At 38.6% G+C, this 60,948-nt stretch overlaps 1 protein-coding gene across 1 annotated transcript; it reads left to right on the top strand.

The window, feature by feature from the left end:
* The first annotated feature begins 539 nt into the window (after positions 1-539).
* Positions 540-24,345, top strand: dicer1 (dicer 1, ribonuclease type III). The gene is made up of 26 exons (XM_073869293.1): positions 540-672; positions 912-1,065; positions 3,261-3,388; positions 3,509-3,643; positions 4,051-4,211; positions 5,114-5,282; positions 5,413-5,885; positions 5,973-6,105; positions 6,200-6,442; positions 6,522-6,676; positions 6,753-6,885; positions 6,986-7,061; positions 7,142-7,281; positions 8,640-8,819; positions 8,939-9,152; positions 9,251-9,404; positions 9,542-9,724; positions 9,815-9,920; positions 10,065-10,240; positions 11,566-12,358; positions 12,666-12,818; positions 15,162-15,921; positions 16,256-16,524; positions 17,172-17,334; positions 17,513-17,588; positions 20,588-24,345. The coding sequence occupies exons 1-26, from the start codon at positions 559-561 to the stop codon at positions 20,751-20,753; spliced, it is 5,607 nt and encodes a 1,868-aa protein (XP_073725394.1). The 5' UTR covers positions 540-558; the 3' UTR covers positions 20,754-24,345.
* Positions 24,346-60,948: the final 36,603 nt, after the last annotated feature.

The raw sequence follows: 60,948 nt of genomic DNA, 5'->3' as shown, positions 1-60,948 counted from the left end.
AATGATAGTGATGTTAGGTCAAATTCAATTTATTTATTTAAAATAAAGTGTTAAAGCTGCAATCTGTAAGTTGCCTTTATTTCGCCATCTCTGTTTGAAACATACAAATTGCAGCATTTTATTTTATTTTTATTTTTTATCTTATTCTTTTGTATTACAATTGTATGTATGCTCCATCCAGCAGAGTAACTCGAGGGCAGAAAAATGAGCTGATGTTAAGAGCGCTGATAATGACGCCCAGAAATAGTGTGGTCCAGTCACGTAGCAAAGTGGTGAACGTACACGCTTGAGTACTCCCTCAAATATAATCAGCGGCCCACCTGATCCACACATATATAGCTCAAGTGCACTTGTACCCTGAGGTTTATCAGCACGAAATACCACCCAGCTTAAAAATAACATGATGGTCATGCTGCTGGTGATGTGCTACTGTGTTTATTGATGCTGAGGTCTGATTGATGTTTCCTGGTCTGTCCTGCACAGTGAGCTTAGGGAGGACATGATGCAATGATATAAACACTGGATGACTGGAGGTCCCCTGCTTATCAGTGTCTAAGCATGGCTGGCCTACAGCTGGTGACCCCTGCCTCCTCACCCATGGGGCCTTTCTTCGGTCTCCCATGGCAACAGGAAGCGATCCATGACAACATATATACACCAAGGAAATATCAGGCAAGTCTTTAGGGATGCTTTGTAAGTTTAAAGCAATAGTTAATCTGAATATTAAAATTTTCTCCTAATTTACTCAAACCATCCCAGATGTATAGACTGTTATATTGGACATGCAGAATTATTTTTTAATTGAAGATGAATACAAGAGGTCTGCACAGTTGTGGGCTATATCTAAAGTCTTTTGAAACCATGCAGTAACTTGCGTTTTATTGCTTGAATAAGTTTTCTTTTCTCACCAGGTTGAACTTCTTGAAGCAGCTCTTGAACACAATACTATAGTCTGCTTAAACACTGGCTCAGGGAAGACCTTTATCGCAGTGCTCCTAATAAAGGAACTCTCCCATCAAATCCGTGGAGAAGATGGGAGGAGAACCATTTTCCTGGTGAACGCAGGTAAAGAATTGTTTTCATGCATGTTTGGCAGGCCATTTTTGTTAATATTAGGATAATAATATTTCTGTACCTTAAAAATCAAACCCATGACCTTTGGGATGCTTAAAGGAAAACGAATTAATACATACCCATATTTTTTTCAATGCGTGCACTTAATTTTTTTTACAGCGTGTTGTGAATGTGTTAGCATTTAGCCTAGCCCCATTCATTTTTTAGGATCCAAACCGAGATGAATTTAGAAGCCACCAAACACTTCCATGTTTTTCCTATTTAAAGACAGCACAGTGTGGTGGCACAAAATAAAACATGGAGATTTTTTTAAGCGGATAAAAAATGAGAACTATTTTGTATAGCGGAAGAGAACTTAGTTTGTAGCACTTCGACCTCGGCGCGCAGTAACATTGACTTTGGTCAATATTACTGCGCCCGAGGTTGAAGTGCTGCGAACTAAGTGCTCTTCCGCCATAAAGTGTAGTTCTTGTTTTTATCCGCTTAAAGAATCGCCACGTTTTATTTTGTGCCACCACACTGTGCTGTCATACCGCCACCGGCGAGAGCGTCAGAGTGGCCAGAATTCATTCATTTTCAATGAGAGCCGGCGCCGAGCAGCGGCGCGTCATGTATGGTGTGAGCGTCAAGGAAAGTTGAAATCAGCGCAACTTTTTGGTAATTAGCTATGAAGTGGTTCGGCAGCAACCAATCAAAAGGCGGAAACGTTTGGCGGCAACCAATCGGAATGGGAAACGTTCGGCGGCAACCAGTCGGAAGGCAGCAACGTTCGGTGGCAACCAATCAGAAGGCAGAAACATTCGGCGGCAAACAATCGGAAGGCGGAAACGTTTGGCGGCAAACAATCGGAAGGCGGACACGTTAGGCGGCAAACAATCGAAGGCGGAAACGTTCGGCGGCAAACAATCGGAAGGCGGAAACGTTCGGCGGCATCCAATCGGAAGGCGGAAACGTTCGGCGGCATCCAATCGGAAGGCGGAAAAGTTCGGGGGCAAACAATCGGAAGGCGGAAACGTTCGGCGGCAAACAATCGGAAGGCGGAAACGTTCGCAGGCAAACAATCGGAAGGCGGAAACGTTCGCCGGCAAACAATCGGAAGGCGGAAACGTTTGGCGGCATCCAATCGGAAGGCGGAAACGTTCGGCGGCATCCAATCGGAAGGCGGAAACGTTCGGCGGCATCCAATCGGAAGGCGGAAACGTTCGGCGGCATCCAATCGGAAGGCGGAAACGTTCGGCGGCATCCAATCGGAAGGCGGAAACGTTCGGCGGCATCCAATCGGAAGGCGGAAACGTTCGGCGGCATCCAATCGGAAGGCGGAAACGTTCGGCGGCATCCAATCGGAAGGCGGAAACGTTCGGCGGCATCCAATCGGAAGGCGGAAACGTTCGGCGGCATCCAATCGGAAGGCGGAAACGTTCGGCGGCATCCAATCGGAAGGCGGAAACGTTCGGCGGCATCCAATCGGAAGGCGGAAACGTTCGGCGGCATCCAATCGGAAGGCGGAAACGTTCGGCGGCATCCAATCGGAAGGCGGAAACGTTCGGCGGCATCCAATCGGAAGGCGGAAACGTTCGGCGGCATCCAATCGGAAGGCGGAAACGTTCGGCGGCATCCAATCGGAAGGCGGAAACGTTCGGCGGCATCCAATCGGAAGGCGGAAACGTTCGGCGGCATCCAATCGGAAGGCGGAAACGTTCGGCGGCATCCAATCGGAAGGCGGAAACGTTCGGCGGCATCCAATCGGAAGGCGGAAACGTTCGGCGGCATCCAATCCATCCGCTTAAGAGGATTTCAGAGAATGCATTAGAGCATCAAGCGTCCACTACACCTTTTCTATAGTGTCATTGGCAAGGCAGCCAGAGCTTTTATTGACACTTACCACTGGCAGTGTGATAGCACAGTTACACGTGTAACTACTCATGAAACAGTCTTTAAATAGGGAATACATGGAGGGGTTTGGTGGCTTTTAAATTCATTCCTGTTTGGATCCTAAGGAATGAATGGGGCTAGGCTAAATTCTAACACATTCACGACACGCTGTACAAAAGTTAACTCCACACATTGAAAAAAGATAGGTATGTATTAATTTGTCTTAGTTGAGGTAAGAACATAGTAAAATATTGAAAAACGGTGGCGTTTTTCTTTTATGTGGTGGTGCTGATTATTCTTTTGTCGGCATGAAGCATCATCTGTGGTTCAGCAAGCATCTACTGTCCGAACCCACTCCGATCTCCAGGTAGGCGACTACATGTCTGAAGAAATGACATTGTGGCCTGAGGAGATGTGGAACAGAGAGCTGATAGAGAATCAGGTGTGATTATGTTCATTTTTACCTGGTGGGGAATTAATTTCTGTAGCTGGATGTCATTCTCCATTCTCTCCTCTGTAATATTCGCTCATCCTTATTTTTGTAATCTTTAACATTTGTTAGGTGCTGGTGATGACGTGTCACATCTTCCTGCATGTGTTAAGGAAAGGAGTCTTGCCACTATCAAAAATCAACCTGCTGATTTTTGACGAATGCCACCTCGCAATCACAGACCATCCTTATCTGGAAATAATGAAGGTGAAATTGCAAGTCTTACAACACAAGAAAATCGCATCTGTCACTGTATGATAAAGCGATGACAAAGTTCTCATCTAACTGTCACTTCTCACTGATGTTAAAAAGATGTCAATCCATTGGTATGGTATTATTTGGCATGCATTTAATCCAGGAGATTGAATGTTGGAGCTCTTTCTGACCTATACTTTTTCATATCTGTACAGTTATACTTTAAAGGCCAACACTTTCTGCTAGTTGTTTTCTTCATTAAAACTTAGCTTTAAAGATACATTAATGTTCTGATATTTTATTAGCTGTTATAATGTTTCAGTTTACAGAATATTTGGTGTTGTCAGAGGAGGTTCACATTTAATTTTAAACATAGCATTATAACCAAACTGTATATTGTATCTAAATCATCGTTGTAGGTTTGTGAGGGTTGCCCAGGCTGTCCTCGGATTCTGGGTCTGACCGCTTCCATTTTAAATGGCAAATGTGACCCCTGTGACCTGGAGGAAAAGATTCAGAACCTGGAAAAGATCCTGCAGAGCAATGCAGAAACCGCCACTGATCTTGTGGTGTTGGACAGGTGCGTTTTGTCTTAAAGACATTTTGTCTTGGCTAAAATTTTTAGAGGAATAGTCTACTCATTTTCAATATTAAAATATGTTATTACCTTAACTAAGAATTGTTGATACATCCCTCTATCATCTGTGTGCGTGCACGTAAGCGCTGGAGCACGCTGCGACGCTTCGATAGCATTTAGCTTAGCCCCATTCATTCAATGCTACCATTTAGAGATAAAGTTAGAAGTGACCAAACACATCAACGTTTTTCCTATTTAAGACGAGTAGTTATACGAGCAAGTTTGGTGGTACAAAATAAAACGTAGTGCTTTTCTAAGCGGATTTAAAAGAGGAACTATATTTTATGGCGCAATAGCACTTTTGGGAGTACCTCGACTCGGCGCAGTAACACCCTCCCTCTCCCATTATGAGAGTGAGAAGGGGAGCGGACTTTTCAGGCGAGTCGAAGTACTCACAAAAGTGCTATTACGCCATAAAATATAGTTCCTCTTTTAAATCCGCTTAGAAAAGAGCTACGTTTTATTTTGTACCACCAAACTTGCTCGTATAACTACTCGTCTTAAATAGGAAAAACGTTGATGTGTTTGGTCACTTCTATCTTTATCTCTAAATGGTACCATTGAATGAATGGGGCTAAGCTAAATGCTATCGAAGCGTCGCAGCGCGCTCCAGCGCTTACGTGCACGCACACAGATGAGAGAGGGATGTATCAACAATTCTTAATTAAGGTAATAACATATTTTAATATTGAAAATGAGTAGATTATTCCTTTAATAAATACAGGCCCTGGTGTGAGCGGGAATGTGCCTGTCTCTCGTCCACACGTGATCCAATCGGATCTTAATACCAGGTTTAAACAGCGCCTAAATAGATTGTATAATGTTTCTTGCATGTGTTTGTCCAGGTATGCGTCTCAGCCTCGTGAAGTGGTGCTAGACTGTGGGCGGTACCAGGATGACAGTGGTCTCACTGAGAGGCTTCTGAGAGAGCTGGACGAAGCCCTACATTTTCTTAACGACTGCAACTTAACTGCTCATCGGGAAGACCGAGATCCCACATTCATCTCCAAACAGGTTTCCTTAACAATTACTTAATTTAACCAAGGTCTTTGAAGGATTATAGATGTGTAATCTCAACTATTGGCTTTTTAATTATGTATTAAAGTTGAGAACGCACTAGTTTTGTTTGCTACGACTTCATCAGGTGCTGAGTGACTGCCGAGCCGTGTTAACAGTGCTGGGCCCGTGGTGTGCCGATAAAGCTGCCGGGATCATGGTCCGCGAGCTGCAGAAATACATCAAACACGAACAGGAGGAGCTTAATCGCAAATTCCTACTGTTCACGGACACCATTCTGAGAAAAATCCACGCCTTGTGTGAGGAGCATTTCTCGCCAGCTTCCCTGGACCTGAAGTTTGTCACTCCAAAAGTCATCAAACTTTTGGATATCCTCCACGAGTACAAGCCTTTCGAACGGCAGCAGTTCGAAAGCGTGGAGTGGTATAACAATCGCAATCAGGACAATTACGTTTCTTGGAGTGATTCTGAGGATGATGATGAAGATGAGGAGGCAGAGGCGAAGGAGAAGCCCGAGGCTAATTTTCCCTCGCCGTTCACCAACATCCTCTGTGGAATCATCTTTGTGGAAAGGAGATATACAGCGGTTGTTTTAAACAGGTTTGTTTGCTTGTAATAATGATTTCTGATTTAGGACAATTAATAGTATGCTTCTCACGTGGCTTCTGTTTTGTCTGTGTCTGTCAGACTTATTAAGGAGGCAGGCAAGCAGGACTCCGAGTTGGCATACATCAGTAGCAACTTCATCACAGGTCACAGTATTGGCAAGAACCAACCCCGCAACAAACAAATGGAGGTGGAGTTCAGAAAACAAGAAGAGGTGAGTGCATGGGTCAAGATCTATTCATTAGAAGTAACTTACTTCCTGCTCTTCAGCCAATCCGCTCTATTGATTTTACTAATTCGCATTGCAGGTCCTGAGAAAGTTCAGAGCCCATGAAACCAACTTGCTCATCGCAACCAGCATTGTGGAGGAAGGCGTTGATATTCCGAAGTGCAATTTGGTCGTTCGGTTTGATCTGCCGACGGAGTACCGATCGTATGTGCAATCCAAAGGCCGCGCTCGCGCTCCAGTCTCCAATTACATCATGCTGGCTGACAGCGAACGGACAAAATCATTCCAAGAGGACCTCAAGACCTACAAGGCCATAGAGAAGGTCAGTGGATTGAAATTCTTCCTGAAAATGGTCTGGTTTAAAATTAAATACGTGATACTTACAAATACTTTTACCTTAGATCCTTAGAAACAAGTGTTCAAAATCAGCAGAATGCAGTGATTTTGAATTGGAGTCGGAGAACGATGATGACAACGTTCTCCCGCCTTACGTCCTGCGGTCGGAGGATGGCGGCCCCCGCGTTACAATTAACACTGCTATTGGTCACATCAACAGGTTTTTATATTTTTCTCCACCACTGATGTTATTTCAATAAATGCATCTATTAATCCCATGTATTTGTCTCGTGTAGATACTGTGCGCGATTGCCCAGTGACCCGTTTACTCACCTTGCTCCAAAGTGTAAAACCAGGGAGCTGAAGACTGGAGGTTATCAGTCCACACTCTTTCTTCCCATCAACTCTCCACTTCGAGTTCCTGTCCTCGTACGTGGTTGTCAAGCGTGTTCTTCCCAGCCATTGCATGAACAAATGTGTTCTAATGAATTAAGGAAAGAGTCTTATAAATGTTTCTTCATCCATTCAGGGTCCAACAATGAGCTGTGCAAGACTTGCAGAGAAAGCCGTCGCTCTTCTCTGTTGTGAAAAGCTGCACAAAATTGGTGAGCTGGATGATCAATGTAATACTCTTGCTGGGGCATTCTGGGATTGAAAGCCACTGATTCACAATGTTTGTTTTTAGGTGAGCTGGATGATCATTTGATGCCTGTGGGGAAGGAAACTGTGAAGTATGAAGAGGAGCTGGACTTGCATGATGAAGAAGAAACTAATGTGCCAGGAAGACCGGGTTCAACCAAACGGAGACAGTGTTACCCGAAAGCCGTGAGTATTGGGAACCTTTAAGTTAAATGTAATATGTTTAAATTTAAAGGGATAGTTCACCCAAAAATGAAAATAATGTCATTAATGACTCAACCTCATGTCGTTCCAAACTCGTAAGACCTCAGTTCATCTTTGGAACACAGTTTAAGATGTTTTAGATTTAGTCCGAAAGCTTTCCGACCCTCCATTGAAAATCTATGTACGGTATACTGTCCATGTCCAGAAGGGTTGTAGAAGCATCATCAAGGTGGTCCATTTGACATCAGTGGGTCAGTTTTGGTCCATACATTTTGGTCCAAAAATTACTGCTTTATTCAATACTACTTTAATACTACGCTTCCGGATTTTTTGTGAACCACATGCACGAGACTAAAGTCACGTGACTGCAGTGACGCTGCTGACATACGACGCTGCTGACGTGTTATCTGGTAGCCCCAGCTTTTTTTTGTGTGCCGGAGCTTCATTTACTGTCTGAGGGAGACGCATGCTGTAAGTTTTGAAAAAAAAATGTGCAAACATGTCTGAGGATAACACATCAGCCGCATCACTGCAGTCACGTGACTTTAGTCTCATGCACTTTATTGACCAGAAGTCAATAAAGTCATAATTTTTGTTGTTTTTGGACCAAAATTTATTTCTGATTCTTCAAAAATTCTAACAGACCCACTGATGTCACATGGACTTCTTTGATGATGTTTTTATTACTTTTCTGGACATGAACAGTATACCGTACATAGATTTTCCATGGAGGGTCAGAAAGCTCTCGTCTAAATCTTAAACATCTTAAACTGTGTTTCCAAAGATGAACGAAGGTCTGACTGTGGGTTCACACCAGCCGCGTTTGAGGCGTCAAATTAGCGTCTACCGCGTCTAGTTTGCCGCTTGAACATTTTGAGTTTACGCGCTTCATTCGCGTAGTCATCGAGACATTCATGCGGAAATTCATGTCATGGGGGAGGGGCTTCTGCGACTCCGCTCGCTTTCTGTTATCATGTCACTACTAGAGCAAGCTCCTTGATTGATTAACGCGCAGCGTTTTCCGCCAAAGTTCAAATTTTTCAACTCGGGTGTTTCCCGCTGCAACGCTCAATTCGTGCCATTCGCCCAAATGAGGCAGAATCGCATCTATCGTGCCACGCTAAACACCTCATTCGCGCTGCGAGACTTCCAGACGCACTTAATATTGATATCACTTGCGCTTGACGCCTCTACCGCGGCTGGTGTGAACGCAGCATCACAGGTTTGGAACGACATGAGGTTGACTCATTAAGGACATTTCTTTTCATTTTTGGTTGAACTATCCCTTTAAGCACATGGTATAGAAATGCAGGTGTAGAATAATGTCTATTTTTTTTCAGATACCAGAGTGTCTGCGGGGTTGTTACCCTGTACCAGAGCAGCCTTGCTATTTGTACGTAATTGGGATGGGCCTCACCACCCCTCTTCCGGATGAGCTTAACTTTCGCCGGAGAAAGCTGTACCCACCAGAAGACACCACCCGATGCTTTGGCATTCTCACAGCTAAACCAATACCTCGGGTAATCACCTTTATCTTCTCTTTTTGAATCTTCACAGATATTCATAGAAGAACTTGGTCTTTGTTTATTGAGACTTTGAAAAAAACAAGCATGATTTTGGGGTTGTTCTCTGTCCCCAGATCCCTCACTTCCCCGTGTACACGCGTTCCGGTGAGGTGACCATCTCGATCGAGCTGAAGAAGTCCGGCTTCACCCTGAGTGCCGAGCAGCTGGAGTTGATCACTCGCCTGCACCAGTACATCTTCTCTCACATCCTCCGCCTGGAAAAGCCAGCGCTGGAGTTCAAACCCACAGAGGCGGATTCTGCCTACTGCGTTCTACCTCTCAACGTCGGTGAGTGCTGCAGTCACTTGCATCCCAGCCAAAAAGTTACCTCGCCTGATTTTTGTCAGTTTGTCACATGGATGCCATGTTGTATCATTTCTGTTCAGTTGAGGATTCCAATACCTTAGACCTGGATTTCAAATTCATGGAAGAGATTGAAAAGTCCGAAGCACGCATCGGCATTCCAAACACACAGTACACCAAGCAAAACCCATTTGTTTTCAAATTGGAAGACTACCAAGATGCGGTCATCATTCCAAGGTACAAAAAATTACTCTTGATCTTTAAGCCGTTTGCGTTCCAAAAAGCACTTCTCTGTAATTAAGTTCTCAATAATAACTTCTTTTACTTTGAACCAAATGTGAACCCTACCTTTCTGCCCAATTTCTCCTTCTCAGGTATCGTAATTTCGACCAGCCGCATCGCTTTTACGTGGCTGACGTTTACACAGACCTCACCCCGCTCAGTAAATTCCCCTCCCCGGAATATGAGACTTTCGCTGAATACTACAAAACTAAGTACAACCTCGACCTGTCCAATGTTAACCAGCCGCTGTTGGATGTGGACCACACATCTTCAAGGTAGGAGGTCATAAGAAGAAAATACAAGAGGAATTCTGGTACGTGCTTTTTTGAATTACATTAAATATCTGTATTGGTCTTTTCCTGTAGATTGAATCTTTTAACTCCCCGGCACCTTAATCAAAAAGGGAAAGCCCTTCCTCTTAGCAGCGCAGAGAAGAGAAAGGCCAAGTGGGAAAGCCTGCAAAACAAACAGGTATTAACCGCCGAAAAGAGTTTGCGGGACTAATAAGTCATCATACCTGAATTATGTCTAATTTCCTCCCATTAAGAGTGGTAACAGACGTTTAACGCGTATCAGATAACAGTATCAGGATGCATTTTTGTTTCATCCGCTTAGATTTTAGTTCCGGAGCTCTGTGCCATTCACCCTATTCCTGCCTCGTTGTGGAGGAAAGCCGTCTGCCTTCCCAGCATCCTCTACAGACTTCACTGCCTCCTGACGGCCGAAGAGCTGCGGTCTCAGACAGCCATAGATGCAGGTGTAGGGGCTCAGACCCTGCCTCCTGACTTCAGGTCAGTCGGACTCAAACTTTGACAAGGCCTTACGCAGTTACTATTAAAGAGATAGTTCACCCAAAAATGAAAATAATGCAGTGTTTCCCACAGGATTTTGAGAGACTGTGGTGGTGATGACATCACACGCCAATTAGCATATATGTGACGTCATCGTGTCGTGTTTGCGTTTGATCTAGTGTTGGCACCTGAAATATGTTTCACTTTTACTCTTTGATCTGTATCTGTATTTGATCTGTATCATATATCACATCATATTTTAAGCCGAATTAAGCTGTTTTAAATAGTGAAATAAAAATGTAAATGGGAATCATGAAAATTCTATTTGTGGGGGCCAGTGTTGATTCTGTGGTGGGCCACCATAAATAAATCAATGTATGGGAAACACTGTAATGTCATTAATGACTCACCCTCATGTCGTTCCAAACTCGTAAGACCTCGCAACACAGTTAAAGATGTTTTATATTTAGTCCGAGAGATTGTTGACACTTCATTATAAATCTACAGACAGTTTACTGTCCATGACCAGAAAGGTAATAAAAACATCATCAAAGTAGTCTGTGTGACATCAGTGGGTCAGTTGGAATGTGTTGAAGCATCGAAAAAACATTTTGGTTCAAAAATAAAATAAATTACGACTTTATTTAGCATTGTCTTCTCTTCTGCGTCTGCACGTGACTGCAGTGACGCGGCTGACGTGTTATCTGGTGCGCCCCAGCGCTTTTTCTTTTTTTTGTGTGTGTGTGTGCCCGGGCTTCGTTTACAGTATGAGACGCACGATGTAAGTTTGAAGAAAAACTTCGCAAACATGTCTGAGGATAACACGTCATCTGCGTCACTGCAGTCACGTGACTTTAGTCTAATGCATACGCTTCACAAAAGATGCGGAAGAGAAGACAATGCTGAATGAAGTTGTAATTTTTGTTATTTTTGGACTAAAATGCATTTTCGATGCTTCAACACATTTTAACTGACCCACTGATGTCACATGGACTACTTTGATGATGTTTTTATTATCTTTCTGGACATGGACAGCATACCGTCCGTAGATTTTCAATGAAGGGTCAACAAGCTCTCGGAATAAATCTAAAACATCTTAGTTCCGAAGATGAACGGAGGTCTTAAGAGTTTGGAATGACATGAGAGTCATTAATGACATTAGTTTCATTTCTGGGTGAACTATCCCTTTAAATATACTGTATCAAGGATTTATTTTTACTGAAACTTCTTTACATTATGTAGGAAGATTTTATGTAGAGTACCGCAAATTGCATGACTTAAGTGTCATAATATACAATCCTAATCATGTCGACTCTTGACCACAGGTATCCTAATTTGGATTTCGGATGGAAGAAATCCATCGACAGCAAGTCTTTCATTTCCTGTCCCAGCACATGCATGGAAGACGACGATCACTGTAAGCACGATACAAGCTCAGATTCAGACCACACTGCCCAGGAGGGCTGCAACACGGAGGCCTCCGAGCCTCCCTATGGCGCTCTCCCCTGTAAGAACTGCAACACACCAGATGAAAAGCTAGAAAATGTGCTCCCTGTGACTGATCTCCAGTTGCCGAACAAAGATGAGAGCAACTGCAACCTCCCTAATGGCGGTCGGGGCGGCGACCACCTCCCGCACACCTGTGACATTTGCCAGTGCTCTCAGCCGGGCTCGGAGAGTGACCTATCGACGCAAACCACTACCTCAGCTCAAGTGCGGCTCTCTCCAGCCGGCGAGCTACAGCCCCGGCCCGGTGATGAATGTAACCCAGGGGTGAACTCGGATCTCTGCGACGGACATGTGAAAAAAACTACCTCATACTGTTGCCCTAAACCAGAGATGGCAACCAGCACCACAGCACCTTCTACCGTGTCATCAGAGATCTTGACATATTCATCCGCCTGTGAGCACCCGGCTTGGGATTCGCCGAAGACTTTGGGCCCAAACCCTGGCCTCATCCTGCAGGCTCTGACCCTCTCCAACGCCAGCGACGGTTTCAATCTGGAGAGGTTGGAGATGCTGGGCGACTCTTTTCTGAAACACGCCATCACCACCTACCTGTTCTGCACGTATCCTGATGCCCATGAGGGCCGCCTGTCATACATGAGAAGCAAGAAGGTGGGATTTAGCCTCAAATCTTAATACTTATTGTAATAACATACTACACTTAATACAATGACTTACTATTGATAAAGCAAGCAACTGTTTACTACATAAGTTATATTTTCACACATTGACTGAGCTTAGGAATCAGTTTATTGTATTTCTTTAATAAATGCCAAATTTAGCTTAATTTTACATTTACCATAATTTTTTTATTGGTCATTACCCCATATTTAACTTTCTTTATTATTTTAATACAGATAATAATTTATCTTCACACTTTATATGATAAACGAATCTCTTTTTCCTTGTATAACTCCAGGTCAGCAACTGTAATCTCTATCGTCTGGGAAAGAAAAAAGGGCTTCCCAGTCGTATGGTGGTGTCCATTTTTGATCCCCCGGTAAACTGGCTGCCCCCGGGCTACGTCGTGAATCAGGACAAAAGCAGCACGGACAAATGGGACTCAGATGAGGTATGAGTCAGCGAACAGCTTTTGTTTACCCGCTGGGTTAAGTCAAGCTTAACCCAGTATCAACATGCATCTTCATGCACAATTACAAGTTTGTTTACATGGCTCTTTGCCTTGAGCTAAGAAACGTCTTGGCAGAGTCAAGCAGCAGCTGTGTTCCTGTCATTGCCACTAGGGGGCAGGTTCATCCTTTCTGGGAATTTATAAAACATATTTATGTTGTAATTGTAAAATATCAGATAAATAAACCTCACAATAGACATGGTTGCTAAACTGATTGTAGATTAAATGAAACTATGCCGACCTACTGAAATTCCTTTAGAAGTTTTGCAAATGAATATTGTTTCCAACAATAAATATTTGGGCTGTCAAAGATTAATCACGATTAATTGCCTACAAAATAAAAGTTTGCATAATATATGTGTGTGTGTGTTGTGTGTAATCATTATGAATATATAAATACACACATACATGTATACATTTAAGAAAAAAAATTGTTGATTTTTTTATATTATACATAAAATTACATTTTTTACATATATAATTAAATAAATAAAATTAAGTAAAGATATGCCATAAAAATATAAATAATATATACATGTACACATCTTCTAAATACATACATGCATGTGTGTGTGTGTATTTATATACACATGTGTGTGTGGATTTATATACACATGTGTGTGTATATATATATATATATAGAGAGAGAGAGAGAGAGAGAGAGAGAGAATAATTATATTATGCAAAAACAAACTTATTTTAATGCGATTAATCTTTTGACATTTATTTTGAATGCGATTAATTGCGATAAATCTTTATACTTTAAGGGGATGTGCATAATTTATTTCACTCTTAAAATAATCTCCCCAATCGCAGTTTAATGTAAGGAGGTCAACTATAACTAAGCCATTGGTAGGTTGAAACCCTCAAAAAAATTTTGTGAACATTGCAAAACATTGATGTTCCAAAAACTAGACGAGCTTAAAGGAATAGTCTACTCGTTTTCAATGTTGAACTATGTTATTGCCTTGGCTGGGAATTGTTGATGCATCCCTCTCTCGTCTGTGTGCGTGCACGTAAGCGCGCTGCGACGCTTCGATGGCGTTTGGCTTGGCCCCATTCATTCAATGGTATCAAACGGGGGTGGGGTTGGAGGTGACCAGGCGCATCAACGTTTTTCCTATTTAAGACGAGTAGTTATGCGAGCAAGACTGGTGGTACAAAATAAAACGTAGCGCTTTTCTAAGCGGATTTAAAAAAGGAACTATATTGTGTGGCGTAATAGCACTTTTGGGAGTACTTTGACTCGCCTGAAAAGTCCGCTCCCCTTCTCCCTCTCATAATGGGAGAGGGAGGGTGTTACTGTGCCGAGTCGAAGTACTCCCATAAGTGCTATTACGCCATACAATATAGTTCCTCTTTTAAATCCGCTTAGAAAAGCGCTACGTTTTATTTTGTACCACCAAACTTGCTTGTATAACTACTCGTCTTAAATAGGAAAAACGTTGATGTGTTTGGTCACTTCTAACTTTATCTCTGTTTGATACCATTGAATGAATGGGGCTAAGCTAAATGCTATCGAAGTGTCGCAGCGCGCTCCGGCGCTTGCGTGCGCGCGCACGGATGGTGGAGGGATGTATCAACAATTTTTGGTTGAGGTCATGACATATTTTAATATTGAAAATGAGTAGACTATTCCTTTAAGAAATAACAAAGCTTAGCCAATTGTGTAAGTTTGGGGAGGGGCTGTGTGTTTGTCTGACCAATGGCAGATTGAAGGAGTGTACAAGCATCACGCACTTCACTTTCAAATTAAACTATTAGGATTATTTATTTAATATTTTTCCGTATGGTGTTTGCACATGGTCAATTAAGATAAATGGAAAGAAATTTGGCATGCTGCTGGTTTTTACCGAACCTTTCCATGCATTTCGATTCTGTATGTTTTGAATCCCTGTGTGGTTTGGGGTCTGCATATATGGGGTCTACATAAAGTGAACTAAATTCGCCTTGGGCACAGAAATTGTGTCACTCTCCTGTATTATTACAGTATTAAGTGTCCAGGATATTAAGAAATGATGAATATGCAGCAGAATATTTTTATTTAATGATAAAAAGATGATTTTCAAAGTGCATTTTATCTTTAAAATCACATTAAGATGGGTTGAGTCATTGCCTTGGACTGCATTTAAAGCTTCTAATACTGTCTGCGGTCGAACCAAAAACACTTTAAAAACGTAATCTTTGCAAATCTGTTAGAGATACTGGGATTTGGCTTTACAGCACTTTTGGACTCGGTTTGTCCTTGTTTGAGTATTAAAACATTCTGGTTTCGGTTCTCAGAATAAGTATTTGGCCAACGGAAAAGTCAGCGAAGATGAGGAGGATGATGAAGACGTGGATGTCGAGCCATTTAAGGATGAAGTGAACGTCGAAGATGAGCTTGAATACTATTCCGAGCACATCAAGTTCATCGATACCATGCTGATGGGCTCAGGAGCCTTCGGAAAGAAAATCTCTCTCCACCCGGCCGATCCCGGGAATGAGTGGAAAGCTCCCAAGAAATCCCACAACACCCATTTTTCCCCCGAGGGTGGCCCTGATGAGTTCGACTACAGTTCCTGGGATGCCATGTGCTACCTTGACCCCAGCAAAGCGGGCGAGGAGGACGACTTCGTGGTCGGCTTCTGGAACCCCTCGGAGGAAAACTGCGGTACGGATATCGGGAAGCAGTCTATATCCTACGACCTCCACACTGAGCAGTGCATCGCCGATAAGAGCATAGCTGACTGTGTGGAAGCCCTGCTGGGCTGCTACCTCACCAGCTGCGGAGAGCGGGCGGCTCAGCTGTTCCTCTGCTCTCTCGGGCTAAAGGTTCTGCCGGGGGAGCAGCAGAGTTCCGGGCGGTCGGCCGAGCTGCAGTACGGCAGGCTTAAGATTCCTCCCCGATGCATGTTCGAGCACCCGGATGCCGAACGCACCCTCAACCACCTAATCTCGGGCTTCGAAAACTTTGAAAAGAAGATCAACTACACGTTCAAAAACAAGGCGTATCTTCTGCAGGCCTTCACGCACGCTTCGTATCATTACAACACCATCACAGGTTTGTGGTTGTCATTTTTTGCTGTTTTTTGAATAACTCGAATTGATTCAATATGTGAGTCAATACATTGATTCAGATATATAATTTGAGAAATAGATTTGTGAGAAAAGTTTTAAAGTTTTTTTTTGGACCATTTTTGGACCATTAAGGAGACGATAGGAAAGTATAGGGTGAAGAAAGGGGTATGGGATTGGCGAAGGACCTCGAGCCAGGACTACACCATCGGCTCCGACATCAAAATTTATTATTAATGCTATATTATGCTGAAATGTTTTTTTTGTGTATTAATTTGGTGTCTTTTTAACCCCTTTTTTCCATCCTGTACCTCGGGCAGATTGCTATCAGCGGTTGGAGTTTCTTGGTGATGCAATTTTAGACTACCTCATAACTAAGCACCTTTATGAAGACCCCCGGCAGCACTCCCCAGGCGTGCTGACCGACCTGCGTTCTGCGCTCGTCAACAACACCATATTTGCTTCCCTGGCTGTCAAGTACGATTACCACAAGTACTTCAAAGCCGTCTCACCCGAACTGTTCCACGTGATCGATGATTTTGTGCAATTTCAGCTGGAGAAAAATGAAATGCAAGGAATGGATTCGGAGGTGAGCTATCATCCCGACGTTATCTGTTAAAGATATTAAGCCTTGGAAATGACCGAAACCTCCAGCGTTTAATATATGCCAGTGTCAGCAGCATATATGTATAATGTTTCATAAAGATTAAGTACTGTGACATCCTCTCATTGGCAGTCATCGTGAATCTGGTCTGTGTTTGTATTTGTTTTTTAGGTTTTTGGATTGTAAAAAATGCAGTTGGATTTAATTTATTTCGAAATGGTTATCTTGGCACCGAATCTAGGCTTGTTTGACTGGAAAGCATTTTATGCCTAAGGGAGAACACTGGATATAGAAAGAGGAAAGACAAATTGAATAAAATAAGTAATGTTCCCCTTAATTACATAGTTGGGTAATGCTGTCCCCAATATTGGACGGATAGAGTTTTTGTTAAGACTAATACTGAAAGTAATTGATCGCAGTTCATTTCGAGAGGAAATACCATCATAGTGCAACGTAGCAATTCTGTCAGTGCACATTTTAAATTACAACCACAGCTCGGCAAAACATTTTCATCTTTTTGTTGTGTGTGTGATTAGTTTTGAGATGAGAGTTTGACATGGATAAGCACAGTTGTGAGAAAACACTTATTTTTTCATATATGTGAAACTGATTGTTTTCACTCTCTATCGTAGCTTCGCCGATCGGAGGAAGACGAGGAGAAGGAGGAAGATATTGAGGTCCCTAAAGCAATGGGAGACATCTTTGAATCGCTAGCCGGTGCAATTTACATGGATAGTGCCATGTCGCTTGAGACAGTTTGGCAAGTGTATTATCCAATGATGAGGCCACTCATAGGTAAGAGCCAAAGACGCACTCACGAGTAAATCACGTCTGCATTTATATTCTGCCTGATTGTCTGCTAGCTCATGTGGCGAGAGTCGTACGTTCAGTCATTTTCCGACGTCCTGCCATTTTTGCCCGTGATGAAACTGCAGATTGAAATGCTCCGCTTTTGTTTTCTTTCGTTTTCTAGAAAAATTCTCCGCTAATGTCCCTCGGTCCCCGGTGCGTGAACTCCTGGAGATGGAACCGGAGACGGCAAAGTTCAGGTGGGTACATATTTCGCTTACACGTTTGTCACATATTTACACAATCAAATGCAAAATGACATGCATGGAAGCGGTCATTTGAATGTAATGAAGTGAAAAAGTTGCTGTGTTACTGTGTGTTTAATAGTAAATATGATGCACTTTAATACATTTGGAAGTTACTTCCACTTTCCTGGAATAAGGTGCAGTTTGGCATTTATAATAACTTTTATATGTGTTAAGATATATAATGTGTACACACACACACACGCACTTACGGTATATGTGGTTTTTCCATAGACCTAATGACGTATATACTGTACAATGTGTAAATTCTATCCCCTAAACTTAACCCTCACTGAAAACTTTAGCCATTTTTGTATTCAAAATGTCCATTTACCATGATTTAAAGCCATTAGTTTTATGAGGTCACAGGTCAGTGTCAATTTCAAGTGTTCCAAATGGTCTGAATTAGAGGTCTTCTCGCGTCCAAAGAAATATACCTGACCCGTATCACTTTTTACCGGAACCCGACATGCCTGAATCTTTTTTACCTATTTCCCCACCTAAGAGAAAACATTTGCATAAAAACGTGTTCCTGTTATGTTAATCTGCAATACCGCAATTATCCACTAGATAGACTTACCCAATTTATAAAAAAACTGAAGCCAAAACGTTATTTACTAATTTTAAACTCTATTTATGTTTTGGTATTCGTTCTGAATCTGATCTCTAACAAAATTCCTTCACAAAAATGCAATTATTTCAGCTTTTTGCTAAAAAAAAGGAGAGAAAAAATACAGATAGGATAAGGGGCGGTTCACATTTCGCATCTAAATCCTCTCGGAAAAAGCGACCATTGGTTGGTTCTTGTCACATGATCTGCGGTGCGCTTGCGGAATTTTAGAAAGTTGAAATGTTTTTAACTCGATGCGGTGCGGACGCGCCTAGAAAAAGCGAGCGCATACCGCGCGCCTACATTTGAAATAACAAACTTGCACACGCAAAAGACGCGAAATGTGAATTGCCCCAAAATGTTTTTTTCCCCGATTTTGTTTGTTTGTTTATTGTTGTTTGAAAGCAAGAGGGTCTGTTCTTTCATTTGATATATTTGTATGTTTATATATTTTTTTAGAAGAAAAGTTTCCTAGAAGGCATTTTGTTGAAAATTTTATAAAAACCACAAAAAAAGCTAGCGGGCAACTTTTCAAAAAATGGCTGGCCAGAAATGAGTTAAAGAATATAAAAAATATAATACCTGACCCGTGTCCGAGGCACACGTTAGGGATGCTTGACTATAGGAAAGATCCTAATTATTTTGGTAAAAATCATAATGTTTATTTAACAAGATTTCTTAATGACTGTAAAACATGCATTTATATGTATTGTTATGCTTAAGCTCGCTTGAAATGCATAAAACTTTACAAACATAAACAGGATTATTACTTGACTTCAGACAGATGCTAAACCACAACTCTCTGCACGTGCGAGAGAGAGACGGATAGAGAGGCACCACGATGCAGCTGATTATATTTTAAACAAAAGGGATAGTTTACCTCAGCTCGCTTAAAACGCATAAAACTTAACAAATACATAAGGATTGACTTCTGACTACTGACTTCGCAAAGATTTGAGAGCGTGTGCATGTGTGAGAGAAAGAGAGAGGCGCAGCAGTGCAGCTGCTTATGATGCACTAGATTTATAACACAAAACGAAATGACAGAAACCGAATGCACAGACTAATCGAATCACTTGGATTATCTTGTTTTTGCAATCAAAATGTGCAAAAATCGAAATTATTAATTATTGTGCAGCTCTAGCACACACAAAACTTTTATACCTAAACAGGCTAGGGTCAAACATCGGGTTTTCGAATCTAAGTGGACCTGTGAAGACCTCTAGTCTGAATACTAACATAATTACATAAATGTGATATTTTACAGTTTTTTTCTCTTTTTATTAAATTTACAGTAATTTCTAAAATTAGGTTTCACATTGTAATGATGAGGTATAGGGCTGTCACTTACGAACTTTGTCACTTATTGTGCCGATTATGACGATTAACAGTGTCTGTTTAGGTCTTTGACATTTAATTCTCATAATTTTTTGTTTGTTCATAAAATAGTTTTCACACATTGTTGTGATTATTAAAAATGAGGTTTACCTTAAAAAGTAAATATTAATACACAACACATTTAAAAGTAATTATTTAATGAATATATCTTTAAAAATGTGAAAATTCTTCATAAGAAATAAACACAATAAAGTCTCTGAAAAATAACTGAAAATAAAAATGCATTAAAAATAAACTGACTATACCAGAACAGACCTTAAATAGTAGCCAATCCTACTAAGGTCATATTAGTACTGGACAACACTGGTGGCTGCAAAAAATCAATTCCTTACAGATCCTTAAGAATAGCATCATTCACTTCCCTAAATATGGTATTGCTGTTTTGGAAATGTATGTTTTACCTGCCAGTTCATACTGCGTGACAAAGTTCTGCAGCATTTCTTTAAATGCTGTTTTTTTCACTGTATTTAATGGCTTTGTAATGTATTGCCTTACACTTTCAGTTAAGGAGCGCCATCTGATACGGTCTCATTTATACAGGCGCTGCAGCTCCCCCTTGTGTTTTTAAAGAGATGTGCAATCATTGCGGTGATCTGAAATCATTGCGATGAGGTCAAACAATCGCAATGAGATGATTATTTAATCATTGTGACAGCCCTAGTGACGTACTGAGTGTAGATTGATGAGAAACAAATGAATTTAAACGATTGTGGTATCAGGCTGCAACATCATAAAATTATTAAAGTGAATTGGGTCTGAAATGTATTTACGCATTTGGCAAACACTTTTATTCAAAGCAACTTATGGGGCCTTTCAGGTATTCATTTTTATAATTATCTATGTTACACCAGGATTCAAAACTCAGACTAATGCGTTGATAAGGCTGTTTTTATTAGGTGAAAATGTTTAATTACACGCACAAATTTCTCTATTTTGCTCCCAACAGTCCTGCCGAAAGAACCTACGATGGAAAAGTACGGGTCACAGTGGAGGTGGTGGGCAAAGGCAAGTTCAAGGGCGTGGGCCGCAGCTACCGTATAGCCAAGTCAGCGGCCGCCCGCCGAGCTCTGCGCAGCCTCAAAGCCAATCAACCTCAGGTCCAAAACAACTGAGACAGCAGACACCCCAACACATCAGTCAAAAAGTACAGCAGAAACCTCTCGGCACCAGTTCACGACCAAGTGAAGAATCGTCGCTAACTGCAGCCTCGCTGGGGTTGTCAGATTCAATGAATTAATTACATCAAAAGATTTCTATATAATTCACATGGGGTTAATTTTTTATTTCCTTTACATGCGCAAATACAATCTTTCTTTTTCTCCCCGGCTTCGTTGATCACGAGTGCTTTTTAAATGTATTGCAAGTTAAGAAAAAGGTCAGGTTTTTTCCCTTTTTCATCAACATAAAAAATATTCATAGCTTTGTGGTAGTGAGATATATAAATCTTATAGATATATATATATAGTCAACTAAATGAGAAAAAAATGAAATGCAAAATTCCTCAATCTGTGCACTAGTGCCAGTTTTCAGTTTTGGCAGAAAAGGGCACACGGAGCGAAAAAAAATGATGTTGGGGTGAGTCGAGTGTTTTTCTCTGTCACGAGAAGATATTCTCAAACATAATTGCACTTACCTTCTCTAGGGTCCGTTTTATTTCGACACTAGTTGTGAACATTTTGGCAGATCAAAACCAAAATCATTTAGCTCTATATATTTTTCGGAGAGAAAGGCCCTTTCCTTAAGATGGATGGGAATTTGACATTCCTGATTACTGTAATCTAACGGCACTTGCGGATGCATGTTTGTGTAGCTATCATAAGCCAACTGGATGGGTTGTATAGACGTCATAGAGTTACCAATCTGCGTTACACAGTATATAATGATATTAAATGTTTATTATGACATGCATTGATATTTGGGTTTCAGTAATGTCTTTTGATACAGATATTGTTGAACAGATATCTCCATTAGCTAGACTGACTGAATTAGTTTTGATATAATAATGCGAATGAAACACATTATCACCTGGCGAAATATGCTGCAGATTTTATATTAAAAACAAGCAGAATGGGAATAAATAGGATTGGGTAATTCTGTAAGACACAAAGCACCTTTACGTACAGTCTTCAGGACAAACCGACGTATCGCTAGATGAGACTTCACTTGCATCACTTACCAAAGTCGATACTGATACAGTGTTGTGAGGTTGCACCTGTGAAGTCCATCCCTCAACATTCACGAGTTTATAGATGTAGTAACCAGCCTTTATGTTAGCGTAATGTGTTGTAGCCTTTAAATGTTTTCATATTAATAGGCATTCTCACTTGAATACCTCATTTAATTGCATGCATTTTTTTTTTTTTTTGGTGCTATGTTTAAGCTTGAATTTCTCATCTTTTTTGCACTGTAACTGTATTACCTCTTAATTTTACCTTTTTGAAATCTGTTGGGTTGTTTTTCTGTTCTGTCAGCAGTCAAGCTATAGTATCTAGTTGGAAAATTCAATTTTTTTATGCTTGAAGGGGAAAACTTTCTCCGCACATAAGCTTGATGTTTCCGACGAGCTTCGAAAAAAAAATGTGCATCCAATCAGGAGGGTTACTTAACGCTTGTGAAAATCGATGGATTGCACTCTATATAAGCCATGCATCTTTATCACCAACTCTTCTTCACCGTTTAAGGGTGCAAAATTTTTGTTTAGGCCATTTTTGGAAGGCCACTTGTATCAGCTTCACATAATCCCATGCATTGCTACCTCAAAAGACCCCTGCGGATAGTTTGACCTTTAATCCCAATGTCAAATTCTATATTTTGTGGATTTGCCTTTTTTAAATATGAATGGCATTAAGGCACAGTATTGTATGTGCTCATCAGCACCTTACAGGGGGATGAATTTATCTATATACTCACGACTATTTGCACTAAAGTACATTCCCACTGACGTTGAATTTGCATCTTTTTAATGGATAATGCATCGGTGCCTTTCAATCCTGCAACGTTTAATATCTCGATTCAGTGGAACCTCGACTTTTGCTACTGTAGCAATTCTTCGCTCTGTTTTCTATACAGTTGGACTTTTGGTGCCATGCTTCATATTGAACATTGATTTTTTTTTTTTTTTGAACATGTGGCATATACGTTGTTCCTGCTTTTCAGTCTCAGTACGCCGTTTTGTTGGATACAAATTATGTCGTAACCCAATAGCCAGCATTTTGAAAGTCTCTGAAGTACGCCACTGCCGACAGCGAGTGCAATCTTGTTCAGTTCGGCAAGAGTTAAGTGACCCTCTTTACAGGATCTCAGTCGCGACCCCAAAAGATTAAAAGTCGTTGAATCTAAATGAGTTTCCGCTTTTTCACTTACAGACCGAGTTTAGTGACTGGTATGCGTTAGGGTTAGGTTGTGCGCCGACCCTGCAATATCACTGTTTCTATAACCTTAACCCTCAGACAATTGCAACTTTTTTAGCTTGTGTTACAATGTGTGTTTTTTCCTAGCCCACTTTCTTTTTTGTAGCTTACTTTCAGAGAATGTGAAATCATATGGTGCCACCACCTTAATAGAGATTTTTATGGGGACTTTTATTTTGACAACAATAATCGATCATGCCAGAGTTAGTCCTACAGAACGGATATCAAATCTTTCTAGCACCTGTGGGACTGTTGACCTTAAGTGGTCCTCCATTGTATCATATGCTGCAGGTTTTGTTTTCCTTCATGGTGGAGAATAATTTTGTGTTTTTCTTTTTTTTTTGAACATGTAGCACAAATAAGCATTGCACTCGGGCGCCATACTTTACCTCATGTCAGAACTAAGTAAAAAAGAAATACAAAACATGTATATATGATGCCGTAACGTTTAAAGGAAAAACTTGTGGTTTTGGCCTTGCTGCTGTGTGCATCGCTGGTATTTACCAATGTATTTAAAAGAGATCGGAGAGATACAATGTGCCTGCAGGATATCATCAGAGAAAATACACTGTAGAAAAGTAGTGTCGAATCTCTACAATCTGGGGCTAAATATGTGTCCTATCTATGTGTACATTCATATTTTGCCTTAATGTAATACTTTGAATATTGAACTGTAATGTAATCCATCGAGTCCTTTGACTGGCATGATTTAAAATTTGTCGGGACAACAATGTCCCCACCTCCTCTTTCACACACATATTAGTTACGTTATATGTCCACATGTAATAGTGCATGTCAGTGGAAACCCCCTCATCCCGTTTTCTTTATTTTTTTTAGGCTAATACATTGTATATATCTGATCAAATGCCCTGAAATTTATTAAAAAGGGCTTTATTTCATAGCAAAGTGTTGTGCTTTTTTTTAAAAGAATAAAAAAAGTTAATGCACACTTGGCAACAGGAAGGTGATTATAACTGGACTGAAATGTGTGCCAAGCTTCCCCTGCAAGGGTTTATGAAAATGTTGTGAGCACCATAGATCACAAACTGTATGGGTAAGGATTTGAAAATGGGGAATTATGGGCCACAAACTGCAGCAGACTTTGTGTATTGTTAGGGATGTGTATTTAAATGACTATTTCTCATTCATACTGTATCAGCGCTGCAGTGGTTTGCATTCTGCACCTTACGGATCACAAGAAAAAACTTTACAATTCTGTCCCTCCCCTTTTTTTCCCTTTTTTAAGTAATTGTAGCGGAGTATATCTACAATAAAGTTATGGTATGGTCATTCACTATGGTGTGTGTTTTATGTCTTCATTTTTTTGCTGTAATCTGTATTTATTGATGTATTGTTTTATAACTACTACTATCATGTGAAAAACTGGTCAGAGGCCACGGTGTAAGCGTGGGCTTCGCGGCGCAGGCGTGCGCCGATGACCTCAGTATTTTCCTAACCCAAGGAGCGTTTTTGCCTTCCGTTTACGAGTGCTCGGAGGCCGCTCGGTTTTAGGTGGACTCAGCAACCATGACTGATGTTTTAATCACATTTGCACAGAGCCTTATGTAATAGATGAAGTAGGTATGAACTGCGTTCGCGAGTATACTTTTTCGCTCTCGATGGGCTGTTTTATGGCTTTGTGTATCCAATTCTGCGCTTGCACATTTTGCATGGTTGCGTCAGTGTTTGCCAAGAAGTGATTAAAAAAGTTGGAGTGCTCGGTCTTGGTAGGTGAGAAATGACCTCACATCAGCTGTGCAAGCACAGTGGAACACACTTTCTGATAGAAGAGATTTGCCACAGCAGTACTAGTACCGATTTATATCTGGATTTAACTAGATAGGTCATTGACAATATACCATGAATTAAGTCTGATGTTTGTTGATTTTGCAACAGGTCTGACCACATTGGAAACTGAAATTCTCAATCTGATTTAATTATTGAGCCACACTGTAAAAAATGTAAAAAAAATATAACTCTGGGGTAATTGTAACACGGCTACTTTACATTTTTATAAAGCAATCTGTGCTTTTGGTATTTTTTTCTTGCTGTCCGAATATGATCTCCTGTGAATTTGTGAAAAGTTTTAATGTGTTATCATATGGTTTTTTTTAAAGATTTCTGAGTTAGATGTGTAATAAGTCACCAAATCGAACCTTATATTATTATAATCACTGTCTTGTTACCTAAAACACCACCATTTTGAAACATGTCAGCAACTTGATAGCTGGGATTTAAAACATATTACACAGCGGGTTTAGTTGTAACACGGTGTTATAATTAAGCCTCATGTGTACAATGATAATGAAATAAAAACAATATAAACACTATTCATCAAAATGATAACTGTTAATACAATATCAGGGGAAATAACTGGCAATTTAGATTTTTTTGTCGGAATTTTGCAGCTCTTTAAAAAAAAAAAAAACTATATGCATTGATGAATAATACAAGGATGGTTAGATGAAGGATCATGGTTGGATAAATGTGTGGATATCTATTTATTATAGGAAGATCTATAAACAATATCCACCTTTTGACAGAATTTTATTAAATTATTTGTGTTAAAGGATTAGTCCATTTTCTTAAAAGAAAAATCCAGATAATTTACTCACCACCATGTCATCCAAAATGTTGATGTCTTTCTTTGTTCAGTCGAGAAGAAATGTTTTTTTTTTTTTTTGGAAAACATTGCAGGATTTTTCTCATTTTAATGGACTTTATTAGAGCTCAACATTTAATACTTAACTCAACACTTAACAGTTTTTTTCAACGGAGTTTCAAAGGACTATAAACAATCCCAAACGAGGCATAAGGGTCTTATCCAGCGAACTTTTAAACCACAACTTTTCGTATAGGTCCGGTCCAGCGCGACCTAACGTAAATGCGTAGTGACGTAGGGAGGTCACGTGTTACATATATAAAACGCACATTTGCGGACCATTTTAAACAATAAACTGCCACAAAGACATTAATTAGTATCAGTTGACATACAACAATGTAGGAACGGTCCTCTTTGAAGACGCTTGTAAACACTGGGGTGGAGTTTCGCGTTCATCCTCTGTGACCTCTTGACGTCATGACATATTGCGTGGGGTCATCACGACCGGATCTACATGACGAGAACTTGTGCTTTAAAAGTGTATATTTGTTGTTTTTCTTGTCAAAAATGACAATCGTTTTGCTAGATGGGGCCCTTATGGCTCGTTTGGGATTGTTTGTGGTCCTTTGAGACTCCGTTGAAGGAAGCTGTTAAGTGTTGAGTTGAGTGTTGAATGTTGGGCTCTATTGGAGTCCATTGGAGTGAGAAAATCCTGCAATGTTTTCCTCAAAAAACATAATTTCTTCTCGACTGAACAAAGAAAGACATCAAAATTTTGGATGACATGGTGGTGAGTGAATTATCTGGATTTTTCTTTTAAGATAATTGACTAATCCTTTAAAACAAACCCTCTGTTTCAATTAACCCCAATAATGGCTGAAGTTGTAATGTTTGAACTCCTGTCAGTTTCATATGAAATTTTAAGATAATGGTAGGTTCCACAAACAAACTTTAACTGTTCATTTGTAGCAAAGATGTGTGTTGATCATGTAAAAAAAATATTAATCAAACTTTTTTTAATGATAGAACCAAATCCAAAAGCGTTACTTTGTGCCCTGCTTTCCCCTAATTTACCCTTTTGTGCAAAGTAGTTTACCTGACTGACTTTACTAAATTATATCTGAATTTTGTCAACTTCATTTAAAAAAAAAGAAAAATCTATTAAAATAGTCCATTAACAAATTTCTGAGGTTACTTGACTAGGTCTTTCAGTCCACTCACCTAATTTTTTTACTTATATTACACTAGTCAACACTTGAAGTGGATCAAACCTTTCATTAATGTGTCCTCAAACCAATACCCGTTCTTGACAACTTTGATGAACTTTTTTGATCCACTTCAAATGTTGACCAGTATATTTCAATAATATTATATGCACTGCACTTAAAAGAGACCAAAACATTGATCAAGTAAGTGCTCAGGCAATTTATGTTGAATGCATGTTTATGCTTTTTCATCAGTCACATCACTGCATCGATCATGTAGATCATTGGAAAAAATCAGATTTGGGTCTGATTCGGGACCACATATTAAAGTGGTCTAATTCTGATTTGAAAAAAATCAGATCTGGGCAAGATTTAATTGTTCACACTACTCCTGAAGAAGTCTGACCCACTTGACCCCAAAAAAATCAGATTTGGGCCACTTTCGCCTGCGGTCTGAACAGGGTCTTTAATTGAGCACTTTTTGAAACACTTTAGAATTAAAAGGAACAAGATAATCTCTGTTAGCAACAAATTGAGGATTAATCCTATTTAATAAACACAAATTAATAATGTTTTTAGATTCCATTCTTGAAAAGAAGCACATTGAGAATTGGAATCAATTAAATGTAATGAAGATTTCTAGGTCACTGATCAAATGGCTTAAAGGAACATCCACCTTCATAAAGAATCCTGTGTCATCCAAAATGTCTTTGTTCAGTTGAAAAGAAATTAAGTTTTTTTTTTTTTTTTTGAGGAAAACATTCCAGGATTTTTCTCCATAGTGGACCTCAGCAGTTTACAGTTTCAATGCAGCTTCAAATGGCTCTAAACGATCCCAACCAAGGCATAAGGGTCTTCTAGGGAAACAATCATCATTTTTGGCAAAAAAAATAAATAAATTATTGTGTCGCAGTAGCTGTGTGACACGCCAGCGAACCTTACGTATTACGCAATCACGTCACAAGGTCACGTGATACATGTAAAACGTGCACTTGCGGACCACTTAATAGAATAAACTGACACAGACATTATTTAGTATCATTCACATACAACATGGGAACGGTCCTCTTTCTCCACACTTGTAAACACATCTAGTGCAAGACGAGAAGTTGTGTTTAAAAAGTTATTTGTTGGCAAAAATGACGATCATTTGCTGGATAAGACCCTTATGCCTTGGTTGAGATCGGTTAGGGCCCTTTTAAGCAGCATTGAAACTGTAATTTTAAACTGCAAACTGTTGAGAGCCAATAAAGTCTCTATATGAAGAAAAAAACTGGAATGTTTTCCTCAAAAAAAAAAAAAAAAAACTTGACTGAAGAAGAAGGACATAAACATCTTGGATGACATTTATTAGAATTATTTTATGGAAGTGAAATATTCCTTTAAGTGTATTTTGTCAGTGAAGAAAAGGGATGACAAACCAAATCCAAATGAATTCTGAAAAAAACTCAAATAATTTAGCTGCTTTCATTTTGCTTAAATCTTGACTAAAGTGGTCTTGTAGTGCTCTAGTCTGAAATATATCTTTAAGCCCCATTATATACACTGTGCAGTATACACAAGTTATTCACAGTGATGCCATAGATTCTTTATTTTTAACCTTTTTTTCACTATAAAGAACATTGTGTAAAAGAAAACCAGGTCTATGGTATTGTGAAGCACCTTTGTTTTCAAGAGTGTAGCTATAACTATGCGGGTGATTCTCACGAAACCATTGAAACACCACGGCACTAATGATTTTAGCTTTAAAATGTGTAATATAGTAACATTAAAAAGCATCAGAATTAACACAATACTGTGTTCTACCTTGCATGTGATTTCAACATAAGAATTTATAATTGTAAATTTTATCTCATTTTCTGCTGAAATTCTCATTACCGCAATGTGTCCGGCTGTGTTTGAACATGCGTTATGTTGTAATTTAATCAAATTAACACAAAAATATTAAGAAAAAAATAAATGGATGTTTTGCTAGACTACTTTAGATGACAGAAAAAATATTTACTGAATATTCATGTATAATAATAATGAAGAAAAATTAGGAAAATGATGTGTCCATGCCTGATGTTCTCATCCTCCGCAACATTTTTTGAGAACAGTTTAAGCACACATACAGAATTTGTATAAAGTTTGATTTTGAGTGACCAAGCACATGGACCAGTTCCTTCAAGATGGCTACCAGGTAAGATCATTTTTTTACAGTTAATTTGAAATATTGTCTTGTCAGAATGCTTACACGACATTTTGATTATCATTACCGCAACAGATGCTTATTAGATGTTAATTTAATTAATAGAAGCATAATACTTTGATTTTAAATGCATGTGCAGAATCTCCAAATTATGTTCTTTCAGGTTTGTCATGTAATTTTGAAAATATGTCAGTGTTGATGTTTTCTGACTGTTGCGGTAATAAAATTTTTTAGGACTCATTTTTTAAATTATGTTACAAAAAGTGTTAAATGATAAGTAAAAGTTTTTAAATTAATGTTCCCATTTACTCCAGACTTTGTTTTTCAATGTCTGGTGGGAAAAAAGTTAATTTAAGCAATTTTTACATTTTCATACTTGACATTTTTAAAACCAAGTTTTCGTGAGAATCACCCATGCACTCTTAAAAATAAGAAGAAAAGAACAACTTTAGGTTCTCCAAAGAACCATTTCTTACCTTTTCATAGTCTTTGTATAGAACCTTGACACATTTATTTTTAAGTGTTGGTTTGCAGGACAAACATTACTGTATGGCATGTGTGCCAGTACACTGTGTACGCATGCGTGCCTAAAAGATTCTTTATAGCGATGCCATAGAAGAAACGTTTGGTTTTTCAAAAAACTATTTAGTCTTTTTCTTCTATTTGTAATGAAGAACCTTTTCCACTACAAAGAACCTTTTCTGAAGCAGACAAATGTCTTCTTTATGGAACCATACAGCCAAAAATGGCTCTTCCATGGCATTGTGAAGCACCTTTATTTTTATGAAAACAGTTTTAGATTTTTTTCCCAAAAATATCATAAACAACCTCACAACCACTGGGAGACATAACTGTATCCTCATATTATGACCTTACACTCTTAAAAATAAAGATACTTAAAAGGTTCTACACAGCCATGCTTGAAGAACCATTTATAGTTCTACAAAGAACCATTTTTTCTTACATTTACATTAAGAACCTTTTCCACCACAAAGTACTTTTTTAACAGAAAGGTCCTTTGGATGTTAAAGGTTCTTCATGGAACCTTTCAGCCAAAAATGGTTCTTTTAAGCACCTTAATTTTTTTATCTGACTGGATGTGACACATGCTCACCTTAAATTTGTATACTTTTTGAGGTGGGGCTTCCTGTTAAAGCAAACAATGATATTTATAGTGTCACTGATCTGTGGACTGTGTCATCTTATTTATGAATGGGAAGGATGATTAACCTGCTTTGAAGCATTCTGACGCCCAACAACATTGTAAAAAGCAGGGTTTACCTCTTCTACATCCCTGGGATGTGTCAACTTGAGAATAAAAGTTGAGCAAGCCTTTGTTCATCAAGAATAAAGGAGCAAAAAAATCTATAACTATAGCTGTTGAAGACGTACATATACCTCTCTTGGTAATATATGTAGGTGGAATGCAAATGGCGGCCGGTCTGCTGGTCTGGGATCAGGCAGGCCTGATACGGCGAGTGTGGGAATGAGAGGCTAATGATGACTTATTACCTGTGTTGACAATGTGCAGACTTGCGGCGTGTCATTTGAGCCATTTATTCTCCGCGCTATAAAAACAAAGAGATGACGAATAAATATGCAGAGGGGGGCTCATTGTTTTCCGCTTGCTCAGTTGCCAAAACTTTTTACTGACCTTTCGAGCGCAGATCCCAAACCGGCGCTAAACCGTCTGTCACTCAGCGCGCGCGTGCCCTTTCGACCTCAGCATCTTGTTTTTCTCTCTTTCAAGCGACGGGGGCAGGCAACAATCGAAATTAAGCATTGCACCGCACTACACTGCTTCATCCTCATGCGATCATTTGTTTTAAAAAAAAAAAAAACTCTTTATTCCCCTTCAAATGAGGATTACAGTACATTGCAGTCTCAGCCCGTTACAATGCACAGAACTAGAATTGGTTATTAATGCGGCAGTTTACTGATGGCCCTTCAGCTTCGAAACGGGGCCTGCGCTTCCTCACGTGTAATTGGATCCAGCTCCGCGCTCCCTGTCTTAAGGGCAGGCCGAGGAATAACCCCGGCTTCAGGAGAGATAAGGATCGCACACGCTTCCACGTGTACAGGTCCAAATCAGCGATCACATTAAGTATCACTATATCAGTCAAATCTCTTCTGGTTTGTGGGTTATCTGCGGACTCGCATGTCTGTCTGTGACAGAATACTGTTATTTTTGTAGGTGGGCCATGTGGTCAATGAATGTGCTTTGCATCATCAGTTCATGCAATTCATTTGCATTTATTCATTTAGCAGACGTTTTTATCCGAATCGACTTACAAATGAGGAACGCTAAAGCAACAGCGATTCCTCCTAGGGTTACAGTAACATGAGAAGTGCCGCAACACAACATTCCTGAATCAAGTTTGACTTAGTAGTACAGATATGTACATAGATCGCAGTTCAATAAAGCATTTCTCCTCTGAAACCAAATAGCCCCTTTATTAGCCTTAATCAATGCATTCATGAAGTATATATAACCGATCTTCTTTATCTTAATGTGTATGCGTGCAGTAAACAGTGAAGGTCCTGAGGCCCCCTTATTTCCTTCATATGCATCTGAAAGGTCTGGCTCGCAGGGGATTAAGTCTCTGGGGCTCAGGTGTTAATGGAGTGTCAGAATAAACATACACTTAATCCCCGCTATCTTTTCACTTGTACAATTAGGAAGTCAGTTGTTAGCTGGCTAATACGCCACTAGAAGCATTGTCCATCTATTTAGGATAAATTGGCTAATGCTAATTGCTTCATCTCATTATGCATGGAGAGATTTGTAAGAGGTTTAGTATGGGAGTGTCCCTAGCATCCGGTTATTGGTGTTACAGCCTGTGGATTGTATAGAGACATGGTGCAGCTATTCCAGTTTTAAGAATCTTTAATTGTAAATTTAATTCAGTTGTTTGTAAATTATTTTTTGTAATAAGTGCAGGCTGCCATTAAAGCAAAGGGATATAACATATATATATATATATATGTATGTATGTGTATGTTTGTGTGTGTGTGTGTGTGTGTGTGTGTGTGCGCCTTTGACTTAATTGGTAAATCGTGGGTTAGCAGCACAAAAGGTCATGGGTATGATCCCAGGGAACACGCATACTGATAAAATCTTCGTAATTTGCTGTAAGTCGCTTTGGATACAAGATTCTGCAATATTCACTAAAATGGTTTTGCTAATAATAAAAATTTTGCACAGTAGAAGGATTAAAGGGCTAGTTTACACAAAAATTAAAACCTGTGTTATCCTAAAACTTTAGTTTTTTTATTCTGTTAAATACGAAAAAAGATATTTTGATAAATGATGATAAGCACGCAGTTGACAGTACCTATTGACATCCATAGTATTTGTGGGTAAATGGGTACTGCCAGCTATGTGGTTACCATCAATTATCAAAATATCTTCATTTTTGGGTGAACTAACCCTTTAAAGAGCACCTATTTCATTGCTAAAAACAACGTTATTTTGTGTATTTGGTGTAATACAATGTGTTTGCGTGGTTTATGGTAAAAACACATCATTTTTTTCATATTCCACATTTTTGTAGCTCCCGATTTCACTCTTTTCCTTAAAGGAATAGTCTACTCTTTTTCAATATTAAAATATGTTATTACCTTAACTAAGAATTGTTGATACATCCCTCTATCATCTGTCTGCGTGCACGTAATCGCTGGAGCGCGCTGCGACGCTTCGATAGCATTTAGCTTAGCCCCATTCATTTAATGGTACCATTTAGAGATAAGGTTAGAAGTGACCAAACACATCAACGTTTTTCCTATTTAAGACGAGTAGTTATACCAACAAGTTTGGTGGTACAAAATAAAACGTAGCGCTTTTCTAAGCGGATTTAAAAGAGGAGCTACATTTTATGGCGTAAAAGCACTTTTGGGAGTACTTCGACTCGGCGCAGTAACACCCTCCTCTCCCATTATGAGAGGGAGAAGGGGAGCGGACTTTTCAGGCGAGTCGAAGTACTCCCAAAAGTGCTATTACGCCATAAAATATAGTTCCTCTTTTAAATCCGCTTAGAAAAGCGCTATGTTTTATTTTGTACCACCAAACTTGCTCGTATAACTACTCGTCTTAAATAGGAAAAACGTTGATGTGACTATGATGTTGATGTGAGTAGACTATTCCTTTAAACACACGGATTTGAAAAGCTTTGTGTCCCTGATTGGTAAACTAATCTGTACGTTGTGATTGGCCTGAAAACCTCTGACGTTAGTCGGAAATGTGACGCTCCTTACCATGTTTGAAAGATTCCGAACGGCCGTGACACATAGTGTGTGTGCTCTGATGCCTATCTTTAAGACATTTGACAGGTTAGGTGTTCGGTTTACAGAAAAATAATCGACCACTATGGAACATTTCTAAGCCAATCAGAATAAAGCATTAAACAGGCCAGTGGTATAAGTTCAGTTTAATTTAGTACATTATTTTTTTATCAAATTAATTAAACTGAAAATGTAACTCGCATTACTTTTTTAAAAAAGTAACTCAAATATTAATGTGTACATTTATAAAGTTATGCGTTACTTTACTAGTTACTTCAGAAAAGTATTATTGCGTAATGCAAGTTACTTGTAATGAGTTACCCCCAACACTGAATGTCGGTCTTGTCTACATCACCAATCCCAGGAAGTAAACTGTTACCTACAATGTAAAAAATGTCTGTAGTAATTACAGTATTACTGGGTATTACTGGCAACTAGTTGCCAGTAACTTACTGTAGATTTTACATTTGTTATTTACTGGCAACAGTTTGTTTAAAGTTAAATTAACATAACATTTTCAGTCTTTATCTTCTACAGTAAGTTACTGGCAGCCAGCTGTATAATTACAGCAAATTCTTTACAGTGTACAATCCGTTTGTTGTAGTCCAAGAAAAGGGATTACACTGGAGACGATAACTCGCGTCATTGTTTACTTTAGGGTGTGTACATTTTGCATATCGTTAACATGTACTAATACACACTTACACACCAAAGGAAATGTAAAAATGTGAATCGGACAATAGGTGCTCTTTAACTAATCGGTATATTTTGTATGCTACTTTATGATGTGTAATTCAAGTACAGCTGAAATTCAGTTTACAGGCCGAGCAAGCCCACATTTATGTGGTGATGTAAAGTAAAATGCTATATTTCTGCATGTTCATGAACAAAATGTCTAATTTAACCGTCATAGATTTCCCTATTAATCTGCAGCACGAACATATTTTGCAAACATATTAGTACAACAATGCAGGTAGTCGTATATGTAATCTTTCATTTTATGATCTTAAATGCCGAACAGAAATGGAATATGAATATTTCTCAAACAAAATCCCCGAAGAGCCAAGGTTATAATGTCCACAGTTAGCAGTAATGAGAGCAGGATGAAAGCCATGATCAGATGGTAATTACTATACACAGTTCGTCTGATGAGCCACTGGGTATGTTTGATTTGTCATCGTCACCTGTCGTCGGCTCAGACGAGCCCGTCTCCCTTCTCCTCTCACTCCAGGCCACGCACCCATTTTCTCCTCTCGTGAACCACAAAAGCAATCTGGGGAATATTGAAATGAGGTCTGAGCGGGGGGCTTTCGAACAGCATGACATCTCGGGCTGGCGAGATGCAGAAATAATTAACAGAATCATTTGGGTCCCAGGGCCTATTTCCATTTGCAATAACAGTGTTTTAGTCTTGAGTGGTGTCTGTAAATTGCCCCCACTGTTTGCAGAGCAGAGTAATGAGAGTTTAGTCTAACGGTCATGTTCCCCTCATTTAGCTTGAATGAGAAATGTCATTCGTCTGAAATGCAATCAGACGTCCGTCAGAATGGCATGTGCCAATCCAAAATGGAGTGCTTGAAGGAATACAGGTACCTGTAGGCTGGCAACGTTTTTATTGCGGTGACAGATGTTACTGTGGTATTTATTTGAATGTCAGTATAGGCTTTAAAGCGGCATTTCGAGCTAAATAAATAGTAAACGTATTTCCCCTAATTACAGAATGTTTGCCATTACTTAAATTAAGAAAATATGTCTATACAGTAACATAAGGCTATAGATTTTGTATTAAAGTATTAGTTGGGAAAATGAGCTCTACACTGAAAAAAAATATTCATTCAATTTATCCAATTTTTTAAAGTAAGTGGTTGCAATCAATTTATTTAAGCTACATTTAACAAAAAAATAAAAATAAATAAAAATAAAAAAACCTTTTATTTAAATGTAACTTAAATAAATTGATTGCAACCACTTACCTTAAAATATTTGAGTAAATTGAATCAATCATTATTTTTGGTGTAATAATAATCATAATAACTATTATTATTATTATTATTATTTATTACTGTTATTATTGTTATTGTTTTATTATTATTATTATTATTGATATTATTAGTATTATTATTATAGCATATTACAATATTATATATTTATAATAATAATGATAATAATAATATTACTATTAATAATAATACAAAAATCTTTTACTTGTAAAGCTTTATGTACTATGCTTATTGTTGGCTCTTAGGACTAATTGTTGAATATTGTATTTGGATAAAAGCGTCTTTTTTATTAGATGTGCCATTTCAATCCAAAACATAATTTTATTTATAGCAGTTAAAATTGTTAATCTTTATTTAGCCAAATAGTTTACACACTGAAAAAAATGATTAATTGAATTTAATCAATTTTTTTAAGGTAAGTGGTTGCAATCAATTTATTTAAGCTACATTTAAACAAAAAAGATTAGTAACGTAAAATGAAATATAAAACTTTTGTTTAATTGTAGCTTCAATAAATTGATTGCAACCACTTACCTTAAAAAAATTTATTAAATTCAACAAATAATTATGCAATTCACCAACATGCATGCTGAATATTTTTAGATTTGACTAAAAACATACTGTGACATACAATTTATTTTCCTTTGCATGTAGAAATGTATTTTCACATCCAAGTTACATCACTTAATATTAGCATCTCTTTTCTAGTTTTCTTTCACATGTAGTAACAAATAATGTAGTTTAGGGTCAACACAGGTTACCCACTGACGTCTACCCTACTTCACCTACTTTTTTCCTCCAAAAGAAATTCCTCTTGGTCAGGTCTCTGTGATCAACACCTGTTATTCTCAACTCATGCCGTCGGTGTTTAACTCGCTTCACATCCGTTGTTATGGACACAGATTATGGCATTTTATTTTCACGGCCCACACAGTTGTGTTTAGTGAAGTGGTTCAGCCTCTAATACCAAACATCAGGTTTGTGGTCAGCCGTGTTCTCTTTCATCTGAAGGTAATTACCCTCATATACAGAGCAGGAACGCCGTGTTTGTTGAGATTTGATACAAAGCAGTCGTGTGTCTAAGCCCTGTCTTTACAAAGACCTGCATGGATGGATAAGTCCACCCAGTCAAACGGCACCTTTCGCTTTTTTCTCAGAAGTGGTTGGAGTTGTCGTTCGGCCTTTCGAATTTCTCCCACCCACATCAGTGCCGGATAAACGGTTACAGATTGTCCCACTTCAAGTTTGAGGCGTCGATTCCCTTGTTGCTAATGAAATCGCATAGCGTTGTTAATATTTGTATAAGATAACAGAGTAGTGGCCCTCAGACATGTTTTAGATCGGTGTAAAAATCAACAATAAAGAGATTTAGGTGCTTGATGTAGTTATGGGGATCGAGGTGATCGGCTTATTTATTCCAGATGCTGGGAGGTGAGAAGACAAGAGTGGAAGATTTGTTTTTGTTTAACATATAACTGTTTGATTCTTCCTGTGCATAATGTCAGCCATACTGTTGCGACTTAAAATCAGCTTTTGGGATTTTTTCTACATGCACATATAAGAAATCTGTTTGATGCATGTGTTTAATTAATTGCTATTTTATATTGAAAACCTTACATAGAATTTCTATATTTAGTGGTGATGGGGCTAGTTGTCACAAGGGAGGCATCTAGCTGTGGTTTTGGATGTTGGTTTCAAACAACTAGATCAAATGTTTTGTGAAAACTGTGTTCTCAGAAGAGTTAATTTCATTGATGGCATGCTGGGGCAAGTTGTCACATTTGTTTTAAAAGTAACAAATGTATATGGCCGTTTCTCAATATGCGTTCTTGTCTGTGCTTGTGTTTTTGTGGACTTGTGAAACGTCATCAGTCGCGGCCCAAGTACTGTTGCAAATCAAAGTTCGCATCAAGCCAAGTTCACATAACAATCCCGGATGTGTTCTTTATCCGCCCATTTTATCTAGGATGCATCAGAAGGTGACTTGTGTGGCCTTATGGCAGCAAAGTTTCCCAAAATACATTTTGCATCAACGGCAATATAGCTGAAAACCTGCACAATTTTCAAAATATAACTCTTTCTGTATCATGAAAGCTGTTCAGTCGAGAATATAGAGGAATAAACTTTAAATATGGTCAGTTAGTAAAAATAGAGTCTATATTTAAATTTCTCAGATGATTTCGGATATGTGAGTTCCAGGTGATCAGCGAGTGGTCAATACAAATGTTTTGTAGTATTTAAGGGGACATTCCACGAAAATCTGACTTTTTCCATGTTTAAGTGCTATAATGGGGTCCCCAGTGCTTCTATCAACCTAGAAAATGTGAATAAGATCTATTTAGTTTTGGTAAACCATTTTTCTGCAAGCATGTGAAAAAATAGGTCATAAAAACTTGGCTCCCCTGGTGATGTCAGAAGGGGATAATACAGTCCCTTAATCTATCCAACCAGGCCACTGCCATTTAGTACAGATATCAGCTCATTTGCATTTTAAATGACCCACCCAAAATGGCACATTTTTGCACACACCTACAAAGTGACAATTTTAACATGTTTAATAAATCATCTATATGGTATTTTCAGCTAAAACTTCACATATGTACTCTGGGGACACCAAAGATTTATTTGACATCTTAAAAAAAGTCTTGTGAAATGTCCCCTTTAAAAAGATTGTTGTGTTTAATATCATATTTCATTATGTAATAAATACATTAAAGCTAATCAGCTTATGCACGTGTTGCCTGAACCACATATTCATATTTTCAAAACTAAAGCACACATGGTTTTTGCATTTTATATATTTCGTTTAATGGTAAAAAATAAAATTTTCCAGCTCCCCTAGAGTTAAACATTTGATTTTTACCGTTTTAGAATCCATTCAGCTGATCTCCGGGTCTGGCGGAACCACTTTTAGCATAGCTTAGCATAATCCATTGAATCTGATTAGACCATTAGCATCGTGCTAAAAATAACAAAGGAGTTTCAATATTTAAAAGAGTTTTCATATTTAAAACTTGACTCTTCTTTAGTTACATCGTGTACTAAGGCAGACGAAAAATTTAAAGTTGCAATGTTTAATTGGCTAGGAACTATACTCTCAGTCTGGCGTAATAATCAAAGACTTTGCTGCTGTAGCATGGCTGCAGGAAGCGCAATGATATTACGCAGCAGCCGAAAATAGTCCCCTTGGTAACTTTTAATAGACTTTTAATGGACTATTTTCGGGAACTGCGTAATATCATTGCGCCTCCTGCAGCCATGTTACAGCAGCAAAGACCTCGATTATTATGCCAGAATAAGAGTATAGTTCCTAGCCATATCTGCCTAGAAAATCGCAACTTTTAATTTTCCGTCTGTCTTCGTACACAATGTAACTACAGAAGAGTCAAGTTTTAAATAGGAAAAATATCGAAACTCTTTGTTTTTTTTTGCGCGATGCTAATGGTCTAATCAGATTTAATGGATTATGCTTAGCTATGCTAAAAGTGCTACCGCCAGACCCGGAGATCGGCTGAATGGACTCCAAAACAGCAAAAATCAAATGTCCAACAGTAAGGGAGCTGAAAATAAGCATATTTTCAAAAAAAGTGTAGTGTCCTTTTAAAGAACATATAGAGCAGTATTACATCCTTCAAAAAGATCAGCTGTACAGAATCTTTCTGAATAAACCTGAGCTCCTGGAGGCGCACCGTGGGCGGAGTAAGTCACGAGCAAGCAACACACACAAAACATTATCTCACTCTCTCTGGATAACTTATGATTCACTACATGTTCGTGCTGTACATCATATGCACTTACATGCCGATTGCCAACAAAACAGATATTTGATGCAGTTTTACTTACCGCCTGCGACTCATGACCTGGTTGGGACCTCCCCATTTCAATGAAATCCAGCATTAAACAAACACACACGCACAAATCGGCTGCTACCCCAGATAAACAAACTATATCCATTGTTTCCATAAGGCTGGGTTCCTTGGAAAGCTAAACAAGCGTAAATTTACCTCACAAACAACAACACATCTTTGGTGATGTTGATTTTTATGTCAGCTGTTGGTTGGGGTGTCCGTCATATGTCCAAATGCTTTTAGTGACAACTTACCCCCTATATAGTGTATCATGGTTTTCTTTAAAGTTACTATAGCAACTATATATGGTAATCATTCAGTACCATGGTATTATCATCTAATACCATACTTTAAAATCATAGTCTTTTACATGGAGACTGGCACACTCTATGTGACCCTGTCTGTGAAATCCAGGCTAAAGTCTCTTAATCTTCTTATGAGATTAGATTTCACGTTGATTTCGATCTTCGACATGACCTTACTCAAGTCGACATTAAAGATATCAAGGTTATATGTTCTTTACATTATGTAGGATGATACAGTAAATCACAAAAAAAAAGGTTTTCCCAAACTGCGTCACTGTTATGTTACAAACTGATCTAAGAATGCTAATCCCTCCCAGGCCTTCATTTAAAGCCACATTGTGTGATTAGACAGCAAAGTCTTAAAGCACCAGGCCTTGAGTTTTCATTTTACTATTAGTCATGAGTAACCCGATACAAAACCTTGAGCTTGATTGAGAGTTTTTCGAACGCGCAGCCATCAGGCTCGCATTATTAAATGAGATGAATTCAAATAATTGTTGTGTGCTCCACAAATTAAACCGCTGCAATTTATGTGTCCATTCGAATTAGGAACTGATAACGTCAAATGTTTGGTTTGGCGTATCGTGTTTACGCCACAAATTGCGAATCACCGCAAGCGTGTGAGATGGCTGAAGATGGATATATGCAGTGAAGATTACTTCCTTTGGAAAGTCATAATAGTAGAGTTTTCATTTTACTTAGCGGCATCAGCGTTTGCCACCGCAGAGGTATAGATATACGTTTCATAGTAATCAGATTGTTAATAGATACGTGGCCGTTTAAGTTTGTTTTCATTGCCAAATGCGATTTTACACTCACTGATGGAGGCGTGTCTCAATCACGGGCGGCTACGGTGACATGGATATCTGTAAGATAAGCCACCCACTTCTTAAGAAAGAAGCCACAGCGCTCCACCTAAAGATGATGTGATTGCTAATACAATGCAGCTGTGCCCACGAAATCAGGACTTAGTGTAATGAGCTACTTTGAAGTAAGAGATTCGATACTAAAATCTGCTACAAAACACAGGGGGAACTTGTGCTACTTGATGATAATCTGATATCCAAGCCCTCCATCTATATATTTTTCCTTTTAAGAAGGCCAGATTTTCACCGAGAGGCAAATTATTGGACTGTCTATTTTCTGTCTCGGCACACATGTGCACTAAAATTCCTGCGTTCTCCATTTGTCGGCTGAACTTAACACAACACGTGTATTATTTGGGAAAAGAAAAATAAACCAATATCTAAAATTACAGCATTATTAGAGCGCACATTCTCTTACCGTACTCCACAAATGCATGTCTGAGGGGAAAGGGCTTGGATTGATTTTGTACGCTCGCAGATGCATGAGAATGTTAGGCTGGTATGTAGCTTAAATAAACCAACAGCCTGACAATTAGCCAAATCTGTCATGGGGTGAATATAATCGATGTGTGCCGCTGCATCAAATGATAACATCAGCGGTACTACGACATGCGTGTCAGAAATACAGACTGGCAAGAGAGGGAAAAAACAACGATCGAGGCCGATTGGCCGGCGATGAAGTTAAAACCGATTTTTATGCTTAAATGTGTTTTTCTAAAATTCAAATTGCTTTTCTAAATGTAACGTCTGTCAGTGCGTATAAACCTCAAAATCATTTTAAGACAGCTGGCCTTGGCTATCGAGGGAGTATTTCACTAAATGTTACTTCTACGAATGAACCCGGAGGGTTGATTCGAACAAAGTAATCCGTCTAAACTAGCCATACAATTATTAAAAAGCGCATACACTTGCCTCTCAGATAACGCTTGAATTAAGCCCACAACAGCTGATGATGATATGCAAACATTACCCTGTATGGCCCCACCACAACAAACTCAACATGTCAACTACTTAATGCCTGCTTGGAACAGCAGGGCATAGTTTAAGGAGACCTAATTGAGTAGTTTCAGATGTACGAGTCGTACTCGTTCCCAAAGCAGGGCTTTTCTGAGTGTTGTAAGGTTGAATCATCTATTTTCTGGTGTAAGTTACCGCAGTGTCCACGTTTAATGAAGCTATGATATATTTATGGCTTGCCAAATCCTACCCTAATCCCACCCTTGATAATAAGCGGAGTATATTAAGCTCAGTGACTGTTTTGTTAAACGTGCCTCGTAGGGTCGGCTGAGACCTGTGGGCCGTTGCTCTGTGTACACTACTGGGTAACCTAATTTTCACTTGGTGCGTAATGTATACCTATAAATAGCAGGGGAGCCGATTCTCTGGGTCACTTCTGAGGTTCTCCAATGATGTGTGTAGCTCAAGGGTTTTTTGTTGTTAGCGTCATAAAGTGGGCATCCATTTAGGCACACCTTAGAGGGCACTTGTGAGTTTTAATGAGGTGTTTCTGGGCGAGCGTAGAGACTCGCTCTCGGTTTAAATTACACTGTTAGGATGTGAGGTATATGCCTCACTAGGATGAATTATATGAGAGTTGCATCTTATTAGGGGTTTGACTAATGCAATGTTGTTTTTTTAATGAACTCATCTGTATTTTAATAAGTATATGTATATCTTGTAATAATCGATTTAACATAATTTTTACAGATATTTACAGAATTATTCGTTATGATTTTTAAAAAATAACAGTAAATTACATCTAAATAAATGACTGTGTTCAACCGTAAATGAAGGTGTTTACAGGTCATTTAAATTTAAATGTGCCTATGGATGAATTATTCAGCTTTTTTCACCCAAAAATAAAAATTCTGTGATTATTTTCTCATCCTCATGTTGTTCTAAACCTGTATTAATAATTTTTTTCTGATGAACACAAAAGGAGATATTTTGATAAATGATGGTAAGGACGCAGCTGAACCATTGACTTCCATAGTAGGAAAAACAAAAATTTGATGGAATTCAATGGCTACTATCAACTGTGCTTACCATCATTTATCAAAATGTCTTTTTCATCATTTATCCCAATACTTACATAATATTTGTTTTCATACTATGGAAGTCAATGGTAATGGCAGCTGTGTGCTTAACATCATTTATCAAAATATCTTCCTCAAAAAAAAAAAAAAAAACTCATGAACAACATGAGGGTCAGTAAATGATGACAGAATTTTGAATTTTCATTTTTTTGTAAACTATCCCTTTAAACGTATGTGGAACACAAAGCAAGATTTTTTATCTCGAACACACCATTATTTGTTTTGTAAACCAAGGTCAGTAAAGATCACTTTGTTTATCAAAAAAAAAAAAAAAAACCTCATACAGGAGAACAACATGAGGGTAAGTGAAATGATTACAGAATTTTCATTTTTTTGTAAACTATCCCTTTAAAGGTAGATTTCACTAAAACTTATGTGGAACACAAAACAAGATATTTTTAGAAATGATTCTGTGACCATACTTGGGTTGCAAAATATTGCAAATGTACCTATCGTAATACACAAATCAAAAAAAAAATTCATCCTAGGACTTCGCCCACAGGGTTTTTCTCCTAGGGTTTTTTTTCAACCCCTGGGGAGTCTGCTGACATCGGCTTAACTTAGCACACTCTTACATGTGTTACATTTTTACTATGCTCGCTAGTATGGTTAATCTTAACCGCTGTATTCTGCTGCTTATGTTTTATGATTTTTCTGTGTTTTTTCCTGCATCTATTAATGTTAGCTTGAAACAATTAAGCAATTGTGAAAAGGGCTATATAAATAATTTGAATTAAATTGAATGATTTGCAATAAATAAATTATTTTAATATCTCAAAAGGTTATAGTCTAATTTTTATGTTGATGCAGATAGCAGTGAGACTGGCGAGACAGAGAGCATAATGCTTTATTTTTCCAAAAAGAATGTGAAACGTATGTTGGTTATGTAATTTCAACCCAATCTCAAGGCAAGTTGTGGTATAGTCAGAAAATATTTGATTTATTTTTTTCGTGTTCATGGACACGATTTCCAACTTTTTTCATGTCATTGAGCACAAATGTTTTTTTCGTGTCACTCAGCGCGATTTTTTAAAAATAGTTTTTCGTGTCCCTTGCATGACTTTATTTTTCGTGTCATTTTTGTATTTTTTTTTCTTTTTTAAATCATTGTCGCTTGGGGTTGGGTTAGATTTCGGGTTTAGGTGTAATTTTATGTATTGGACATGTTTTTCTTCAGTTTTTTTAAAACTATTTTCACTTGGGGTTGGGATTAGATTTGGGGTTAGGATGCCTGAAATGTAACAGAAAGTAATTTTTAGTTTTTAAATATACATTTAGGCATTTAGCAGACATTTTGATCCAAAGCGACTTACAGAAGTGTGGAAAAACAGCAAATCAATTTGTCATTATATCATGAGAAGTGCCATACAAAACCCTTCAGCCTACAAAGTATTCACCGATCATTAGAGACACGACTTTTATAAGGATAGACAAAAGATTGTTTTTTATGCAAAATATTATTTTTTACACATTTTACACTGACACTTCAATGTATGATGTATAGCATTTAATAATATATATTTTGTAAAGATCAAATTTTATTGGTAAAGCTACATTTATTATGATTTAAAAATTCATGCATGTTTTATTGTAGCAGCAAAACAAGGCAATAAAAATGATAAAGAAATGCACAGAAATTAACACACCATTATTTGTTTTGTAAACCTAAAGATCACTTAAGATTAGCAGAGATTTTACATAAGGCGAGTCTTTCACACCTGGCCCGGCGGGAAGCGCGACCCGAGCTTCAGCCACGTTGGGAGGCTCTCGGTCTGAGAAAGAGCAGGGCCGTCCCACAAATTGTTGATGCCAGCCCCGGCACACTGTTTATTTTCAGCATCTCACGCAGGAATTTTAATTTATTTTCTCATTCTTTCATTTTTTTTCAACGGGGGTCGACTGTTGTTTAAGGATTCGTTGCTCCCCTGCGCACAGCCACGGGCAATTACTGTGTCAAAAGATTTAAACAACTGCAGGTGATTGAAAAGGGCCTTTACGTTTGGAGATTTTAGTATTGCTTCTCACTGCAGCTTGTGTGAATCCACCTCCCTGAAGCCCATTTAACAGGGACCCCAAAATTATTATAATCCATGAAATAAAATCCTGATGTATTTTCATCACCGCTAGACTTCATAATGATATCAGACAAGACGTTTCTGAAACGCGATGTGTTGGAAACTCAAATTTGAGAGTATGAAATGCATTAGAAAATGTTTTTATGCGTTTTGTGTGATCCTTATAATCAAAACCTTAAGCCCGACCCTTGGCTGATGATTTGTCCTTTTTTGTTCCTTTCACAGCTGTGCAAGAATATCCCGCTGCATTTTTGTGGCACACTAGTCGTTGCTTGAAGATGGATTAGCGTTCTTTAACCTGAAATGTGCCTCTGTTAGCCCATTATCTTTTGCCAATTTAAGAAGATATGCCTTTAGAGTCTTCCTTTGTTTAAGCTTTGAGCTTTTCTATAGAAGAGCCAGTGAGCTGAATGTATATGGCCAGTGTCAAGCATAATTAACTCTGACAGGGGCATTTAGTGGTTGTAATTCAAATCTAATTCAGAACATCTTAACCTTCAGTCTGTCAGAAGTTGAAATGTGCTGGAAAGCCATGGATCCAATCATGGCCTTGTGTAGTGGTACAATGATGTGTCAACATGCTTGGTTAGAAAAACAACTTTCCCTGAGCACAGAAAACTTTATTACAGTACACATGAATGAAAACAAAGGCCTTAGATAGTCATGGCCGGGCTTGTGCGAATTGAGCTTGTAATTGGCTGATGCTGTTTAAAGTCACAAAAACGTGATAATGTAAATACAAGAAATCTGCTTCGGATTTTCCCATTCCCAACGTGTTTGGCTTTAACGTATCATCGCCACATGGCGTACGATCTGTACTTCTGTACTCTTTTGAAGGGAACTCATAAGAACATCAGCAGGAGTAAGAGTTTTGCCGAAAGGGGGAAGATATTGAAAAGATATAAAAACAGAAAACATATTACAATGTGTAATATGTTATAGAACCCATGGAAACAAAGAATTTGAGATTTCTTTTAGATTTGAAATCCATCTACATTGTAGTTTACTAATAAAAGTGGACAGTATTAATTTCTTATATTCTTTTCATATTGTCTTTCTCTTCCAAGAAATTTTTGATGAGTCACACTGCACCACAGAGGTTTTTGTCCAATCAGATGCTCTCTAAAATTACATTTTTCTTTATCTCAGAACCATTACCAAATTATACTATTATTGTAGTTTTTATTAAAATTAAATCAGCAATTGTGTGAACAACAAAAATATAAAAGGTGAAGTGTGACATTTCTGCCTCGCTATATTCACCAAAGGAATGACTTTTAGTAAACTTCCTACTAAAAAAAGTCCCTGAAAAACAAAACAATTACCAAAAAATTATATATAAAATTTATAAATGTAATAAAATGTTTTTATAGTTAAAAGTAGACGTGTAGTTTATATTTTAAAAAAGTCCTTCAAATATATGAGAAGTTTGGTTCCAAAAACGCAATAAAGCCATTTTGACTAATTTGGGTAAAAATGTGTTTCCTATACGAAGAAAGTGACAAGATGAAAACCACTATTTTCTGTTACAAACTTTCACATAGCATCTTTAGGTTATAATAACATTAAAAATTCAAATCCATAATTATATATAATATAAAAAATATTATATTTGTTCTGCAAAATGCAATAAATCCATGACAAGTTTTTTTTTCTTCAAAATGCTATAAATCTATTAAATACATATATAAATGTGCATTTATCTTTGCCATGTTTTATTCATTTAGTTGACTAGTGGTATACATTGATTAAACAAACAAAAAAAAAAACATTAATGGCATTAATCAAAACACTTACTCATATTATGAACACTGTCATTGCTGCTGTCATCATTGGGACGTCATCACTGAACTTTTTTGACAGCGTTCAGCTGTAAAATATTTTGGTTCTGCTCGATTTTCGTTGACTTTGAGTAAAATAATGGAAAGTTTTGCATAAGATCCCCTGCGGTCAATGTGTTAGCATGACAGAAGCTTGTTGCTATCGTGTGAGAACAAGAAACAGACGGCATTTTCCTTCGCTGAGTGCCTTTCACGTAAATTATTCGATTTTGATGGCTTACGTTTCATCCCCGCCACAGAAAACCACCACATTTATCAATGCCATCCAAATTTATATTTTGTTTTTGTTTGCTTGTTGATCACAAAGTACAAAGTAGATGAGGAAAACTAGGATTTCGTGTGTATTTACATCGGCGCTATTATTATTTACAATGCGTAGAATAGTGCGCTGTGATTGGTTAAGCGGATTTATTGCATTCTGCAGAGAAGAAGGACTGGCATTTGTCGCGGTTTGGAAAAAAAGGAGAAAAGATGACAGAATAACACGGCAGATATCGGATTTTGTGTAAAATAAAGAATTTACTTTTTAATACTGACCCTATACAATACTGATTTTGGCGGCAACTAATTTTTTATTGCGTTTTGGAACCAAACTCTTAATATATTAAAAGAAATCCAGCTTGATCTCACAAGAATTCGTAAATAATTTATGAGTTATGAATTTGTACAATGTTAATCATGCAAAAACTTATAATTATCATACAATAAAACCAATAATGAAACCCCACCCTTAACCCCAGCGTCACGGGGATCAACGCTAATCTTACAAAAATGTAAGCATTTTAGCCACCTCGTAAAATATAAAATAACCCAGCCATTTTTAGAGTGAGGATTAAAGAATGTTAAAAAAAGGAACAAAAGCTGTCCTAACAAGGTCCTAACATGTATCATTTTGGTATAGATATGTATACATTTGGTATGTACCTTACTAATATGCACTCTATAGGTACAAAGGTGTACTTTTTGAAAGAGTACACCCCAAGAAAGCATTAATATGTGCTTTATAAGTACTCAATAAGCAGCAAATATCCTAGTAATATGCATGCTAATAAGCAACTACTTAATAGTGAGAAAAACTCAAATGTTCCCCATAGAAGAAAATGTTAAAATGAATTTGAGTTACCTAAATCTAAGATGAACATTCCCACTGTTACGAGCCCTGCCAGAAGGATCAGTCATTTCAACAGGACAAATAATGTACCAGAGGACTTCTTGTAATTATCTTTACAGTAAAAACAGTGTGTTCACATGCAAAGAGAGGAAGTGAGCTGTCTGACAGCATTCATTCAGCTCAGCACATTTCACCCGCGTGCGCACGCTATTGCGCTGGCGCTCAGTGACGGATGATTGATGACGCTGAGACCGGTGGCTTTTCTAACCCCGATAAGTGCTCTGAAAACAAATTACACCTTTCATCCTGACAACATGTCAATTACTAGATTTGGTAATAGCTGTCGTTCTATCAAATATTTTGTGTGGCTGAATAATTCGTAGAAATTAAACTATTAATCATCCTGAAGTCGGTGAAAGATGGCGCATTACGGCCATCTAAGCACGTGACCCCGGCGAGTATACACTTAGAGGTGTTTATGGCTTATTCTGCCAAATAGTTTTAATTGCCTAATTGCCACATTGCTGGTGGTTCCAGGCCGGATAGTGTGCAAACTACCGATGGCTTTGAATTATTATTTAAGTAAAGCCAAATGCCGTTTCTGGAGTTTGTTAGAAAATCAATTACGGTGGCACGTTTCCATGATCATTTTCCATTTTATTCCCACCGCCCTAATCTCTCAATATCGGATCTAAAATTTTGACTTACAGTAAGTAAGCAGCTTGTTTAGCCTATGTTTGTAATGACCTCCTCTGTTGAACGGAGCATCGGGCTTGGTCGAGACAAAAAGGAAAGTCTCCACAGATGCCGGTACGCTGAAGTGTCAAAGACTGCCTCCCTCGGCAAGCAATAGACGTTTGCGGCAACGGGTAGAGTAGACCGTTCAGACTTCTCTTTGTTATAAAACAGGTCCAATAAAAATACAAAGGGATACTGTTTTTTGTATGAGTAATGCATTAACCTGCTCAGGAAAAAGTTCACGTTGAAAGTATAGGCTCGGACAGCACAAGATTTATGGCGATGGCTGCAGAAATTATGCTTTTTTTCTCCCATAGGCACTTTAATTATGTAATTATTACCAGCTGGTTTTCATTTGTGGTGGGTTGTTAATTAGGGGTAGGGGTCTGCAGTTCAAGTGCTCTGACTCTTGCGATAAGTTGAGAATTGTCCGGGGGGCTTCAAGGCCTGGGATGATTAGCCAAATCCGCAGCAAAACTCATTTGTTATTCAAGCTTTACCCAGAAGCCTCCTGCCAGGTCCACGGAAAAGACCCGGGTGCTCAGTTTCCTCTGCAGCGGTACCTTCCTTATCAGCCTTCTCATCGGCTGTCCGTAGATAAGATCCGGAGATATCACTGTTTGCGTTACCCATTAAGGCTATTGGTGAAGTAATCAGATTGGGCTTGGCTCATGCCGCTAATAATCTAAATAAATCTCTCGATCTGGGGTTATGGAATGTCTTCTAGCAGAACGGCAGGGGGGCGTGGGGCCCGGGGCCGCCCCATTCAGTGAGCCCTTTGCCTAATTATTGGATTGAGAGTCAAGTCAAGGGCAGGATCCTTGAAAAGCTGCAGGACTCTTCAGTTGGCTGTCTCAAAGCACAGGATCTGTCTGAGCAAACGCAGATAGATGTTAGACAAGGGGAAGCGTATTGTTGGGGAAGCTAGTCAAATAAAACACACTTGTCAGGAATCACGTTTATCGTAAGCGCTCGATACTCTCGAGGATTTCGGAACACACGTCCGACGATGGGTGGATTCAGATTTAATTTGTATTTTTCTTTGTGCTTGTACTTTTTCAGGACTCGAGAGCGAACTTGTGCGTTGTGTCTGTCAGCAATGATTATGAAATTTGGTGCATTTATGGTCTGGTAGAAACAGTCAAAACATTTTCTGAACGTCAAGCTAATTATGTGAAAAACGAACGTGGACCCAGTACACAGCCTTTCGGTAAACACTCTTCAAAGATGTATTTTGTGCAAACATCACAAATGTTCTTTAATTTGCCTATGGAGAAAATGTGTATGAGGAAAAAAAGGACATTTACGCAACAGTTGCTGTATTCAGATCCATCTGAATCAAAGATAATGTAGTGCACTCCTGACAATGCACGTTATGTGATATATAGCGACTGTGAAATTGCGTAAGACAACATGCGAAAGTTATTTCAAGATTAGCCATGTTGTCTCCTTGCCTTCTCGTACATCATACTGGCAGGCGCGTGACATTGAGAACATCTCTCAGGATAAGTTTCTCGCAACCACAAAAGCAGAAAAGCAGAGAGGGATATTTATTCGTCCTGAGACAGACACCCATCTGCTATCAATGATTTTTAGAGACGTCTTTATTATAGAACATGACATTTATAGTGCATGCCATGACCTATTGATGTTAACATTCACCTGTGTATTTTCTAAATCGTAGTAGGATATGAAACATACATCTTTTGTATCTCATAGGCTTCAATATGGAAAGTGAGCGGGTGAGAAAGAAGAATAGAAACAAGGGGTGGATTGGGTTTTTCAGACCTCTCCAGCATCAGGCCATCAGATGTCAGTGAATGTGTGGTGGAAATTGGAAATGATTTGTGATGGGCTAGACGTGGGCTTTTCTTAGCCAGCAGGGCCTGTAATAAAAGTGACACTGACTCACAAAAGGACGTCCACTGTGCATTTCGAATGCTCTTGTTGATATGTGACATATGTGAATGAAATACTTTCCCCACATGCATTACTGTTCTCAGCCAGAGCGCTCAGGATCTGACAGGTTATGATTCTCTGACAGCCTTAAATCTGTAAACATGAAAAAGCTTGGAGTTTTTTAACATGCATTTTTTACTGACACAATTATTCTAACTGTGTTTATAAAAGGGTTAGTTCTAGTCCTTGATTCTGATTGGCCAATAGTGGTTTATTTACGATAAAGCACCGCTATGACCACTGCACCCAATGATTCTGTGTATCACGGAGTAGCACCCTCAGCAACCACCCTTAGCAACATAAATATGTGAAACATATTTTGTTAGGGGATTATTTTTTCCAGTGGAGGGATGGCTTGAGTGATTTAAATTCATGAAAGTTGAATTCAATTCAATTCAATTTTATTTATATAGCACTTTTCACAATTGTTAATTGTTTCAAAGCAGCTTTACATGAATAGATGTAGGGTAAACACTGAATAATCGACAGATAATATAAAAAGCAGATACAGCGTCTTAGAATAAAGCCGTGCAAGCGAGCGTAGTAATAATGTAACGTATACAGGAAAGTGCTAAGTTAAGCCAATGTTGGCTGACTCTCCAGGGGATGAAAAAAAAACATAGGAGGAAAACCATGTGGGAAAACTAGGAGGAGAAAAACCCTTGAGAGAGATACATATATATACATACGTATAAAACACGATATGGATATGAAACGGGAAAGTTGCTTTGATACATATTTTTTTGCTTTAAACTAAGTAAATTATATTGGACCAAAGGCAAAATTTTGTTACATTCCAAATATTTTCTAAGTGAAAATCATAGTAACCGCAAAATACTTGCTATCTCTTCTTTGTTCACGACTTGTGATGTCATTCAGTTGTATTGATAATTTTTTTTTTTGCTTTAAAGGGACACTAGTCCCCCGAAAATAGTCCAACTGGTAACTTTCAATATGTTTGGGCACTGCCTTATATCATTACGCCTGCTGCAGCCATGTGACAGCAGCAAAGTCCTTGATTATTACGCCGGAATGCAAATATAGTTCCTAGCCATATCGACCTAGAAAATCACAATTTGTAATTGTCCGTCTGTCTTAGTACACGATGTAACTACAGACGAGTCAAATAGGAAAAATATCGAAACTCTTTGGTCATTTTTGAGTGCGATGCTAATGGTCTAATTGGATTCAATGGATTGTGCTAAGCTATGCTGGGGGTGGTGCCGCCGGACCCAGAGATCGGCTGAATGGATTCCAAAATATTAAAAAAAATAAATGTTTAACCCCAGGAAAGCTGGAAAATGAACCTATTTTCAAAAAAAGTGGAGTGACCCTTTAATATTTGTATTGTGTGCTAACGTTTTATGAAAGCAATACTCTGGGCTAGTGCTGTATATTGTCAATAAGTCACCGCTGAAGGGGTCTATGTTAGGCATGACAAAGGCATGACTTATTCAGCTATACAGCACAGCCTCTCAAACCTTATTGCTTTTATATTACATTACCACACAATACAAAATTAAAGCAAAAAAGTAACGCAAATGAATAACATATTTTGGGGTTGCTATCATTTTTACTTACAAAATATTTGGAAAGTAACACTATTTTGCCTCTAGTCCAATATAATTTTAATGTACTTTCTGTAATTTTCGGTCTGTATTTTTATGCTTCTGTTTTATTATATTTTCATTTAATTTAAAATAAGATCGTTGGATACTAATCTGCCAAACAAAACACCTATAACTGAGTGACCAGGGCTTGATTTTTACAAAACCCAGGCCCCGGAGCTAAAAGTACAGGGATATGCCCTTGATACCTCACTTTACGAGGGTCTGAAGTCCCACATCATATAATAATATATAATGCCTGCCTTACTCGTCTGCGCCAGAGCCTCAGCCTTGACCCATGCAATTACAGACAGGCATCAGTAAAACTTCCTTTTAAGTCTCAAATCCTCTGACAATGCACATTAACTGACAGCCATGTCAAAGCAACCAGGGGGCTTAAACAAAAGCCTACAACTGGCTTATTCTTGACTTTTGATCATATTGCGAAATACCTTGTTATTACCAAAATCAGTATATTTTGCAAAAAAGTGATGCATTTGAAATCCAGAGATACTTTTAAGTTTTGTATTTGCTGGCCTATGAAACATCAGCAAAACAAATGAGTACAGTATGTATTCATGGAGCAAATCTGTTTTGTTTTTTTTGCCATTGTGGCATACTGTAATTTTGCCCCATTGTTTTTCTTTATCCATAATAGAAATCTGCACTCTGGTAATTCATGGTTGTACATGATAAGGTAGTCCAGATGTTAGTAAGATTTTTAGCAATAAACATAACCCTCCCATTTGGTTTAAAGCATCATATACTGTAGCACATCAGTTAAATCATAGTTATTATATATATATCTATCCTCTCGCTTTACACATTGATATGTCTGTTTCCCGTTGAACCCGAGTAGGACCTCATAATGGTTTTATAGGGTTCAGCAGCTGTTTATGGGCAGCACCTGCCAGAACCCGTTTACTTTTATGAGTTGACAGAATCATCTGAATATATAGCGGTCGGAGCAGAAGAGCTGTGAGTGTGGTGAAACACAGTGAGGGCGGGGCTTAGCTGTCAACACTCTGTCAATCATTACAGTTCAACAAGAACATAGTGATTAGTATTTATTTATTGTTGCCATCTTGCATGCCACAGTTCAGTTACAGAGAGTTTTTTTAATTCATGTTTTAAATGACGATTAATTAAAAGTGATAGTTTACCCCAATATAATGTTTTAGGTTAAATTATAAATTTATATTACTAAAGTTATATTAGTTTATGCATTAGATAACATGTTCATGTTCATTTCAGCATTTACTATTTTAAAATCTAAATATTTGTTTACATTAGTTAAAACACGATTAATTGACATGAAATATTGTATTGACATAACATTAACAAAAAAAGTGCTGTAAACTAATACTGTTTATTTTTAGTTAATGTTAGCTAATTCATAAGTGTTACTGAATTTGTATCATTCTTTAAGTGCGACCATGATGAATCACACCTATGCTAACCTTGCACAAATAAACTGTTTATGTTTTCAAACGAGACCTCTTGATCTTCAAATGCCCCTTGTGATTTTTTCGCCCCGTGCCGCGCCTCTCTCACCTCTCCTGGCTCTGTGTTTACACGAGCGTTAACTTCTTCAACCCTCCAATGATGAAGGCTAATCACATTTGAAATGCAGGCTCCGCTCTGTGAGTTAGTAAGTTTGGGGTAAAACAGTTTGACTTTGGGTGTCTGACAGAGCCCTGGTGTGTTTAGACAGATCTCAAACAAGTGCGTCTGCTTCTCGCCTGATCCCCCCAGCTCTCCCCTCGGATTTGGCTTCGCGATACCTCCGAGGTGCTAATGAGTCCGCTCTCTCGGGCAGGAATAGTTAGCGTGCTGGGAATTCAAGACGATCATCCACCATCGCTCGCTTCAAAATCAAGTACGCAAATTCTGACCCTATCCGTTCCCTCCCATCCTCATCGTCTTGATCTGTAAGTAAATCACGGCTGTCAGTATAGTAGCAGCCCTGATTAAAGTTCAGGGGTTTAATAGATCATTTTAAATAACCCCAAATTACTCCTCTCTCCCTCGCCGATCCACCTGGACCTCTGCCCTGGGTGCATGGCTGTTTTCAAGCAGCACAGCTCAGGCCAAGTCCAAGCTCGCGGTTCCTGCCTATTCCCAGAGGGTTCCACGCTGCAGGCCTACACCAACATTCTCAGCTGCATTTAATCTGCCTTCAGACAAGCTGGCTATGAGAAAATGCAAAGGAAAAGGCGCACCACTGGAGACATGGAAAATCCTGGACAGTTGGTGTGCTTTGTTCACTTGGTGAGCTGGAAGCCGTCCAGGAACACCCCCTCACCCCATCCCGCCTCGCTCCCCTGGCGATACGAGTCCGTTCCAATTAATCGTGTTTAACCATTCTAATCACACTTTAGCACATTAATCCTATTTTCAATCCAAAACACATCTGAAACGGGCAGCATGTGGAGGGATTTCCCCCCCTCGTTTTACCTTTATTGCCACCGCAAATCAGATGGAACCCAGAGACTCCGGGGCCCTGGTTCAGCCTGCACTTTGACTGAACTTGGACTTCATAAAACACATGGTTCGCAGTTTTTTAAAGGTGAAATTTATTGCGAGATGGTGATTCTGTGACTGAAAAAAATTATTCCCTTAGGAATTTTTGGGAATTGCCTATGATAAAGAGGCAGTTAAGAAAATGCTATTATGAGAAGGGATCAGGGGCCTTTGCGTTATTACTGTGTATCCCATAAACATTAACAGTCACCGTGTTTTTATCAGCTGCACATCCAGAGTCATAGAGAGAGAGAGAGACTCATAGTCTTTAAACCCAATTCATCTGTTAACAGACAGCTCCCCTGACAGACTGAAGTATCCAAATTCTTGTGTTTACTCAAAAAAGTAATCATAATTCAAACAGAAAGTCTCTGTCTCTGACATCGCGATGTATCTCCAGAGTCAATGAAATAAAAAGGAAACAAAATCATTCCGAGAAGCTTTGTGTTGGCTTCAGCGAAGCGTCAAGATCTCCCCCAGGCTCTTCTAGCGAAATCCTGCATTGCATCCAATATGGGGAGGTACTTAAATTTTACAAGCGGTAATGTAATAAATGGCTCCACGTTGTTAATTAAGGCCCGCGGAGGATAACAGAGAATAAAACGGTGTCTTAATTGCAACTGTGAAAAGCGCTATAATAAATTGGTGCATGATAGAGTTAGCATTGGCTTGATGGAATTTCAGGGCCATGTAAAACAGACAGCTAATGATATTAGGAATTAGTGAAACAAACAGGAGATTTGCTCATACAATAAACCCTTTTTTGGATGTTTTGGAAGCTGCTCAGACTTAATGACATCATTGACCTCAACCAGTAGTGCAAAGCGATGATGTCATTACAGAGTGAAGCCCAGTCGACGTTTTACCATCAAGGCTCTGTTTAGACTCTAAACATTGGGGCCATTGTAAATCCTATGATTTTTCAATGTGTTCAAGCTACCTTATGAATATCTACCTACCTACCTACCTACCTACCTACCTACCTACCTACCTACTACATACTTACCTGTCTGTCTGTCTGTCTGTCTGTCTGTCTCTCTCTCTCTCTCTCTCTCTCTATCTGTCTGTCTGTCTGTCTGTCTGTCTGTCTGTCTGTCTGTCTGTCTGTCTGTCTGTCTGTCTGTCTGTCTGTCTGTCTGTCTGTCTATCTATCTATCTATCTATCTATCTATCTATCTATCTATCTATCTATCTATCTATCTATCTATCTATCTATCTATCTATCTATCCATGAAGTTGCTTAAACATATTGTAATGACACTTTTCAGTTATACTGTATATTACACACGCACACGCACACATTATGGATAACGTAAAATGTCGATATGTTCAAACTATACAAATATATTTTATTTATACACATATTTAGATTTATACATGTATACGCAACCTACAGTTCATTCAACCTGTACAGATTTTGTATCACTATGTGTGTTTCCTGGGATCGAACCATAGACTGTAAAAAATATGGACGTTGTGTCCGTGACGTTTGTGAAGATCGTTTTTGAAGCTTAAAGGATTAGTCCATTTTCTTAAAAAAAAAATCCAGATTTTTCTCATTTTAATGAACTTTAATGGACCCCAACACTCAACACTTAACAGTTTTTTTCAACAGAGTTTTAAAGGACTCTAAGGGCCAATCTCATTTCTCTGTCTTACCCCTTCCCCTTTGTCTTCGTCTTCCCCTTGCCCCTCGAAACCGAGTAAAGGGGAAAGGGGTAAGACAGATCATTCGTCTAAAAAATGAGACACCACTTGATTACCGTTTGCGTCGACCTTCCCTTGCCGCTAACTGGCTGCTACGTAAACAGACAAGCGTTGACAAACAAAGAAGATGCCGTTGCCTCAGGTTGTGGTATCGATTGCCTGAGCGGAGCTCAACAAATTGCGCATAACTTAGCTGCTAGCTAGCGCCTTAACTAGCGATTCAAAACAAAAACATTACAATTAAAACCGCTTGAACATTATATTAAAAGTATCATAAAACATGAGTGTCATCATATAATCTCAATTAAACTGCAGAAAATAACGTTACTTTCATTTGTGCAACTCCTTGACAGTTCGACGTTCATCAATAAAACGTCTTGATGCCGGCTCTCCTGAGATAACGTTTACCCCTCTCATTATCATTATCATTATCACACTTTGTTTCAAGGGCTATGTATCCCTACGCCTTGGCCCTAGCCCTTGATCAAACTGAGAATTGAGACACCACTTCGCCTCACATGAACGCGCAAATCTGAGGTGAAGGGGTAAGGGGAAGGGGTAAGACAGAGAAATGAGACGCACCCTAAATGATCCCAAACGAGGCATAAGGGTCTTATCTAGCGAAACGATTGTCATTTGATTGTCATTTTTGACCAGAAAATGTAAAAATATGTGCTTTTAAACCACAACTTCTCGTTTCCGGTCCTGTGTCGTAGAAAGGTCACGCGTTACATATATGAAATGCACATTTGCGGACCATTTTAAACAATAAACTGACACAAAGACATTAATTAGTATCAGTTGACATACAACAACGTAGGAACGGTCCTCTTTCTTCACACTTGTAAACAGTGGGGCGAAGTTTCGCATACATCATCCGTGACCTCTTGACGTGATGATGTATTGCGTGAGGTCGCACTGGCGCATCACAGAACCGGATATAGCCGAGAAGTTGTGGATTAGAAGTGCATATTTTTATTTTTATTGTCAAAAATGACAATCGTTTCACTAGATAAGACTCTTATGCCTCTTTGGGATCATTTAGAGTCCTTTAAAACTCCATTGAAAGTGTTAACTGTTGAGTTAAGTGTTAAGTGTTGGTGTCCATTAAAGTCCATTAAAATGAGAAAACATAATTTCTTCTCAACTGAACAAAGAAAGACATCAACATTTTGGATGACATGGTGGTGAGTAAATTACCTGGATTTTTTTTAAGAAAATTGACTAATCCTTTAAAGTAGGCGTTGGCTGCCGTCGCCATCTTGGCCGCGCATCACCGCGAATCACTCGCGGAAAACCGAAAATGGGTAAAGAGGCGGGACATGGGTGAAGCTGAGGTGGCTGGTTGCTGAAACCACGCCCACCTAGCTTGATTCTAGTGACAGCAGTGGCAGTTCACCACTCACTCAAGTGGCCACACCCTTAATTATGCAGAAGTTTAATGCTTAATATAATAAAATAAAAAAATTCATCACCCTCACAGTTGTCGTGAAGGGCAAAATTAACTACACAGACCAAAAACAATTTTTGTACCAGGCTTTAAACATACTTTCTACTGTAAAGTTGGTAATTTTATCATGGAGGTCTATTGGAATTGACTCCCTTTTGGAGCCTCTAGTGGCCAGTCGATGAATTGCAGTTTAAGTCACTTCAGTATTGGCTTCATCAGGAAGATCGAAAAGTTGCCCCTCGGATCGAACTCATGACCTGTTGAGCTCCCAGCACAATTGAGCTAAAGGAATATGATAGATACATTTACAAAAACTACATAGTGAAAAATACAAATATACTTTTTAAACTGACAAGTAACATCAACATCATTTATTTAGCATTATTCCCTATTCCAGAGCACTAGTGACATGGGAGAGATGGGGCATAAGTGCGTTTATGAAATGCTGATGCACCGCTTTCTCATGTGATATCCAAACAAAGACCTGATTTGCTTGGTTTGACAAGGCATTTTCCAGCTCTTTCTGAAACGCAACATGGCTTCAGAACCAGAATCATTTCTCTGATGTGTTATTAATATTCCACATGATATCTAAATATAATAACTTGAGGTGGCCATATGCTGGCCTGTTCGTGGTTCAGCTGGGAAAAAAGGGGAAAACGTTTATTTTCTTTAGCGTTACTCAGTTAAGCTATTAGACATCATAGACAAACCAAAGCGTGGAACGTAACACTTAAAGCCATGATCTGTAATTATTTGCTACTTTGGATGAACGCTGTTGGTCAGATTTATTATGCAACAACAAAAGATGCAAAACCTAAAACCTAATAACATTTCTATGGGTATTAACCGCATACTAACTGCAGCACTAACAGTAATTTAATGATAGCCCAAACAGTATTAGGGGAACAGTTTCATGTGCTAAATCGTGCTTGGGCACCGCTCACAGTTATGACATTCCACTGAAGAGGGTCATTGGATATTGTCCTGGAAATTTAGACATGAAACAACTTTGGTCGACTTTTTGGTTTCTTATGCCTGTAATACCTTGCTGAAAGCCATGGTTATGGTTTTAGCTCAGTCACAATTATCTATTTCCAGTGAATGATTTGGCCTAAGATGATTTTTCGAAACCATTTCGGTTCTGTATGCTATATGCACAACGTTGAAAATACCACAATTATGAACATTATATTTAAGATATTACATGTTTCTTTGGATAAGAAAGTCTATGTAATAGCTTTCTGTCCAGCAAAATTTTTGCTTCAGGCTTTACCACATAGCTATTATATCGGGTCAAACTATATGGTCCCGGTTTTGATGATAAAATTTGATTTAGAATTTATCATAATCTACATTATTTAAAGGGGACATTTCACAAGACTTAAGTTAAATAAAACTTTGGTGTCCCTGGAGTACATGTGAAGTTTTAGATTAAAATAGAATATAAATAATTTATTATAACATGATAAAATAGGCTCTTTGTAGGTGTGTGCAAAAATAAAGCAATAAGCCCCAAGAAGCAGTGGGTTACCAGTGCATTTTATAACAGCTGTTATAAAATGCATTGTAACCCCACTGCTTCGCAGGGGTTATTGCTTTTATAAAACGGTTACTTCATATGCATAACGTTAGCAGGATTTTATAAAATAAAACACAAATAAGTTGTAATTATATTAGTACAAATATTACTCTTCCACCAAACAAAGTAGTTCCTCAGAATCAAGTGTGACTGAAACAGAACGCAGCTTCTTTAAATAAACATAAAATATCAAATGAAAAACAGACCATCCGCTTTCAAACAACAACAACCCGTGTCATCCTACCTTCATTTGTTATCATCTCTCAAATTTTTTTGCTAAAACCGGAAATAATTCCATTTATGTGAATAACTTTTGTAAGAGATCAGATTCAGAGCCTGATCAAAACACGCTGTGTTTAGTGTTGAGTTAATGCGTCAGTGTTTAAGTTGGGTAAGATCGCCACCCAGTGGATAGCGGAAATATGTACTTGAGGTAGAAACTCCTCAGGGAGAGTTTTATCTTTATTGATGAGATGAATCAACAGTATTTCTTGACATGTATCTGGCTATTGCCATAATTGTGCAATTGTATATAAATTAAAAATATGATTAAAGACGTGCACGTAAGCGCTGGAGCGCGCTGCGACGCTTCGATAGCATTTAGCTTAGCCCCATTCATTCAATGGTACCAATCAGAGATAAAGTTAGAAGTGACCAAACACATCAACGTTTTTCCTATTTAAGACGAGTAATTATTCGACTCGCCTGAAAAGTCCACTCCCCTTCTCCCTCTCCCATTATGAGAGGGAGAAGGGGAGCGGACTTTTCAGGCGAGTCGAATTACTCCCAAAAGTGCTATTACGCCATAAAATATAGTTCCTCTTTTAAATCCGCTTAGAAAAGCGCTACGTTTTATTTTGTACCACCAAACTTGCTCGTATAACTACTCGTCTTAAATAGGAAAAACGTTGATGTGTTTGGTCACTTCTAACTTTATCTCTGATTGGTACCATTGAATGAATGGGGCTAAGCTAAATGCTATCGAAGTGTCGCAGCGCGCTCCAGCGCTTACGTGCACGCACACAGATGATAGAGGGATGTATCAACAATTCTTAGTTAAGGTAATAACATAGTTTAATATTGAAAATGAGTACACTATTCCTTTAAATGAAAATGAGCTGATTTCTGCACTAAATGGCAGTGCTGTGGATAGTGCAGATTAAGGGGCGGTATTATCCCCTTCTGACATCACAATGGGAAGCCAAATTTTAATAAGCTATTTTTTCCACACATGCTTGCAGAGAATGGTTTACCAAAAAAGTTACTGGGTTGATATTTTTCACATTTTCTAGATTGATACAACCACTAAGGACCCGGTTAGAGCATTTAAACATGGAAAAAGTCAGATTTTCATGATATATCCCGTTTTAAACTAACCTGTAACCTTTTTAATTTTACTTCCCCTTTTCTCAGCAACGTATAAATGGAATATGAACAAAAACAACTTTTCTGCACTCAACAGCGGCGTGGAAAAAAGTGGAACCATATAAACTTCACACACAGACTTACAGAACGTTTCTTTGTTCCCCGACTTTCTTCTCAGCCGTCGCTTAGAAAGTGAAAAATAAATAAGTTAGGAACAGTGGAAAACACAACGAGACAGAGAATGTGTACTCTGGTGGTTTTCCACCGCCTGCTTGTCGACGTGTTTGTAAGTAGGCCGCAAGTGTGAGCAATCACTGGAAATTATACGCTTTTAGAGGGATTTGATATAAGGTATTAAGCCCGGGCTGGGATGTTTGGCAGCTCAAATCACCGAGAATTAGATTCAGGGACATGATGTGCACCACAAGCGGAGCTTTTGTGGGTCCCATCAAATCACATATTTTCCAACTGTTTGCCGAGATGAATTGGATCCTGGTGGATTTCGGTAATAGGATAAATGCAGACGTAGATGAGACTCGCGTAAA

The sequence above is a fragment of the Misgurnus anguillicaudatus genome, chromosome 7, assembly GCF_027580225.2.
Source record: "Misgurnus anguillicaudatus chromosome 7, ASM2758022v2, whole genome shotgun sequence".
NCBI classification, from domain to species: domain Eukaryota; kingdom Metazoa; phylum Chordata; class Actinopteri; order Cypriniformes; family Cobitidae; genus Misgurnus; species Misgurnus anguillicaudatus.
The sequence above is the reverse complement of the archived record's forward strand: the minus strand, read 5'-3'. Positions and strand labels throughout refer to the sequence as shown.

Excerpts from the sequence above, each read along its gene's own strand:
- dicer1 (XM_073869293.1), top strand. The coding sequence starts at position 559 with ATGGCTGGCCTACAGCTGGTGACCCCTGCCTCCTCACCCATGGGGCCT. Across the intron at positions 6,677-6,752 it reads GCTATTGGTCACATCAACAG|ATACTGTGCGCGATTGCCCA; the intron begins GTTTTTATATTT and ends TGTCTCGTGTAG. Across the intron at positions 17,589-20,587 it reads CCGGAGACGGCAAAGTTCAG|TCCTGCCGAAAGAACCTACG; the intron begins GTGGGTACATAT and ends TGCTCCCAACAG.